The sequence below is a fragment of the Zingiber officinale genome, chromosome 6A, assembly GCF_018446385.1.
Source record: "Zingiber officinale cultivar Zhangliang chromosome 6A, Zo_v1.1, whole genome shotgun sequence".
Taxonomy (NCBI): Eukaryota; Viridiplantae; Streptophyta; class Magnoliopsida; order Zingiberales; family Zingiberaceae; genus Zingiber; species Zingiber officinale.
In genome coordinates this window covers 17,843,582-17,915,670 of record NC_055997.1, presented here as the reverse complement: position 1 = coordinate 17,915,670, position 72,089 = coordinate 17,843,582, and the positions used below count along the sequence as shown (strand labels likewise).

The following is a 72,089-nucleotide window of genomic DNA, read 5'->3' as shown; positions in this document are numbered from 1 at the left end:
TATAAATTAAGCTAGAAACAACTTATAACAGCTGATGAACTTACATCTAGAGGCATGTTTGGCAGTAATCTGCGAGGCTCAGGTTGAGCAACAGCAATCTCAGGTTTATGCTCTGTACTGGATGTTCTCTGTAATCTGCCTTGTGGATGTCCTGTGGATGGAGCAATCAGAGGAGGCTCTGCAGGTTGATCCTCTGTGAATGCCGGAAGGAACTCCTGATTGCTAGGTACAGGAGGATTCGATGTTCTCCGTGGCTCCGATGGCTTGGTTGGATCACAGAGTCGTCTTCTAAGAAGAATCTTGCCATTTTCTGAAACGGACACCTTCCAGGTTTCTCGGCTCATCGTATCTGCTTTTTCTGGATCGACACCGACATCTGCAGGTCTCTGTTCTTCGGACGGAGACGGAGTCAACGACGGTAATAAAGTTCCAACGCTTTTGACGGCGTTGCCACGGCCAGAGTCCTCCTCGATCGCTTTGACATCGGTCACTTTGACGGCGTTGCCACGGCCAGAGTCCTTCTTATCCTCGATCGCTTTGACGGCGTTGCCGCGGCCGTCATCCTCCTCGATCGCTTTGACATCGATCGGTTCGACCGAATTTCCGCGGCCCTCGTCGGCCTTCTCGATGCGGTGAGGCGCGGAGAATAGCATCTGTGCAATCTCATCCCGCCGGCCCTTGAACTCGTCTGGGTGATCGGAGGCAGCGACGCGTATGGCTTGCCGGATGACGTCGAAGATGTCCGAGTCGCCGGCCGACCGGAAGAAGCCCCGCCAGTGGTCGAGTGAGGAGGTCGTCATGCAAAACGTCGTCGGACGGATTCAGGGAATCGTCGCCGGCCGCTCCCTCTCTCACGAAATCGTCGCCGGCCGCTCTGACTCTCACTCTCACTCTTACTCTCAGCAATTTGCGGGAAAATTTATATATAAAAGAAAACCTAAAAGAAAATAATAATAAAAAAAGCGCGTAATTCGAAATGATTCAAAATTATTATCAATTAATTTTAAAAAATATTTAAAAATTATAAATTATAAAAATAAAAATATATTTAAAAATTATTTGTCTACGTATACTTTATACTTTAGGTTATAAAAGAATTACAAATCGTATAGTTGTTAGTTATTTTAGTATAAAATAGACTAGAGAAATATTATATTAAAGCTATAACATCATTTTTATTTTTTAATATCAATATTTTTTTTATCTAATATATATATATATATATATATATCACATAAATTATATTTTTAAATTAATTTTATATATTTGATAGTAAAACGAAATGAATATGGGAAGCAATGCATAAATATCTATTTTTTTGAAAAAATCAAAGAATTTCTTTAGAATCTTATTAGACCAATTCATTTTTCCTGTTATAAATGGTCAAACTTCGTCTTAGAAAGGTCCACTAAATATCAAAAAAAAAAAAAAATAGAAAAAAATATACTTCTTTTGTTCCTTCCGAGTAGGGATGTAAATGAACCAAGCCGCACGCGAACTATTCGAAGCTCGATTCGATAAAAGCTCGTTTGAGCTCGTTTAATGAGGCTCGTTAGGATAAACAAACCAAGCTCAAGCTTCGCGATATTCGGCTCGTTAGCTCGTGAACACGTTCGTTAAGCTCATTAAGCAACTTTTAAATAAAAAAATAATAGTTTTGATATTGAATTTATAAATTTTATACTTTACTTATGAAAAATATAGATAAATATATTAAATTTATTTATTAGAATAAAATTATAAATTTTAATAATAATATTATAATTTCTCTAAATATATAATTTGATTTTTTAATGAATATTTAAATTTATGATTAATATTTATTAAGCTCGTTTAGGCTCGATAAAAGCTCGAATAAGCTCGTGAGCTATGAATATATTCGTTAAATAAAGCTCGAGCTCGGCTCGATTATAAACGAGCTAAGCTCAAACATTCAAGAGTTCGGCTCGGCTCGGCTCGATTACATCCCTATTTCCGAGTGATCGAAAAATATATGATTCATATAATTAAAATAATCACGTATTTACGAATAATCATCTTAATTCATCCCATTTCATTTATTTTTTAATTTATTTTATTATTAAATGATAAAAAAATGACAATTTTTTTGAATAGGGGTCAAAAGTTGTGTTAGGTGAATTGAAGTTAAAGAAGAATAATGATTGAGAAGAAGAATTTTGTAGGATTTTTACTATGTTAATTGTATAGGTTACTATCTATATTTATACATAAGGTTATGGTAATTGAGTATTTAGTAAACTATGCTAAAATTAGAGAATAATTACATATTTATGGAATCATAGTCAAATATTAATGCTTGATTGATTTTGTGGAGCTGATGTGATTCTCCTGATCTGAGATTGCGATCGTGGTTGATCTTGGAGCATTGAATTATTATCTCTAAAATGATTCTTCTAATCTGATTATGGTTGTTATTGATCTTGGAACATTGAATTATTTTGTTTATGTCTAACAACCCCCTCAAGCGAAACGGGGAGGCGCACACTGTGAGCTTGTCTCGGAGAAGAGTAAATCAATGTGACGAGAGACCTTTTGTGAAGATATCAGCAGCATGATCTTAGGTAGAAATATAGTGTATTCGAAGTAACTTGCAAGCAACTCGTTCACGAACAAAGTGGAAGTCAATCTCAATATGTTTGATTTGTGTGTGAAACACCGGATTAGCAGTTAAGAATGTTGCACCAATATTGTCGTACCAAAGGATCGGTGGGTCCGGTAAAGGAACTCGGAGTTATGTTAAAGTGATTATACCCAACATAGTTCAGCAGTAGCATGAGCAAGGGCCCTATATTCAGACTCAGTACTGAACCGAGTGACAACATGTTATTTCTTGGAATTCCATGAAATGAGATGGTCACCAAAAAAAGATGCAATAGCCTATAGTCAAGCTCGATCATCGGTACAACCGACCTAATCAACATCGGAGAACACTATTAGACCAAGAGATATAGATGGCTGAATTAGAAGGCCATGAAATGGAGTGTGTCGAAGATATCAGAGAATGTGTTTGACCGCCACCCAATGAGAAGAAGTAGGAGACTGTATAAACTGACATGCTTAATTATCAAAGTGAACATGGCAGTCGATGCTGATGGCATAGTGTCACGCCCCAGAGGAGTCCCTGCCAGACAAAAATCCGACAGCATCTCCCCTGTACCGGTGACAATATGAAGCATACATACATACATCACAATATATAAACATAAACAACATATTCATCAGCCCACACGGCTGGAACATACATAAAATAGAAACAACATAACCACGAAATGTATCAATTATATATATCTATCCATAGACTACAATTACTATACAGATAAACGACATCTGTAACAAAAGTGCAAAATGTAAATACAGCGAAACAAAAGTAAAACAAACCAGAAAATCAGCACGTCGAGATCTCTGAGCAACTCTATGAAAGTCCAAAATCAACAGTAATATCAAAAGGATCCCTGTGTCTGCAAAACTGGAGACCAAGAAATGTAGCAAATTAACCAAATGGCTAAGTGGATACTCAAGAAAGATGTGCATGAATTTAATCTTATTGAAGAAGTCAAGGAAGTAGAATAAATCATCATCTTTTGTTACAACTTTAGGATTATTCTTAAAATTCTACATTTATACATATATATGTATAATCATCTTCTCATTATCTATAATCAGGTAAAATATTTAGATTAGAGTTTAGGATCTTCACCTTATCATCACTTGTCATCATTAATAAAATCAATTTTTCAATCTTATTATTTAATCACTCAATTATAAGTTATCATGGTAAGATCAACATGTATATCAATAGTCTGAATCTGATAAATCAACTAAAAAGTGAATCACTGGAGCCAATATCATCAGAGTGAAATATCATATGGATAGGCTAAAAGCCTCCTAAGAGTATAAAACTGTCGCATACATCATCTGACGTACGGGCTATCAGCCCTCACCGGTGGAAGACATAATAAACACTGACCGAGGGCTACATCACGCCAACACGCCTCGGGTGTACGGTCAGATACTCTGGACCACGGCCGCCGCGCTACCACAATAACATGTGGGCGGTCCAGTACTCTAATATAGAGCTCTGGTATAAAGCTAGGCTCATAGTCTTCACTTTTTAATTCTTTATTTACTATCTTTATTAATTCACCGTTATGATTATATTCATCCATTTATCATGAATATTCTCTTTTCATATTGAATGGTCAATCAAGGTAATATTTTCGTGTCAAATATATTAATTTATCATTATAGGGTCCACAGATAAAAAGCTACAAGTATCAACAGATAGAGTATCAAAAGCATGAAATATGTAAGGTCAAGCAAGTCAAAAGAGACAAGGTATCAACAGAAGATAAATTTAGAATATTTCTTTAATTTTAAAAACAACCCTCCTCATATCAATCCCAATATGAACCCACATATGAACAAGAAATAATATCAATTATTTACCCTCCAATAATTTTAATATTTTAACCCATTTCGCTATTTCTAATATCAGTTTAATCCCCATTTTGAAAACAATAATACAACATATACATATTCCAATTTATATATTTATTCATGCACAAGGAAATAGACAAGAGTAGATATATCCACCTTATATACAGCAAAATCTCCGAGTATTGGCAAGTCACCGTGCTCCACTCGAGCTCGGATCTACAAACACAATATCAAACATAACTTAAATAATCAAAATACTATCTAATAATAATAATGACCTAAAATCTACACATTATCTCTAATTTAAAATCAGTGAATTATTTTGATCTCGATACCTCGTACCACTTCGCATTCCTAAATGAAATCTATGTTCTAATCTAGATAACCCTTCTACCTACACATCCAATTAATACAAGGCATAAAGTAGACCTTCTAATGTGGCTGCTGGAAATGAGGACAGCAACTAGGGTTGTTTTCCCTTTGTCGTTGGCCACCTCGGCGAGCTCCGGCGAGCTCCGCGAACTCCGACGGTACTGCCAAGAATAGGGCAGCAGCTAGGGCTGCTGTTGGAGGAAACAAATGCAACAAAATGCTGTTGTTGGTGGGAAAAAGAGAGAGCAACTAGGGTTGTTGCTCTTGTTTTCTGGAAGAGCACAGCAGCTAGGGTTGCTGCTGTTGAAGCTGTCGGAGAAGAAGGGAGGCTGAAAGCAAAAGAACATTGAAATAGATGATCTTTCTCTCTTTACCAGTGGCCTTGGCGAGTTCGGCGTGACCACAGCTAGCTCCGGCGAAGCTCCGGTGGTGCTGCCCAAATGCAGGAGAACAAGGAAGAAGAGAAGGGAGGGCTCTTGCTCGCGTTCCTCTTGCTTGTTGGTGAAGAGGAAGGAGGAGGACTCGTGATGGAGAGGAAGAAGAGCTGCTGCGATTTCTCTTCTACCGTTGAAGAGAAACAGAGCAGAGAAGGGATGAGAGAAAAGAAAAATCGTGGGGGAAGAGGAGAAAGAAAAGGGAGAAAAGGGATGAGGTGGGGGTGCACGTGGGTAGGTATGGGTGAGTTAGTGGTTTTTTTTTTTCCAAATACTTAACACATAGAGTTAGAGGGCATCAAAGATTGTAATGCAACAAACGGAAATGATGTCTCATCAAAGTGAACATGGCGAGAGATAAAAATTTGGCTTGTTGGTATATAAAGACACTGATATCCTTTGTGAGTATCACCGTATTCAAGGAATACACACTTGACAGATCGAAAAACCAGTTTATGACGATTGTAAGGTCGAGTCAGAGGATAACTAGCACAACCAAAGGTGAGAAGAAAACCATAGTCAGGAGGTCAATGGAATAAGACCTCAAAAGGTGACTGGCGATGCAACGTATGTTGAAATGTATATTATAAGCCTAGCTTTTGTATGAACATCTGTTTTAAAATATTTTGAAATGAGAATTACTTTGGTCAAATGTTTACATTTTATATTTATATATATGTCAATGCAATTGTCCATTTAATTTATATTGTAGATAACATGATGTGTGGTGTCACGCAGAAGATCATGTTATCGGTTCCTTATAAATTATAAATAGTAGCTCACAACCAAGATGAATTGGGACAAACCATTGAAACGGTTGTAGTGTAATTTGGTATTAGTCTGTCTTGACGATGACGAAAACCCAGAAGATTACGAAAGACTCATGTATTACCCTTCTCTTCCATCAAGTGGGTTTGTGTTGGCTACTCGGGATTGTTTATGACGTTATACCAGAAACTGTTAGCGTTCTAGTACTCTGTGGTATGCCTCGTTTCCACACTTGTTTTCTTCTCATTGTCTTTCTCTAACAAATTGGTTGTAATCGTTCTTTGCTTCTCCTCCTGCTTATTATGCCTTGCTGATTTATTAGATGTGCAAAATAAACTTTGATCCCATGTTTGTACTTATTTGGTTATATTAGTTAGTTTATTACTATAAACGTCTCTTGGATTCACCTTGCTGATATTGAAAAAACATCGTTCAATATTGATGATGGGGTGTCGAAGTTTACAATACATGTTCGAAAAGAAACAACCAAATAGCTAGTTAATTAGTTTGCTGTAAGTGGTGTGGATGTCGTCCCTGTACACATCAAGAGTTCACGTGCTGGAGCTGGCAAGCAACTGGAGCTTGCTCCCGAAGCAGCTTGAGAAAATCAGTGTAGCCTATTTCTGGAGTTGTTGTGGCATGCAGCTCGAAAGATCGATAGAATTTATCTCAGCCAAGTTCCCAAGGTCTTAAACAGGCAAGGCTTTTTATTGCAGTCCTTGGGTATTGCTGCTCGAGGTTGAATTACTTGTATCCTTCGCTGCCTTTTTGCTGCATATATCAAGTAAATATATATGTCACTAATCTTCCTTCAGGATCAAGACATTATCAAACACTCAATTCGCACAGAAATTAAATAAATAATTAGTTGAATATATCCAGCATACCGTTTTCAGTTTGTTGGTAGCCTTCGCGAAGCTTGCGCTTTGACATTTCCAGCTTAGATCGAAGCAATGCATCCTGATCAAGACATTTGAATTGTTAAAACAAATATAATTATATATAAATTAAGCTAGAAACAACTTATAACAGCTGATGAACTTACATCTAGAGGCATGTTTGGCAGTAATCTGCGAGGCTCAGGTTGAGCAACAGCAATCTCAGGTTTATGCTCTGTACTGGATGTTCTCTGTAATCTGCCTTGTGGATGTCCTGTGGATGGAGCAATCAGAGGAGGCTCTGCAGGTTGATCCTCTGTGAATGCCGGAAGGAACTCCTGATTGCTAGGTACAGGAGGATTCGATGTTCTCCGTGGCTCCGATGGCTTGGTTGGATCACAGAGTCGTCTTCTAAGAAGAATCTTGCCATTTTCTGAAACGGACACCTTCCAGGTTTCTCGGCTCATCGTATCTGCTTTTTCTTGATCGACAGCGACATCTGCAGGTCTCTGTTCTTCGGACGGAGACGGAGTCAACGACGGTAATAAAGTTCCAACGCTTTTGACGGCGTTGCCACGGCCAGAGTCCTCCTCGATCGCTTTGACATCGGTCACTTTGACGGCGTTGCCACGGCCAGAGTCCTTCTTATCCTCGATCGCTTTGACATCGATCGGTTCGACCGAATTTCCGCGGCCCTCGTCGGCCTTCTCGACGCGGTGAGGCGCGGAGAATAGCATCTGTGCAATCTCATCCCGCCGGCCCTTGAACTCTTCTGGGTGATCGGAGGCAGCGACGCGTATGGCTTGCCGGATGACGTCGAAGATGTCCGAGTCGCCGGCCGCCCGGAAGAAGCCCCGCCATGGGTCGAGCGAGGAGGTCGTCATGCAAAACGTCGTCGGACGGATTCAGGGGATCGTCGCCAGCCGCTCCCTCTCTCACGAAATCGTCGCCGGCCGCTCTGACTCTCACTCTCACTCTCACTCTCAACAATCTGCGGGAAAATTTATATATAAAAGAAAACCTAAAAGAAAATAATAATAAAAATAATAAAAAAAAGCGCGTAATTCGAAATCATTCAAAATTATTATCAATTAATTTTAAAAAATATTTAAAAATTATAAATTATAAAAATAAAAATTTATTTAAAAATTATTTGTCTACGTATACTTTAGGTTACAAGAGAATTACAAATCGTATAGTTGTTAGTTATTTTAGTATAAAATAGATTAGGGAAATATTATATTAAAGCTATAACATCATTTTTATTTTTTAATATCAATATTTTTTATCTAATATTAATAGAATTATATCACATAAATTAGATTTTTAAATTAATTTTATATATTTGATAGTAAAACGAAATGAATATGGGAGGCAGATGAATAAATATCTATTTTTTTTTTTGAAAAAAAATCAAAGAATTTCTTAAGAATTTTATCAGACCCATTTATTTTGTTCTCTTATAAATGGTCAAATTGAGTCAAGCCGTTCACGAGCAGCTCAATCAAAGTTCAACTTAAACTCGAAGTAGATCGAGTTTGAGTCGAGCTTGAGCCAGTTCGTTTAATATTCAAGTCGATCTCGAGCCCTTTTAATACTGGCTCGATGACTCATCGAGTTTGTTTGAGTCAGGTTAATTTAATATTCTAATATTTAAAATAATTACTACTTTAAAATGAAATAATAAATTGTGGAGGTGTTGTGGTTAAAGTGTTTCATTTGATTTGTTAGAGGTTTAAGGTTTGAATCCTTGTTTTTTCACTTAAATTCATGATTCAATTTCACGAACTAGTTCGAGCTGAGCTTCTTTAATTTTCTTGATCTCGAGTCGACTTGATCTGAGCTTGGCTCATTTGTATCCCTATATCAAACGTCCTCTAAGTTAGAAAGATCCTCTAAAAAATATATGATTGATATAATTAAAATAAGAGTAATGATACGCAAAGAGAAAAAAAAATTAAGGATAAATAGATAGTTCATTATTTCACTTTTATGGGCTCATTATTTTATATGTTTATCACTCAAGCTTTTTTCTAAGATTTTTCTGTTGTGTATCATTTTTTTTTTTTTAAGTAATCACGTATTTACAAAAAAAAAATCATCTCAATTCATCCCATTTCATTTATTTTTTGATTTATTTCATTATTCCATGATTAAAAAAAATGACAATTTTTTTTACTCTATCAGTAACCGAGATCTGGTGTATCAAATTTAGGCTTTGAACAGGGGTCAAAAGTTGTATGAGGTCAAATATAACTTGAGACCTAAATATAGAATAAAAATCTATAATTATAAATTAAGGATATAGAGTTTGAGACTTTATATATTATTGAGAAATTTTGTTTTAATGGATAAAAGATCTGATTTAAGAATACTGACTATCATAATTAATCTCCAGATGTACTTCTTCTATTATGGGAGATTGGACCGGTCTATTAGATTCAACTTTATTTGACCTGATTAATTAATTTTTTTATTTTAATTAAGCAAGCATTTTGCATAAATTAAAAGGGAAATCTTGACGTGGAGTTATTCTTGAAGCATACCAGATCGATGAGAGAAGCAAATGAACTAACACACGAGTAGAAAGGTCACATTCTCGAGTACATTACAGTAAAAGATAATTCGATCCATAAACTTTCTGTCAATAAAAACTCTTAGGTAATAAGTAATGATCTATTATACATAATTTTAACTTACTTTATAAAAGATTACTTCTGAAATTTAAATCCGTGACCTACAAAAATAGAAGAATAAACTTTGAACCAAAAACATGTGCTTAACAAGATTGGTTGGTCATAATATACGAGCACCATGACTGAATCATCTTATATTTTCTACCACTAAACAACACCAAAGATAATTTGATGAGAATCATGAGTTGTATTTATTCTTGACATTTATAATTTTGTATATATAGGTGATCAAAGCATACAATTGACAAAACAAATTTGGTGAGATAAGACAATGACAAAATAAATGGATAGGTAAACTTATCCTAAACTTCTTTATATTCTTGTGAGAAAATTATATTTTCAGTCTTGTAATTTGTATCTTTTTCAATTTTAGTTCTGTTATGAGTTAATTTATATTTTTAGTCATGTAACTTGTAACATTTTTCAATTTCAGTCCTTTTTCTTCTAAAATTGAAAATTTTCAACGGAAAATGTCTAGTTTGTGGTTGGAATATAAAAAACACATGGGTCATAAAAAATCAAAATCCCCAAATTCAATTTACAACTCATCATTTTCCATTGAAAAATTTTAATTTTAGAAGAAAAATGACTGAAATTTAAAAATATTACAAGTTAAAGGACTAAAAATATAAATTGACTCATGTTACTAAAATTAAAAAAATATATAAATTACAGGACTTAAAATATAATTTTCTCTATTTCTTATAGTTGCTATTCTTGAATAATCCAAATATGTAGAAAAGTAAATTAACAGAGTGAGGCAACTAGAATGAATAGGCAAAAAAAAAAAAATAATAATAATAATAATAATAATAAAAAATAAAATATAATAATAATAATAATAATAGTACAGCAACGAAATTATATTTTAATAAAGAATAAATATGTTATGCAGTTTATCAAATATTCTCTATTTATTAATAGGTGGACTATCTGGTTCACAGATAAAGGTGCTTTTCGCACACGCATAACGCATTCCCCTCCTTTGCTTTTACGTTTATACCCTTTTATATATATATATTTTTTAATTTTATTTTTTTTAATAGACGGCAGTTTTTTTAGTTTTTTTAAACCAGTTTGTTAATTATTTTTTTGATCGGTTTTATTGTTTTTGAATTTTTTTTATTATACGTTTGTAATTTTGTTTATTTTCTAGTGGTAGATTTTATGAGTTATTATTTGTAAAAATTTTAAAAATTATAAAAATATAGATGAAAATAAAAATTATATATATGAAACTAATAAAAATACTAATAATTAATAGTAAACATATTTATAGTTAAGAACAAATATTTTTTTTCAAATGAAGAGTACATGTTTAATACATAAAAAAAATAATAGTTGAGGAGGGGAAATTTAAAGAGGGTATTTTGATATTCATCGAGGGTTGGAGAGAAGGTAATTTAAAGAAAGTGAGAGATTCTGATATGTATCATATATTAAGGGTTGGAGGGTGAGAAATTTAAAGAAAAGAGATATTTTGACATATGTCGTGTATTAAGGGTTGGAGGGTGGGAAATTTAAAAGAAAAAAAGATTTTGACATGTGTCAAGGATTGGATGAAATAATTTAAAGAGAGGGAGACTGGGGAGGTTAGGGGTAATTTAGAGAGAGAGGGAAGTTCTGATATATGTCAGGAGTTGTCAAGGATTTGAGAATAGGTAAGTTAAAAGGAATAGGAGATTTTGACATGTATAAAAAATGAAATAAAACAAAAAACATGCTAAAAAATAACAAACAAAACTTATTAAAAAAATAAAACTAATAACAAAATAACAAAATGAAATAAAAATTATCGGGAAGGAGTTCTTGGCGTTAGCCCTCCGATGCTCAAGTCAGTCACCGGTGATGATGTAGAAGGTGAAGCAATAACAAGAATGAACAATGTAACACGAATAGTGTCTATTGCGTACCTCCGTCGATGCTTGGACCCCCTTTATATAGAGCCCTTGTAACGCGTGTGCACGCTCCCCAAGGCGAGAACACTTCTCAAAGTTTCCCCTGAAAAGACTTGTCAGTAAAGTGTCCTTGACACAATACCTTAATAGGGCGAGCATATCTCTGATGCGACAGTGAAAGTTTCCGTCGTATGATTTTTTGGTTGACCATGCTTGATGTCAGCGGCACTAACTCCCAAAAGGATATCAAAGGATAACACAGCGAGGTAGTTGCTAGGTCGAGTGGGATAGCCGCTTGGCCGGAACTTTGTTGTTCCAGTGTACTACCCGCTCGGCAGGGACTTCATTTCATGTGTCGCGTCTACTCGGCCGTAACTCCCATGTGCTTATGTCACGTTCGCTCTACCGAAGTTATGCTCTACCAATGTCGAGTCCTGCTGCCTAGCCGAGCGGGGTAGCTGCTCGGCCTGGCTTCTGCATATCGTCTCCTCCTCCATCCGGCGTATAATACTCCATTGAGCGTCGGTCATTTGACACCTCCCCGTGTCAAAGGCGGGATCAGACCAAAACCTTCTCCTCCCGGCCGGGGCATGCTCGCCCGACCGACCGACCGACCAATGATATCTGAGTGTTGACCTGATCGGCCGACCGATCGATGATATCTGAGCGTTGACCGCCTTGACTTTGACCTCCACTGTGGCAGCTATCCCCCGCAGGAAGGGCCTCTCCTTTTCACCGCATCACATATCTCCCCCTAAGTTTAGTCGAAGGAGGCTGCAAGTTCGACTGACTAGACAAAATTGTCTGCGAAGCTTTTCACCTGCTCGGCTTATGACACTCCTTATATTCTGATTGGCCCGACACAATCCGTCGGTCAGCTATGGGACCACTCTTCTGCAACCAAGTGAATGTTAACAACTTTTACTGTCGGTCGGCTATGGCACGCCCGCTTCCTTACATCGATCAGCACAACGAACATTCATACTTGAAATACCTTTTCTTGTGCTGTCTTGGGCAAGCACGATCCGGGTTTACGTCAGCTATATTTCTGAGAGACCGTGCAAGTCTCGGCTTATGATGGCTGAGCACGACCCATGCCTCCTTAATTGCCTCCATTAAATGTCGTCCCGTGGCTAAGCGCCACGTGTCCTGCTTGATGCCGCTGCACACTTGATGTGACAGGCGAATATCCCCTGGCTATGTGACGTTTGACGCTTCGAATTCAATGGTCCAATTTCTGCCTAAGTTTCTGCAACCTAGATTGGACAGCTCCGGTCAACCTACCCCGAGGTTTATAAACCCGTGTGGGTCGCCTTCTTCTCCTTCGCATCTCCGTCTTCGAGCTCCTTGGTGATAAACTCGTGCGTTTCCCGGCGATATTCTGTCTTTGCTCCTCCGCGATTTTCTTCCTCCGTTGCTCTCCGGCGACACCCCAGTAAGCTTTTCTCCCTTCCAATAACGTCTTTTCGCTCTCCTTGACGTTTTTGCGATGATGAGTTCCTCACAACCTCCCGTCAGCATCCCTGGGCCTTGGTACACCTCTACAGAGTCCAGGTTTGACATCGGTGATGCTGAGAGCCTTACAACCGCCTTTGAGTTTCCTTCCGAATACAAAGTTGTTCTTCCTTCTCCTTCCGATTGACCAAATGCTCCGTCGCTCGGCTATCTTTGTTTCTTTAGGAATCAGTTTACCGCTAATCTGCGATTTCTAATCTACCCTTTCTTTCCTGCCATATGTAAATACTTCCGTATCTCTTTTCATCAACTAGTGCTGAACTCCTTTCAGCTGCTGTGCTGGGTAGTGGTTTTGTTCCGCCTGCACGACATTTCTCTCACCCCCGAATTTTTCATTACTTTTATTATCCCAAATTGTCCGAGCCGGGGACTTTTCTTTTCCAAGCCTGAGTGGGCTTAGTTTTCTTTGACAAAATGTCGACCTCCAACAAGCATTGGAGGGAGTACTTTTTTTTTGTGCGCCTTCTCGAGTGGCCAAACTTCCTGACTAATTGGCAGCTCGAAGTGGCGAGTCAGCCTCCCTTAAAATAGTATAAGAGCCGATCGGACTACCTCAATACAGCTTCAATATTGGTTGGTAGAAAATATGACATCCACAAGTTGTTGCTGGAGTGTGTCCTCCACATTTTCAGTCTGAGTCTGATCCATACCCGGCTTCCGTCCAGCCTAGGTATGCAACTTCTTCACTCCTTTCTTTGATTCTAACTGATTTTTCTTCCTCTTTTGCAGCTGAAGTCATGCTACGTGTGCGCCTGGCCGGCAAGGTAAGCTTGCGGATGCCGCGATTAATGCGGAGGTTGTGGAGGAGTTGGAGAGCCACGGTCTATAGCCGGTCGACTCTCAAGAAGATCCATAGGGCGAAAACGAACGACTCTAGCCTTGTTAAGCGGAGGGGCTGCCAGCCAGACGCCTAGCAATGGAGCTGTTGGTGGATCACAAACTTCCTCCGAACTGCCTCCGGTCGTTCAGATTAAGAGGGCGTTAGGATCAGCCTCCTCAGGAGAGCCACTGATAAGGTGTAAGAGGCGCTGGGTGGAGACTTCATCAAGCTCCGCTTCATCGGTGGTGCCGACCGCCGAACATGTTGAAACTTCAACCCCAACTCCAGCTCAAGAGATTGTGACCGCTACGTCGTCTGATTGGACGACATCGTTATTTGGCCTGCCACAGGGAACTCTTAGCGCGTCGCCAGTGGCCTTCATGCCACCACTATCAAAGGTAAAAAAATTTGGCATCCGTCCAGCGTCCTCATCTTGGCCGTCCGACCGTGCGACCTCTGCCCAATCAGCTCTGAGCGGCCAGTGCCACATAACGACGATTCTTCATTTACTGACTGAGGAATGACGTGAGTCAGCTAGAACTGAATCTTGAGCCCTCGAGCACCAAATAATTATTCAGGGGCCGCTCGCACAGATATGAGCTGACGCTTGAGCCCGTGCAGCAATGATGCCTCTGGGGGTGCTTGCATATAGCCACACCTAGATGTCTACTGGGGTAAGTGTTGTGTTTTATTGTATTTTCTTAATGTATTCCCGGTCGACGCTTATACATTCCTGGTTACTTGCAGTATTTGGTAGAGAGCATGGCCATGTGCCAAAGGCTCGCCTTTCTGGAGGAGGAAGTTAAGAAGCTGAAGGTATCGAGCGGCCAATCATCCGCCTCTTAGGAGTAGTGGGAGCAGATGAATTCTGAGATGGCTTAGCTGAGGGCCGATCTGGCGAAGAGCACTGAGCTGCTAGAGGTCGAGCGAGAAAGAGCGCAGAGCAGGCCTCTCTGCTGGCTCGACTTAACAAGCAAGGTTGAGGCTGGGGGCCTCTCGAGTGACTTTGAAAATTTATCAAGATGCCGAGCCTAGCCAGGTTGAGGCTATGAAGAAGAACTACATCTGCTCGGATGTTTTCAATGACAAGGTCACCGATCGGGCACTTCGCCTGTTCAACCTGACGATTGAAGGGACGTTCGACCAACTCTAGGTAGGCGGCTACCTTCCTATTGCTCTATCGAGCAAAATCATCAGTCGGGACAAGCTGACTGAATCGTTGTTCAATGATGTCTTGGATTATCTAGAGTGACCTTTGCTCAAGTAATTTTGTATTCACCCTTCTGTTTGTAATCTTCATGCAAGCTGTTTGTAATCATCATCCAAGTATTAATGAATGATCATTCGTTCGACAGATTTTTCTTGTTCGTTTGTCCATTTGTCGTTGATCTGGTGACAAGGTCGGGCCCCGCCCCGTAGAGAGGTCAACACCACGTGGAAGGTCAAAGTCAAGACAGTTAACGCCCCGGGCTAGCGTCTGATCAGGCGACCCCATTTGCCGATCGGACTAGGGAATGGCCAGTCCGACGTTATTACAGCTCGGTCTCGCATCGAGCTTCAGATGCTCAACTATCACCAAAGCAGGCGCCGACCGACAAGTCATTTGCCGAGCAGCTGGGCATGTGCCGGGCGGACATCCAGATCGGCCACAGATCAGATCACAGCCATCAAAGCGCAAACCCGACCCAGCAAACCTGGACAATGGAAGTAGCCGAACGGTCGTCCCGCTCGGTCCAGACAACAGAATTAGCCGAGCGGCCTCCCCGCTCGGCCCGCTAGCATACAAAAGCTGATCGAGTGGCCCACCCGCTCGGCCCACTAGCAGACAGAGGCAGGATCAACTGGTATCCTCCTCGAGACCCATGTCGCAGACAAACAGCATGATCGACGGCATTTGTAGAAAATTTTCCTTTAAATAAGACATGCAACCACGAGATATTGGGCTTCTGAGCCGCCCGTCACAAACGCTTCCAAATTTACCCTAGCGGTCAGTGGGAAACTTCCATAGAACTGAGTTGGTCACCCCAGATTCAGTGTTACCTAGTTCAATATTTAAGTTCTCACTGGACGGACATATGGTCTTTGTATGGGGCGTTGTCATTAAAAGGTTTAGAGGTCAATTCCTGGAAGTGAACTGCTTACTAGGTTCTTACTCTCCCTCATGCAATGATCACTATTTAAAAGGTAAGAACAAAAGTTATCTATGATTTACCTCTTTATAAATAATCATGGGACTGATTGTGTGGGATGTTCGAGGTCAAAGGATGATCTTTTCCGATCAAGTAAATATGAAGAAAGGATTTTCATCCTTTAGCTATTTAGTGGTTGGCTATAAACTGATGATATGATTTTCCTTTCTTTTTATAATCTGGAAATGGAATGTGCAGGATGTGAATGAATGTAACCATCTTTTTACCGCACGAGTTAAGAGGGTTACGTTAAGGGAAAAACAAAAGAAGAAGAGAGAGAATATTTCGTCCTAAATTCTTCCCACTCGAACAAACCTGTCATGCGATACTTGATGCTTAAGAAAAAAATGTCATACAATACTGGATGCTTAACAAACTGCTTAAGCATTTTACAGTTACACCATAGTCCGGAACAAAAAGAAAATTAAACCAATGCTATCATTATTCATTAGGGAGGCATATTTATGTAAGTCTCCCTGAAATATTTAAGTATTACAATTTAACCCATTATCCAAACTGCAAGTTTGCGGCCCGAAACCGAAGCAAATTACCAACCACGTATATATATATAATTTCTCCATATAATCTCCTTTTTCTCCTTCTTCCCCTTCTCCGACGACATCGCTTCTAATGGCAGCAGCCCTCGCGGCTCCTCCTCGCTTCCTCACCTCATCCTCTTCCTACTCCTTTCTTCCTCCCCTCTTCTTCCCTCCCACACGCGTTCGCTTGTCCTCCCCCGCCAAGTCCGCCACACTCCGTTGGCGACTCTCCCCCTCTGCCGCCGAGGCCGCGGCCGCGGCCTCGGCAGTAACTGAGGCGGATCCAGAGTCAGATGTAGATAAAGTTAAGTTCGATTGGTTCGCGCAATGGTACCCCGTTGCTCCCCTCGTCGACCTCGACAAGCGGCGCCCGCACGCGAAGACCGTCATGGGGCTCGATCTCGTCGTCTGGTGGGATCGCGCCGAGGGAAGGTGGCAGGTGTTCGACGACCGATGCCCCCACCGACTCGCCCCGCTTTCGGAGGGGCGCGTCGATCCCTGGGGTCGCCTCCAGTGCGTGTACCACGGCTGGTGCTTCGACGGCGCCGGAAATTGCAAGTACATTCCTCAGGCGCCGATAGATGGACCTCCGGTGAGTCAATTTGGCCTCCTCGTATAAAAGGATGACCTATTTTCTTTGGTTGGTGTCCGACTATGCAAAATCTGAATTGATTCGTGGCTCTGGATATGATTCTAATTAAATTCAGTTTCTTTCAGCAATTCTTTTGTTAGTTAAAAGCATTAAGGATGGATATCTCAATCTCGTCGCAATCATAGCAATCGAGCATTATAATTTTAATAAAAAACGTTGAATTGGCAGCATAAATTCAAGAAATTAGGATGGATATCTCACTGATTCTCGCCGAAATCACAGCGCTGAAACCATCTAGAATTCATGGTCTAAATACCAGAGAATTATCTTAGAAGAACTGATCCATGTTTCACTTTACAAGCTCTCGCCCATGAGAAATAATGGAATAGTTGAATGACACATACAATTACTTTAACTAGTTGCGGGAACTGGACATACACAACTGATCGTCATTTCTTGTACATATTGATCCCTTAGTTTAGTAATTCTGTTTTTGTTCTTCAAGCACAACACCACATGCATAATTGTTGAAAGTAAGTGTATTTGCAATCAGGTACATGGATATATAACACGAATACTTGCACAAATCCAAAATCTTTAACCTTGATATTATAATCAAAGTGTATTTCTCTTTGTTTTATTTGGTAATAATTTAAACTCTTTAATAAAATACTTCTTAGATAAAAATAAAAATTGTTCATAAGTAATTTTAAGAATTCCACCTATTTGGATGTATACGGATAGGAAAAAGAATGAATAATTTTTTTAAAATTCATCTTGTAAAAATAATATCAAAAATAAACAGCCAACACAAAGTAAGAAACACGCAAACTAGAATAGTTTTTTTTTTTTAAAAATAAGGATTAATTTGTTTTGAATAGTTAGTTTTTCAATTAGTGAATAGTCGTAGTACTCTAGAATGGAATCATAGAGAAGTACTACTTGATCATTTCTGCCAATTTCAAGCCTCTATTATGATTCATTGAACTTATGATTTTGCACTAATGCTGCAGGTTAACACATATAGCAGAGCTTGTGCATCTGTTTATCCAAGTTTTGAACAGAATAAAATTTTATGGTTTTGGCCAAACACTAATCCTCAGTACAAAAACATCGCTGAAAGAGAGAGACCTCCTTATATTGAAGAGCTGGATGACCCATCTTATACGTCTATAGCAGGAATGAGGGATTTTCCATTTGGGTACATAAGTTTCTGTAGCCTAAAATTTTGTTTTTCAATGTCTTATTCTGCTGACTCTGAGGTTGGACAGAAAATAATATCATCCCCTCCTTTGGTTATATGGCAAGTGATATCTTAGTTTTTCCAATTCCATTATCATTATTGGTCAAAAAAATTATCAATGAGTGGTGCAAATAGATAAGTTGCTCATTAGATATTTTTACAATTTGAGGGTTATAAAGTATACAAGCTATGCAAATAGGGACTAGTTATTTGATGAGTGATGCCTTACGTGTCCCCATTTGGTTAATACTAGCCATTATTGTATTATTTCCAATCAAACTTTATGTTCATTGGCAAGCAATGCAAATACATTAGTTCAGTTGATAATTATATACTTCAAGACTATGGAAAAAGTCTTTTCTATTGACTAGTCATGTATTTGTCTTATGACTATGAAGTAATATAAGGAGGATATACAACATTAGGATGTAAGAGAAACATATGCATCCATACAAATGTGTTTCTTTTTTCATCCGAACTATCACACATTGCCTTTAAGTTTATAAACATTTTTTAGTTCTAAGTGAGGGTATATCATAGTTTATTTTACTCAAAAGTAATTTTTGTGCCTTCTAAGTCCTTGGATATATCAATCCTATACACTTCATCTTTCGAGGATTCAAAGCTATCATAATTACTTCTATTGCATGCTCTTTTAATCACTTGTCATTTAATTTCTTATATTAGTGAATAGTTTTTCTGTTTGAACATTGACAGAAGACTAGTTCGTTGTATTTGAGCATTCTAGGTAACTTTGATCCATGTAAGCACTACAGAAAATAAATGTTTAGCCCTTTAGAACTTGATTCCACAAATTGATTCATTCATTCTACAATAAAAATGGTTACCTTAGATGCAGTTTTTCAATACAAATAAGCATGTGAAATGATGTTTATCATTGAACATGGAAGTTTCTGGAAGATGATACTGAAGTATCTTTATCCTGTCTTATCGCTTTGTTTGGTTTTCAATGTCATATTAAGTATCAGTCTGACAAGTGACATCTCAGGTATGAAGTTCTGATAGAGAACCTCATGGATCCTTCTCATGTTCCATATGCACACCGTGGGTTAATGAGGGTACCAAAAAGCCTGAAAGCCAGATAAGTATCTCAATTTACAGGCAATTGGTTCTTGATTCTTGTGGAAAAAGGTTCTCAAAAATTCTTAATCATTGAATGCTGTTTAGATAAAAGCAATTGTCTCATAGAACTTCTTTTTGCCTATCTGGTAATTGTCTGCCTAACTAAATATCTAACTTGAGGGACTCTTGCACACCTAATTCTGATAGGGAAGGTGGGGAGCCTCTTGATATAAAAATGGAGACATCAAGTATAACTGGTTTCACAGCTCGAAGGAATTTCGGGTTTAACAAATTTATAGCACCTTGTGTGTTCTATACTTCTTCTCCCATAGTGTCAGGAAATGGATCTGCATCATCTTCAGATGTTCAAAAGGTATGACTTGGACTTTGCTTGCTCTTTATAAATTTACTATTATAACTTTGTCATTACATATATCACTGGTTATGAGTTCAGGATTCTTCATTAAAGACACACCAAATGTCACGGAGGTTTCTTATCATTTTTATGTGTATTCCTGTTGGTCCTGGACGAAGCAGATTGATTTACACCTTTCCGAGAAACTTTGCAGTATGGGTTAACCAAATAATTCCACGGTGGTTTTTTCATGTGGGCCAGAATCTTATTCTCGATTCTGACCTCTACCTTCTCCATATAGAGGTAAAATTTCTTTATTTTTTCCTTGTATATATTTTCCCATCTGACTCGGGTAACTTTTGATCCAACTTCTTTTGTTTAGCCTATCATGTGTTGGACCAAGAATTTTGCTTCCTACTAACTTGTTGTGCAATGCATATTGCCATTTACTGTTGACTAACACAGGTGTTTTCTATGTTGCTTATATCGTTTGAATGTAGGGTCAGCCTAATTAATCGTAAATAAATATGCTTGATTGAAAAACAAGTAGAGGATATTAAAATCTTCTGTTTATGTTTGGCTACAGATTCTCCAACTTTTGACAAGGAAAGTTAGATGATTAAATAATGAAGCATCAAATCAAATCCGTAGAAATCTTGGACAAAACAAAATTGAAACAACGATAACTATCTTTTGAAAAGGAAATGGTTAATGGGCTCACAAATAAAAAACTCCTAGACACATAAATCATTAAGATAAAAGACCTGATTTTTTTTGATCAATATATGCTATCAAACTAAAATGTCTCTGCTAAAGTTAAGCTCTAGATCAAGTACCATTATATCATCTAATTCATGCTTGCCAAGAAATTGATCTTCTAGTGGTGATGTACTCATTGACAACATGACCATCAAGCCTATGTTATGTCAACCAGTTCAAATAAATGTCTCCTACCAACTGTATGAGCTTCCCAATGAAATATGAACTCTCACTCATCATTGACTTGGTTTGTGCTAAAAAAAAATTCCTTTTTCACAGGAGAGGAAGTTTGCTAAAGCAGCTGCTACTAGTTGGGCCAAGCTCTGTTTTCTGCCAACAAAAGCAGATGCTATGGTTGTTGCCTTCAGGAATTGGTTGAGAAAATATTCAAATGGTCAAGTTCCCTGGGGAACAACAGCTACTCAGCAGCTTCCGCCTACTCCTCCAAGAGAACAACTTATGGACAGGTAAACTAAGCTCTCTCCTCTTAATCTCGTTTTTTTATATATGTAAAAAATAAAATCAAAGAAACACATGAAGTAGGTTTTCTAGGGAGACTGTTACACTTTGTTAATCTCCCTGCTTGACTATCTAATGCATCAAGGAATACATCAATCTCTTATGTATGAGTCGGCTAGCAATGACTAACATTACATGATAATCTCTCACTAGTTTTGACTGCTCCAACATGTCTTTTGCTTGTGAATATGTTTCCCATTCTGATTTTTAAGTGCAGCCTTATCATTATAAAGTAAAAAAGTTAAAACATTCCTTGTTTGGTGTTTCCAGATATTGGTCTCATGTTGTCCAATGCAGTAGCTGTCAGAATGCTTTAAAATTTCTGAAGGCCCTTGAGTTATCTCTGCAGATTGTTGCATTTGCTTCGGTAGGGATTGTAGCCGCCATCAAACAGAGTACATTGTCAACCATTTCAACGACCATAGTAGTCTCGATGGCAGTTTTATTCTTTGTTACTTCCAAGTGGCTTTCTCATTTCATCTACAAGAATTTCTACTACCATGGTTATGATCATGCTTTCCGATGAGGGATCTAGTTCGATAGATATAGTTCGTGTGTGGTGCATAAATCTGGAACAATTTGGGATCCTAAATTGTCACCTTACTTTTCACCATCTTAGGCAATAATCTGCATAACTCTGCCATTTCTTGAGCTTGGAATACACAAATGAATCAAGTTTCTACTCTGATGAATTAACTTCCGTCTTATCATCCATATTGCTGCTACTTGTATTATGGTATCACTTCCATTAGTTACAGACGAATAAGTTTTCTTCATTTTTTTCTGTAAATGTTGACAACTAAATTTCTATAGATACATATTCTTAACCTGATGACTTGGCATGGATATGAGATCATTCGAAGTTCGAACTATTTGTCTACTTCCTTTTTATCTTGAACAGGTTTCTTATTTCTCAACTGTTTTGGAAGTAGATCATTTTTTGGCATATGATCGTATACCAGAATCTCACTTGAAGGTTAATTACTATATCCTCTTAATCAGTGTCTTTAACCAGATTCCACTGAACCGATCGGTTCATCTGATTAAACTGAGAATTTCAGGGTAATTCGGTCAAATTTTGAACCGGTTTAGTTGGAAAACTCACCGGGAAAAATCACAGGGAAATACCAGAGAGTCTCTTAAGGCAGAGGATCCATCTGCACTCCGTTCATGGCGTAGAGTGACGCCGAGAACTTCCGCTCCACCTTCACCCTCCGACGCTGCCGGCGAGGAGTTCTCCTGCAGCAGCGGCGCCAAGGAGGGCCACACCAGGTCGAGCTCCTCGCCCAAGTTGCCATCTTTCTGCTTCCTCTCGGGGCAGGGAGCGCCGTCGCTGGTATTACTACTGCTGCATATTTTTTTGACTCGATCGAGGTCGAAGCAGGTTAATGGGGATTGAAATTGATGCGAGAGAATCGGAGGCGGCGGCGGAGTTGATTTTGCAGGGAGAGGAAGAGGATTGGTATTGGTACTGGGAGGCGCTCTGTTTTTCTATCTTTCTTGAGGTTGAGGAGGTTGCGGATGCGGAAGGCGAGGGGCGGAGGGAGTCGGCGGCGGCGGAGGAGGAAGACAAGGATAAGTTGGTGTGGGTGTTAGCGCCGTGGAGGAGGCAAGCGGCGTCGTAGCCTCGTAGGCGCGGGCGGTCGCGAAGGTTCCGATCCACATCCGGATTTTCTTAGTTCTCTTTGATATTCGCCACCCAACGTTCCTATGGGCGCTGCCGGACGCCGACGAACTTGGTTGTTTTGATCTCAGCCTTGGCCTCGGAGGCTGCCGGAATGGCGGAATCTCGAGATGGAGAAGCCTTGGCCTTGGCCTTGAAAAGTCAACGCTCACAAGGTACGCGACATGGGGGGCCCCGCAATTTGCAATTTGGCAGCATTTAAGAACACTCAAGTGCTACGTGGCCAACGCGAAAGTAAGTAAATGACAAGAATGAAGAATTAAGATATGCTTATTAAAATATAAAAAACTTTTTTTTTTTTGCTTGTTATTTCAACTTAAATGGAATTTACAAAGCACCATCATAATATTTGAAATTATTAAACATCGGTGCAAAGTATCGTCCCGATAGGATGGACGATATTACTCATCAATAGAATTTTATTGACCCTATCTATTATATAGATGAGATCTAGAAAATTTTATCAATGACCCCTAATACAGAAATAAATCAAGGGTTATTATCTAAAAGATTCTGATAAATTATAGGATGCTTGGAGGATTTTCATAGTATCACGGTTCGATTGTTGACTGAACTAAGCACATATTCTATTGAAGGAAAAAAATTGAAAAGTAACCAAAGTATAATTATCTAGGTGGAGTCGAGTGACCCTTATCTGGTGGAGCAGTCGTATTTATGGATCAAGATTTAGGGCATCTCTAACATAAGATTTATGAAATATTTATAAAATAAAAAATTTCAATAAAAAATTTAAATAATTGTAAAGATGCGATTTGATATTTGTAGTTGAAAGTAATAGTCAAAATTTAAACATATGTTTTTGGAGTTCGTAATTAATCATAAAGTAGTCTGTAACTCTGTATTGTTATTTATGATTTGTAATATAGGGAGTGTTTCTGTTTGAAATTGATGAAGATGATTTACTAAGAATGCGGTTCTAATGTTGATCAAATGAAAATTCCAAACTGCCCTACGTGTTACAAAGAGCATTAGTTGCTGGGCTAAGGAAGAAGTCTCTAACGTTGGTTCTCCGACGTTCAAGTCAGTGATCAAGTAAATGAATAGTGGAATGAACAGTAACTATAAGTATGTTAAAAAATGTAGTATTGCATATCTTTGCCTGTAGATGAAGACTCATTTTTATAGCATCCTGGGGTGTCTATACACGAATTTCAAAGTATTTCCTGAAAAGATCAGACCATAAAGAGGTTCTGACACTTTTCCCAAAATGAACTCGTAATCTATGCGATTGACAGGGTTGAAGCTTTGAATGTGCAGATTACCTGCAGAATATTCCTTGTCATCGGTGGTATAAAATACCAAAAAGGAATATGAGGTTGATGGGTTACAAGGCCCACAATAACTTTCTTTGGCCAACCGACCGAGTCACTGGAATAGTCTGATCGACCATCCCTCTCGAGGGGTACCCGGTCGGCTTTTATGAATCGACGACTCACCTTTTACTTGCTTCTTCAGTTGTGTCAGAGAGCTTAAACAGGCAGTGCCCAGCTAGTCCGATCGGGTGGATGGTCCGATCAGCTAGACCACTCTATCGAGCTAACTCACTATGTTATTTCTAAATTAGGGATATGGTTGGCTTAACAGAGTGCCGACTTGGCTCAAAGCTCTATGAACGTTGTGTGGATGAGCGTCCGACCGAATCCTCAGCTCGGACGACTTAACGGCTTGGTCGGCTATCTTTTGGTTGAAGTCACCATCTACATTGGCTTTAAAAGTTTACCCTTCCTTGACTCTGATCGTCTTATCATCTAATCTTTTTGACTTTAATCAAATTCAAAGGAGAGGCCCCTGTTTAATCGCCTTATCAAGGAGATATATGATATGTAATATAAGACTCATAAAAAAAATTATAAGAAAGTTTCTTCATGGCAGAAAGAATAGTAAATATTAAAATTTTTCATATGGTATTGATGTGGCTAAAAAAATCTCATTTAGATGTTTAACTATTACAGATGTCTTTAAGGATGCGTTTGGTTCAAGTCATCATCTATAACTTTGGTTATGTGATTACCAAGTAATCACATAACAAAGGTTATGGGGAATACAACATAACTTATTAGGTGTTTGGTTCAACTAAGATTATGCAATTACTTAGTTTTACATTTACTAATTTACCCTTTAACTTTTTGAATTAATTTAATTGAATGAAAACCTTTTTTATCTCTTCTCTCCCGTGACTTCTCTTCTTCCCAGCCGTTGTTTCCGAACTCCAATCACGAGTCTCTTCCTCATTCGCCCGCGACCACCGCCGATGCCGCACCTACGTTCTCCACAGGCGTCGCAGGCGGCCACAATCTCGCTGCGGAGCGGGGACTGAAGCTCGCGTGGTCCCTCCGCAAGCAACCAGCGCCGCCTCCTCTACAAGCCGTCGGCACCACCTCCTCCGCAAGCAACCGGCACCGGCGCCGCTTGCTCCGCAAGCAACCGGCGCCGCCTCCTCCGCAAGCCGCTGGTGTGCCATCTCCACGAAGAACGAACAGGTACAGAGCTCGGAGGGGAGAGAAGGCATAGTGATGCCGCAATCGACATCCCTGCTCATCTCCTCTTCGACGGTTATGGCGAATTTAGATCCATTGCACCCTTCTTTTCTTGACAATTCTCCTGAATAATAGAAGACCAGAAATTTTCATTACTAATTTGTGGCAAAACACAAAAAAGAACATATTTTTATGGAAATAGCTGTTAGATCATGCTTCTTCACCTTGAGAGAAGCAGTTGAACATGTCATCCAAGCCCTCCCTGAGTTCCTTGTACCCTTTGTAAACCTTGAGATCAATCTTCCTCAAGTAAGGAGCTCCATCAATGCCAACCTTCACGAACATCCCAGAAGCCTCCGACTCTACCTTCATCGCATGGAAGCTGTTCTTCCTGTACGTTCGGATCGGCGACCAACCAACCACTTGAGCCCTAGAATTTCACCAAACACCTACCCGTCAGCAACCCACCGAAATACGCACAAAGTTCGCATTTTTCTTTATCTCAATGACCAAAACTTACTTGGCTGCCGAGCCAGATCCGCCATTTCGGCAGCTGGAGTCGTCGCCCGCAGCGTCATCCTCCGGCAGCGACCTTTTGCTACCCCTTGTAGCCAGTGCATCGGATCCCGACAAACCAAGGCGTAGCTCGGTATCCTTGACGTAGCTCGCCATGCCAACCGACTTCTTCTAAACCTAGGCACGAGCACAGGAAGCTACCAATCGATCCAAAACTGCAACCTCGGGATGAAATGGTCGAAGACAACGATCTGGTTGCCGACGAGACGACCCTGTTATGGATTTATAGCGTAATAGAAACAGGGGAAGAGGAGGAGGAGGAGGAGTCGACGACAAGCTTTCCGTCAGTGCGTGGAAACAAAGCTTTCCTCTTCGGACAATTTTGGAAAAAAATATTGATAACCCCGGAATCGTAGAAAACCTAAGGTTTCCAAGGTTTTTTGATTCCTGGTTCTATTCCCTAATTGCTGATGTGGCGGGAATGTTGCATTACCAGAAATCACCAATTACTTAAACCAAACAAAATTATCGTTGATAACCAACTAAGGTTATCAGTGATAACCCCGAATCAAACACGCCCTAATAGTTAGTACGTGGAGCATGACTCTTTACAATGATGGGTTAATTGTGAAGATCAGTTCCTATGGTCTTCAATGGCGTCACTTTCTAAATTATTGAATATTAAATTGTGGAGGTCGATTACTCAATCGACAAATCAAGGGAACGTCGCTCACCTTCGAAAATAATAGGGTACATTTGAATATCTGCAATACTAAAAAACAATAGAGACAAAATGATTGATTGATGACTATAGAATAGGTATATACTGTTGGATATTGGGGCCTTAATGGACCAATACGATTTTGTGGAAAAATCGGAATGCCATCAATAGATAAAAGTCGCAATTGACTTTAAAATTGAAATCTACGTTTCACGTAGATAAATTTAGACTATTAATTTGCTCAAAACCGATTAAAGGTGAATGAGAAATTAATTGTTTAAAGTCGGCCCAAATAAACATTAATTATTCATTAATGATATATATAAGGAAATGCATGGGAGAATAGTCTCACATCAGAAATTTTCGATGTGCATTCTTTGCTTATTAATGATGCTGTGTTAATGGAGTTAACTCAGAAAAAAAAGACCAGGTGCTCTCTTCTCAGGGGCGAGCCTCGCCACGTGCGCACGTGTGCAATGGGCGCTTTGTAGGCGCACTTTGGGTGACGTATCAGGCTCGTATCTGACATGACAATGCCTATGTAGCATCCACGTGGGCAAGAAGAGATGACTGGACTGTTGATTGGGTAAACGGATGGCAACCGTTGATCAAAGAGGTGTGATGGATCGCTTGTGATGCGATCTAGAGCGTTGGATCGCGAAGAGTCACGATCTGACCGCTTGGGATGAGACTTGATCTAAAGCGTCAGATCGAATGGATCAGTAGATTCAGATCCGATGGCTGATGACAATAGGCGAGATCTGAGGGTCACAACTCTTCAGATCTGATGGATGAGATTAAAGTGGGATATGTGAAGGGTTATAACTCTTCAGAATGGACGATCCAGATCGATCCAGCCCAAAGAACACATCCTCTCACCCAAAAAGGCATTCAACCTCTTCATTTAGTATAAATAGAACCCTCCAGATGCTGGAAAGATCAATCGAATCATCGAATTCATCTATTTTACTCTCTCTTGAGCATTCATCTCATCTTGTGCATTTAAGAGTCCAAAAAGCCTACGAGAAGGTTTGCTGGTCTCGAAATTCGGAGTGCTACGATTCCAAGACGTTCGTCGTTGTATCTTGGGAACGAATTGCTGTTATCCGTTAGCACCATAGCGGAGCAATATCGTTTACGGAGATAGTGTTGAACACTAGCCTCGATGATTAGTATCAGTTTGCGCACTCCGGGAGATACCGGATCCACAGTCGTAAACGATATTGTGCAAACTGATATGATTACTTCCAATGACGTTCCGACGGTCGTTCCGACCGCCATTCCGCCAACATCAATTCCGCACGGAGAAAAGCCGGAGAAATTCAGCGGAGCCGACTTCAAAAGATGGCAGCAGAAAATGCTGTTTTATCTAACGACGCTAAACCTTGTACGGTTTTTGCAGGAAGACCCGCCAGCCGCTACGGAAGGTAGTAAGGCTGCTTGTGATGCATGGTCACAAGGAGATTTCCTGTGCTGCAACTATATTCTCAACGCCTTGGACAACACGCTGTATAACGTGTATTGTTCATTGGAGACGGCGAAATCTTTGTGGGAATTGCTTGAGAAGAAATACAAGACCGAAAATGCCAGATTGAAGAAATTCATCGTCGACCAGTTTCTGGATTTCAAGATGGTGGACTCTAAGAGCGTCTCAGCTCAAGTCCAAGATATGTAATTAATATTGCATGATTTGGACGCCGAAGGCATGAAACTGAACGAGTCATTCGCAGTAGCTGCGGTAATTGAGAAGCTCCCTCCGTCATCGAAGGACTTCAAGAATTACCTCAAGCACAAGCAAAAGGAGATGGGGCTGGAAGACCCGATCCTGAGGCTACGAATAGAGGAGGATAATCGAAAATTATCCGACTATAGAGGAACCAAGCGGACTATTGACGAAATGTCCAACCTGGTCGAGCCAAACGCCAAAAAGCCGAAGCAGTTCAAGAAGAAGGCTCAAGCAAAGAAGTTCAAGGGCTCTTGCTACAACTGTGGAAAGTCAGGACACATGTCAAAGGACTGCAGACACCCGAAGAAGCCAACAAAGGGACCAAAAGATGCTGCAAACCACGTCGCAACCTCTCTTGAGGACTTGGATCTCACTGCGGTCGTGTTTGAATTCAATACAGTGGAGGATAACTCGAAGTAGTGGTGGATCGATACTGGAGCAACTCATCATATCTGTTCAGATAAGGTGATGTTCTCCAAGTATACTCCGATAAATGGAAGTAAGCTCTATATGGGCAATTCCACGACATCTCTGATCGTCGGACTCGGAAAAGTTGTTCTGAAGATGACGTCTGGAAAGGAGCTAACTCTGATTGATGTGCTCCATGTTCCCGACATTAGAAAGAACCTAGTTTCTGGATCGGCACTTGTTAAGGCCGGGTTTAGACTAGTGTTCCATTCCAACAACTTTGTCCTTACGAAGAATGGTGTCTTCGTAGGGAAGGGGTACTTAGAACAAAGTCTATTCAAAATGGTTGTAATGACTGTACTCCAAAAATTTGATGGTAATAAAATAATTACTTCCAGCTATGTGGTTGAGTGTTTCAATTTGTGGCATGATCGACTTGGACATGTGCATAATAATACTCTGAAACGTCTCCTCAAACTAAATTTATTACCGAATGTCAATGTTGATGAAACACACAAATGTGAAGTGTGTGTGGAAGCTAAAATGACGAAACTACCTTTTCATTCGGTGGAAAGGTCAATGACTCCTCTAGAGTTAATACATAGTGATCTATGTGACTTGAAATTTGTGCAAACTAGAGGAGGTAAAAAGTATTTCATTACTTTTATCGATGACTGCACGAGGTTCTGTTATGTCTTTCTTTTAAGAAGTAAAGACGAAGCCTTAGAGGCGTTCAGAACCTATAAAACAGAAGTTGAAAATCAACTTGACAAACGAATTAAAATAATTCGTAGCGATAGAGGTGGAGAATATGGTGCACCGTTTGATGAATTTTGTTCAGATTCTGGCATTATCCATCAAACAATGGCGTCTTACTCACCTCAATCGGATGGTGTTACTGAACGTAAAAATCGAACACTAAAAGAGATGATGAATGCCTTGTTGATAAATTCAGGCTTACCTCAAAACTTGTGGGGGGAAGCAATATTATCGGCAAATCACATTCTCAACAAAATCCCTTATAAGAAAAGTGATAAAACTCCATACGAACTATGGAAAGGGCTCAAGCCATCGTACAAATACCTGAAAGTGTGGGGGTGCTTGGCAAAGGTCGAAGTACCTAAACCAAAGCAAGTAAAGATTGGACCTAAAACGTTCGATGCGGTATTTGTCGGATATGCCCATAATAGTAGTGCATATCGTTTCCTAGTTCACAAATCAAACATTCCTGATATTCATGTGGGAACAACCTTAGAATCTTGGAATGCGATATTCTTTGAAAACGAATTCCCAAATAAGAAGGAACATGTTGAAAATGATAACAACGAAAGTTCAAACGAAAATGAAGTTACCGAACTTAGCTGTTATAAAAGGACTATTGACAATCAAAGTGAAGGGCCACGTCGTAGCAAACGGGTTAGAGCTGAGAAATCGTTCGGGCCAGATTTCATGATTTTCATGTCGGAAATGGACCCAAGAACATTAAGTGAAGCTCTCTCTAGTCCCGATGCTCTAATGTGGAAAGAAGCTGTCAATAGTGAAATCGAATCCATCATGAATAATCATACTTGGGAATTAGTAGACATTCCTTCTGGTAATAAACCATTAGGTTGTAAGTGGATACTAAAACGCAAGTATAAAGCTGATGGATCAATTGACAAGTATAAGGCCAGACTTGTAGCCAAGGGGTACAAGCAAGAGGAAGACCTTGATTACTTCGATACCTACTCACCGGTGACAAGAATTACGTCCATACGAGTGCTAATAGCCATTGCAGCACTGTATGACCTTGAAATATATCAAATGGATGTTAAGACTGCGTTCTTAAATGATGAGTTGGAAGAAGAAATTTATATGGAGCAACCCGAGGGGTTCATGGCTCCAGGAAATGAGAAAAAGGTGTGTCGACTTGTTAAGTCATTATACAGACTTAAGTAAGCGCCTAAACAATGGCACGAAAAATTTGACAAAGTAATGTTGTCAAACAAATTCAAAATAAATAAATGTGACAAATGCATTTATGTCAAAGACACACCTAAAGGTTATGTAATCGTCTGTCTATACGTAGACGACATGCTAATAATGGGCAGTAATCATGATATAATCATGACTACAAAGAAAATGTTGACCAAAAATTTCGATATGAAAGATATGGGTCAAGCAGATGTTATATTGAGAATTAAAATTCTTAGGACATCAGAAGGGATAGTTCTAACACAATCCCATTATGTAGAGTCAGTATTGAAAAGATTCAATGCGCACGATCTCTCTACAGTAAAAACACCTATGGATCTAAGTCAACACTTAGCGAAAAACCATGGTAAGACCTTATCGTAGTTGGAATATTCTCGGATAATAGGCAATTTGATGTATCTCACAAACTGCACACGTCCGAATATTTGTCTGTACGGTCAACAAGCTGAGTCGTTTTACGAGTAATCCAAACGACACCCATTGGAAAGCATTGATGCGAGTTCTTAGATATTTGAAATATACTATGAACTATGGATTACATTATGGAAAATATCCCGCTGTGCTGGAGGGATATTGTGATGCTAATTGGATATCAGATACAAAAGACTCCAAATCCACTAGTGGATATGTTTTCACGATCGGTGGGGGAGTAGTATCTTGGAAATCCACTAAGCAGACGTGCATTGCTCGGTCAACTATGGAATCCGAGTTTATAGCACTAGACAAAACAGCTGAGGAAGCTGAATGACTGCGGAATTTCTTGGAAGATATTCCGAGATGGACGAAACCTATGCCTGCTGTACTGATTCACTGTGATAGTCAATCAGCAATTGGAAGGGTATAGAGTAATATGTACAATGGGAAGTCACGACATATACGTCGTAGACATAATACCATTAGGCAGTTGATCTCGAATGGAGTGATTGCAATCGACTATGTTAAGTCCAAAGATAATTTGGCAGATCCTCTTACGAAAGGGTTGAGTCGAGATCAAGTATACTGCTCGTCAAGAGGAAGGAGATTAAAAATCTACAATTAAAAAATGACTGTAGCGGTAACCCAACCTTGTTGACTGGAGATCCCAAGATCTTGGTTCAATGGGACAACGAAGTTACAGAAGTTGTATTACAACACATGAGATATTTTATCTCTATCCCAATCCTAGGATGAATTTGTGTTGTCCTACCTCATGTAGTGAGGTTAAGCTTATGCTTTTAGTGACTTCTATACCTTATAAGGTGGAGTATAGTAGGATACTCCTAATATGAGTGTGAAGACAGGCCGCTTCAATGAAACACTCATGAATCCAAGATGGTGTCCATGGCCGAAACGGAACCAACCATGAGAACCTAAAGTAGGTGAGATAGGTCTCTGTGTGGGTGTTATTGTCTTAGTATACATCAACAACTGAGCAGTTCAAGACATCACGTTCACTACGCAGCCTAGTATACTCGATAGCATCCACTACGGAAGGTTCAAAGCCACAAACTACCTCTCCTGATGCAGTGACTTATCGATTAGACTCTTGTAAAGTGTCAGCATGCATACACACATTGCATTAATTTCCATTCATGTGGGGGATTGTTGGATATTGGAGCCTTAATAGACCAATACGGTTTTGTGGAAAAATCAGAATGCCATCAATAGATAAAAGTTGTAATTGACTTCAAAATTGAAATATATGTTTCGCATAGATAAATTTAGACTATTAATTTGCTCAAAATCGATTAAAGGTGAATGAGAAATTAATTGTTTAAAGTCGGCTCAAATAAACATTAATTATTCATTAATGATATATATAAGGAAATGCATGGGAGAATAGTCCCACATCGGAAATTTTCGATGTGCATTCTTTGCTTATTAATGATGCTGTGTTAATGGAGTTAACTCAGAAAAAAAAGACCAGGTGCTCTCTTCTCAGGGGCGAGCCCCGCCACCCGCCACATGCGCACGTGTGCAATGGGCACTTTGTAGGTGCACTTTGGGACGTATCAGGCTCGTATCTGACATGGCAATATGCCTATGTGGCATCCACGTGGGCAAGAAGAGATGACTGGACTGTTGATTGGGCAAACGGATGACAACCGTTGATCAAAGATATGTGATGCGATCTAGAGCGTTGGATCGCGAAGAGTCACGATCTGACCGCTTGGGATGAGACTTGATCTGAAGTGTCATTGGCATCCAAGTGGGCAAGAAGAGATAACTGGACTGTTGATTGGGCAAACGGATGACAACCGTTGATCAAAGATGTGTGATGCGATCTAGAGCGTTGGATCGCGAAGAGTCACGATATGACCGCTTGGGATGAGACTTGATCTGAAGCGTCAGATCGAATGGATCAATAGATCCAGATCCGATGGCTGATGACAATAGGCGAGATCTGAGGGTCACAACTCTTCAGATATGATGGATGAGATTAAAATGGGATATGTGAAGGGTTATAACTCTTCAGAATGGACGATCCAGATCGATCCAACCCAAAGAGCACATCCTCTCACCCAAAAAGGCATTCAACCTCTTCATTTGGTATAAATAGAACCCTCCAGATGCTAGAAAGATCAATCGAATTCATCTATTCTACTATCTCTTGAGCATTCATTTATCTTGTGCATTTAAGAGTCCAAAAAGTCTATGAGAAGGTTCGCTGGTCTCGGAATTCGGAGTGCTACGATTCTGAGACGTTCGTATCAGTTTGCGCACTCCGGGAGATACCGGATCCAACATATACTATACTCATAATTGTTTGGTAGAGTGTTGAAATAGAGTTAAAATACAGACAAAATAACTAATGACTCTTCTAAAATATTATTATTGAGTCAAATTTCTATATGCTATGCCTTGTGACACACAGTTGTAATATCCAAGTAGTTTTGACACAAGGCTTTAGTTTAATTGACATTTTTATGAGTATTACTATTCAATTGTAACATTTTTATTTTAAAAAATATCCTTAAAAGGACTAAGTTGAAATTTATAAAAAACAAATGGTCAAACGAACAGGGTTCTATCAAGCTGCGCCTATATAAGGCGAACTGCGCCTCTGCCGTTCTGTCAAGGCGGAGAGAAAGAGAGAGAACCAAGCATAAGGTGCGAAATCAAAATGGGTTTTTCTTTTTCTTTTTATTTTTTTTTTCGGTTCTTATCCTATCGTTTTACTATCGATCCTTCGGCGCTGTGTTTCATAAGGGATTATGATCTCTTCGTAGGATATTTTTGTTGTGATGATTGCTGAGAAATAGAGTTTGTTGAGCCCCATCTGATTCTATTTGCAAGTCTTATTTCAGGTTCATATTCTTTGATTTTGAAATGGTAAAATCTAAAATTAACATTGACCCTTTCGTCGCCTTGTTATTAGTTTTATATTAGTAGATCTTGATGCCAATTGAGAATGATATTGATGTATACTTAACTCATGTGAAAGTGCAATATGAGCTTTTAAATTTTAAGGGATTCAGAATCAAACTATTTATCATCACGCGTATAAAATTTGAAAGTCTACGTTTGTTACGAGTGAAATTATAATCGTTAAATTTTAACCCCAAACTCCGCCATTTAAATCAATTTTTTTTATTGATTTTAGTTTTTTTTAAAATTTATTTATAGATATTTAGGATAATTTTTATATTTCTGATATTTATTATAGAGGATTTGTCTCGATACAAGTCCTGATTTAAGTTAAGATCGTTCAATGGCGTTGGCAATATGTGGAACTAGAAAAGTATTATATCTCTCTAAATAATGGAATAAAATATATAACTAGAGTTTTGTTGCATATAGCCATTGCAGTTGATACAGGAGGTAATCAGAATATATCATGTGATTAAAGAGAAGTCAATAGTCTTTACTGAGACAGTGGTCAAAATCAACAGAAGGTCCAGACCACCCTTGGGTCTAGATCATTCTCGACTCCATGCTGTTCTCGATGCTTCATACTATTCTCGACTCTACACCACTCTTGCTCCATGACCCCCCGACTCCATGTTGTTCCCGACTCTGCATCCACTTCGACTCTGTGGCGCTCCTGGCTTCGGGCAGGCTCCACATATGTACCGTTACTCACCAGTGGCTTGTTTATCGGCGGTCTCATGATCAAATTTGCATTGTATATTGGAACATTGAGTTAAAACATGAACTAAGATATTAAGATAAATGGCACAAGAAGACCTAATGTCATAGGCATGACAACGAAAGATTTCAACAAGTTGGTCGCTACAACGGTGTAGGCGGTGTTGAAAGGATATCCCCAACAATCAATACTGGTCATACCCAACTCTCATATAGAGGGACCACACCGATCAACTAAAGCGCCATAAGCGCCTCATCAAAGGTTGACTCGACTGATCGGAATGCCTCAAGAAACAATCCCCACTCTAATCAATACATTGGTTGTATGAGAATTATCCTTGATATCTTTAGGAGAAACCCCCCATCGGGACCTTTTAAAGGGAAAAACTCTCGCATCTGGTGAAGCAAAGGTCCATTGAGGTCCTTCATTCTCAAGAAGTATCCTTCAAAACAAAGTACTACGTCATTTTCAAGCGTTGTAAATTGGGGAATACAAGAAAACAACCAACATCGAGGACCACATATGTAATTTTGAGAATGCCCCCTATTATAATTTTACAGATAACATTAAGTGTCGAGTTTTCTTGACAACTCTCTTAGGCTCTATGCAAAGGTGGTTCTATCATCTTCTCACTTCCTTTATTCGAACCTTTGAAGAGCTAAAAATTATATTCATGCAACACTTTACCACTAGCCAGAGATATTAAAAAACTCTGCACAACCTATTCGCCCTTAAGTAAAAGTCCAAAGAACCTTTGAATGAATATTTGTAATGGTTTAATTGGGTAGTCATGTATGCTCCCTTGGTTAACCAGGAGGTGCATGTCAGTGCCTTCTAAAAACGCCTGATAGATAGTGATTGCTTTAGATCCCTAGTAAAGAAGCTCCCAGTCGATTATGACGGTTTGCAGACCTGAACACTCAAATATTGTTCAGGTGGAAGAAGCCCAATCCATAAAGAGAAAGGAAGTTCTTGTTGAATTAAGATGCACATAAGAGGGGGGAGGTGAATCACGTGACTTAAAAAAAACTTTTCTTTTGGATTTTAAAACTTAAGTACGCAACAGAAAATTAAATATGAAAATAGAAAAAGATATGGTCGATTTTACTTGGTTCGGAGTCTTCGGTGACTACTACTCCAAGACCCAGGTCTTGCGGATCTATCGATAGGTAATCCACTAATAGTCTCTTTTGGAACCGTCAAAAGAGGGAATCGAATATAGAATATATGAAAGGAAAGTGTAACGCCCCTACACTTTTCTTTGAAGCAATAGCAAAGGAAATGACTATAAATAAAGGTTACCCAACACTTGTAATTTCTAGGATTGAGCTCGATGTTGGGTGAAGCAACTTCTCAGTAGAGTAGCAGAGTGTTGGAGTGTAGACGGAGCAGTAGGAATGACGAAAGATCGCTAATTTTTATTCTCCCTTCTTGCCGCTCGAATCAGCCTTTTGTAGGTTGTTAGAGGCGCCTCCAATGACCATGGAGGAGCCTTCAACCCCAAGACTTATCCCCGAAAAAGCTACTTCTTATCCACAACGAAGCAACGTTCTCATCCGATTTATGGCGCCTTTAGCCCAGGCGCGAAGGTGCCTTCCTTTAGCTCTAAGGCGCCTTCAGTCCATGCACGAGGGTACCTCCAACCAGATCGGAGGCACTTTCACCACTATTCATCCAAGATGAATTTGTATCATTCAATCCTACAAGTCCATGTTAGCTTAAAACAAATAGTAACCTATAAAATAGAGTTAGCACAATAAACCTAGTATTAATTAGATTCGATCTTCCAGATCAAGATCTAGTCAGGGTCTCAATTTAGATTTTTGAAATGGATCTAAATTGGACCGACGCCTATTGTCCCCCTAACCAGGATGCATTCTTACTTAGTCACTCTCCTCTAGTGACTTACCTTCACTTACCTACCAAACATCTGGTCATTCAGACTTATTTGGACTTTCTCTAGTTTTGCTTAGTATCTAACCAAGCTGATATACTAAGATTTTCCTGCAACACTGAGTTAGCATAATAGATAAAATACTAAAGTAAAATAATGTTAACATATTTCAGGATTCACTGGTCTGGTCAACTACGAAACTAATCGGTCACATATAACCTAGGGTTACCTCTCCCTAGGGTTTCCTAGCTTCACTCACTAAGACTTCTTTTGTTTGGCTTCACTCACCAAGACTTCCACCACCTAGCTTCACTCACTAGGGCCCAACTTCACTCACTAAGATTTCCATTACCTAACTTCACTCACTAGGATCTGGTTTCACTCACTAGGGTCTAGTTTCACTCACTAAGACTTCCACCACCTAGTTTCACTTACTAAGGCCCGACTTCACTCACTCAGACTTTCACTACCTAGCTTTACTCACTAGGACTTCTACTACCTAGTTTCACTCACTATAACTTGACTTCACTCACCAGGACTTCTCCTTGCCTAACCTCCAATTAGGGCTAATCACTCAGTAGACTTCTCATCTACCTATCCTTCGGTTAAGACTTACCCTTACTAGTCCTCTAGTCCCGACTAGACTTCTCTCTTCCAAACATCAAGTCCTGTTTGGATCAATCCTTAGTCAAACTGACCAAACTTAGGTACAATGTCAAACATCAAAATCCTAGAGGTCGATTGCACCAACAGTTTTGACTTGGTTTCTGTCGCTATTCAGTTGGATCGTAAAGCTCCCTCTTCCTTTATGGAATCAAGAATTCACAAATCATAGAGGCGAAAAAGTGGTGTAAACGGTAGAAATTGCTCTGGTCTTTGTGTCTGAGTCGGGTCGAGAACCTCCTGATGCAAATTGTTATTATACCTATCATCAATCTGATACCCATATTACTCAAGATTGCCAACAGTGTGCAAGGTGGCCAACCTATTGGTGCAGGAAGTACCAGATAATCGAACCTAAGTTTTGATTATTGAAAATGGTTCAAAGTTAAGGATTTTTATTATCTAACAACTTGAAATGAGTGTATAGGAAAGTCCTAAGTAATCGTAGGCAAAGGAAAGTCCTAATTGAGGTTAGGCAGGTGGAAAGTCTTAGCTGCAATTAAGTAGGTGGAAAGTCCTAGTTGTATTTAGGCAACGAAGTCTTGGTCCGAAGGATTGGGCAAAGTATTGGCGGATCAAGGACGTTAGGTGAAATCCTAGGGTCGAGGATGCTAGGTGAAAGACCTGGGGGTTGCAGACACCATGCAGAAGACTGGACAGGAGGGGATCGGATGTCTAGCATGAAGTCCTGATATCTCAGATGCTGAACAAAAGTCCAGACGGTCTGGAGGACTGGTCTGGCAAAAGGTAGATTCTCTTAAGAGGAGTAGTAAGGATGCATTCCCTATTGAGGAAATAGTAGGCGTTGGTTTGACCTAAGGTTTCCAGAAAATCTGAAAGTCAGAATCGGATAGTCTAGAGTGAAGGCGCTGGAATTCCATTCTGTTTCAATTTTCCCGTACAAAAATTGTACAAGAACACAACTTTTCCTAGCAACCCGCATGTTCGATCAAACATGTGCTTGATCAATCAAGCAAGTTCTTGAATAATAAAAGCACACCTTGATCGAAGTACAAGATCGCTGGCCTCTTGTGTTGGTATTCAAGATCGATACAAAGAAAATAAAACTAATTACGCAGCGGAATTAAAGAACTAGTTGTACTTTTCTTCGTAGCTAAAGACCTCTTGATCTTCTGCTATATTCCTCTCTTCTTCTTGGACGTCGTGTGGGCGACGATCTACCAAGACAAAACCACCCTCCTTCTCTTCTCAATTTCCAAACCGCTGGCTACAAAAGGAGGTTGTAGGATTGGGCACCTTCTTTTCTTCTTCCTTCTCCTCTTCTTCCTCTTCTTCAAGATGTCGACCACCAAGGTGGGGGGGGGGGGGGGAGCCGACCCTAGTTGTGGAGGAGGAGGGGCATCGACCACAAGGAAGAGATGTGGCCGACCCTAGGTGGAGATGTGGGGCACCGCCCACAAGGAGGAGAAGAGAGAAAATTAGGTTTTAGGGGGCACCCCCTACTCCTTTTATAGACTTGCCGTCGGTTACAAAGAAAGAAAAAATAATAGAATTCTGTTAAGAAAAAATCTCTCTTTCTATAACCTTGTTAAACCAAACCAAGTTTAAACCAAAGCAAGTTTAAACCAAACCAAGTTAAGTTAAACCAAACCAAGTTAAATTAAACCAAACCAAGTTAAGTTAAATCAAACCAAGTTAAGTTATGGATGGGTGGATGCGAAGATTTATATAGAGGCTACAACAGGGACCTAGAGGAGGAATTGGTTTAGGCCTCCTGATGGGCTTGGGCTTCCTATGTTCGGCCCGAACACCCAACTCAAGTTCATCAATAATAACCCATACCACTAAACGGTTATTATTGAACTACCGCACCAATCCCATATTATAATATGAGCTTCTTCTTATCATGAGTGCGCTAATCTCCCAGTGTTTAAGATATCGTATGTCCGTTAATTAATTGAGTTACTGACAACCCAATTAATTAACATCTGATTCCAAGAGTAGTACCACTCAACTTTATTATCATGTCGGACTAAGTCCACCTGCAGGGTTTGTATACATGCTTGTTATTATATAGAGATTAAGAGGACGCACATCCATAATAACAGAGGTTCTATTCTTTTATGTAGTCAGTATAAATCGAACAACCTCAAATGGTTCTGCTTAATACATACATAGTGTACTAGTGTAATTCTATAGTCAAGACAGACAAATACCAAATTACACTACAATCATTCTAATGGTTTGTCCCAATCCATCTTGTTTGTGAGCTACTATTTATAATTTATAAAGAACGGATAACATGTTCTTCTGTGGGGCACCACACACCATGTTATCTATAATATAAATTAAATGGACAACTGCATTGACATATATATAAATATAAAATGCAAACATTTGACCAAAATGATTCTCATTTCAAAATATTTCAAAACAGATGTTCATACAAAAGCTAAGCTTATAGTATACATTCCAACATAGAGACTGTCAAAATACCTTATCTACCTATTATTATAACTCTGTCTTGCAGGAAACTAATATTTTGTAGGTTAAGGTTTTTTCCTTGATCGATCAATTAAATGTTCGGATCGGTCGACGGAACCCCAGAGATCATATTAGCTCACGGTGAAGTTTTGACCAAGGGATCGATCGATCAAACCTCGGGTTCAATTAACCAAACAGTGGATAAGAAGCGGGCTGATTAGATCAAATTGATCAGACCAGATAAGTCAGGGAGTATTGAAGGATCAGTCGACCGAACGACTAGATCCGTCGACTGAACGAAGGCTTTTATCCAAAGCGATAGTATCTAGACGGGAAGCCGAGCTGATTCAAGAAGGATTAGTCAACCAATCAAGGGGATCGGTCGACCGATCAATGTTGAGTCAAACAGTGATCCCGAGATCAGTGGATCGGATCAGGCTCAACTCGTCTATAAAAAGGGTTCGACCAGCAGCTTTGAAAAAATATAATTCAAAACAATTTCCGCTCTTGTGCGCTGCTCCGGAATGATTCACCAATGCCCAAACGTTGCTCTGACAATTGATGAACAACTTCTAATTCTCTTGTTGTCGATAACTAAATTCTTATAGCTGTTGTACTTCAAATTGTAATCTTGTTTGAGCTATTAGTGATTGCCCAACGAAAGTGATCAATTATTATGGGCCTTGGAGTATGAGTCGTCAAACGCTCCAAACTAAGTAAAATTAAAAGTGTCAGCATTGATTTTATTTTCTTTATTTATTCCGCTATGTTTTACTTTGATTATTTTTCAAAACGAACGTGAAAAGCCATGAGCACTACTCACCCCCTTTGCACTTTCAATTCTACAATTGGAATCAGAGCGGGGCCGCTTCGAATATGTGAAACTACTATTCAAGTAATTTTTTTTGGGTAGTGTTTTTAATTTTTCGGAGTCGATCGGAATTAGTATAATCACCCCTTCCGATTAATTTCTTTCTCAAGTTTTTTTTATTTCTCGAAGTTGGTGTAACACCACTCAAGTTCTTTTATTTTTTCATAAGTTTTTTATTCTGCGCTGTTAATCCAAGACCAAGTCTTGGGACAAGTCTCCTTGTTTTATTATGCAAGTTTTGTTTTTCAAATGACATACTAAGAAGGCTATAGCACCACACGCCCACCACTATTCTCCAGCGAAAATTATGGCTACTAGAAGAGTCGAATGGAGTATCACCTTAAAACATAAATCGAAATATGGATTATCATCTAAACCGGCTTCTCACTTCCACTTGATGACACTGGAAAATCAGTATCATGAGAAAACTAGGACCAAAGCGTAATAAAGAAAATCGAAGCTGATGCAAAGGCAACTCAGACCCTCCAATATGACTTAACCAAAGAAGAGTTGAACAGGGTCGGCCCGTTTAATAGCACCAAGGAGTTATGGAAAAAGCTAATCGAGCTACACGAGGGTACCTCTGAGACAAACGTAAGCAAAAGAGATTTAATTTTAAACAAACTATACAACATTAAAATGTAGGATGATGAGTCAGTGAGTAAACTGCACGCACGCATCCAAGATCTTCTCAACGGTCTCCACGCAATTGGTTAGAAAGTCGAAAATCATGACGTTATAAGGTATTCCCTTAACGCTTTTCCAATGAACACTTTGTGGGCATCCATGGTGGATGCATGCTTACAAAGTTTCTAAGGATATCTCTTTAATTAGGTTAGATGAATTATTTTCTAAGTTTGGACTTCACAAACATACTAATGCACTCCTGGTCGAGAAAGGTATTGCGTTGGTTGCAGGTACAAGCAAGACAAAGAAGTCGAGGAAGAAGTACCAAATTCAACACGAGTTTGAAGGTGAATCTGACTCGAAAGAAGATGATGAAATAACCGCCGAACTCGTGAACCTAGTTCAAAAACTATACAAGAAGAAGATGGGATTCACCAAAAGAGAGATTAAGAAGGTGATCCAGTCAAACATAAAAGTCAAGTCTGAAGTCACCTATTATGATTGCAACAAGAAGGGGCATATCAAGCTAGAATGTCCAAACCAGAAGTAAAGAAGAAGGAAGACTTTAAAAGCAACGTGGTCCGAATCCTCTGAAGACTCTGATGAAGAACACGAGCAAGAGAGCTTCCTTGCTCTACCGGTACAAGCTTACGTTGCCAAAACTGAGTCCGAGCCTGGAACTAGAGCTGAATCAGAGTCGAGTCCGAGCGAAGCCACATATTCATATCCATTTCTGAAAGGTCAAATGATAATGTAAGTTCTCCTCAAGTAGTTAAATTATAAAATTTAATTTCATACTTATTAAGAAATTAGCTAAGTCCAATATCCAGGTGAAGACACTCTGAAAGGAGATTGAATCCCTTAAGGAGGAGACTAATCCAAGTCCTTTGATTGAGCCAGTTCAAAGTGGAAATTCAACCCAAGTCTAAAAACTTGAGGAAGAAAATTTCAATTTGAAAACTCAAGTCAAAGGACTTAAGGACACGTTGGAATAATTCACCTTGGGTTCTAAGAATCTTGATCTGATTCTTACAAAACAAAGGGTCGTATACAACCAAACCAGACTTGGGTACAAGGCTAAATATCGATTCAAATCTTACTTGTCTTTAGTGAATCAATCAAATAAAAAAGTAGTCCAAGCATGGGTCCCCAAGTCTAACCTGATTAATCAAGTTTGTCTCAATCAATATTAGATCCCCAATGATCAAATCCATTACCTTGATAGATCTTATCGAGGCTATGATCCAGGAGGAGCTAATAAAAAGACTATTTTTGTTATTAAATAGACTTGTTTAATGTTTAATTTATTGCTTTTATTATTCATGCTTAGATTAGGATAGATAAGGACTTAGGCTTAATCGATACTTATTTAGTTAGACCAAGGATTCTCAGAAAGAAAATTAAATATTTAATTTCTTTAAAAGGATTTGTCTAGAAGTGATTGTTGCTCCAATATCTAAAAAGACCTAGTGCCTCGCCATAGCTTGGAAGCCAATTATTGAAATGGATGTTTAATGACTCACTGTTAAACATTAGTCTAACTCAAATGTAAATCAATTCTTAGATTTTAATCTAAATTAAAGATAAAATTAACTATCTCACAGAAGATTCCCTGATTAATAATCTAGAAAAGGGTGAGATGGACTTAGGTTTAAAATAAAAGTTAGTTAACTAAACTTTAATCAATTAAACCTAAGTCAATTAATCTAATTAAACTTAAACCTAATTCAATTAAATCTAATTAAACTTAAATAAATTAAATCTAATTAAATTTAAATCAATTAATCTAATTAAACCAAATCTAATTGAACCTAATTCAATTAATCAATTAAATCTAATTCAATTAATCTCTTTAAATCAAATCGAACGTAATTAAAACTTAAACCTAATCAAACTTAATCTTTAAATTAAATTAAACTTAATTAAAACATAAACCTAATCAAACTTAATCTTTAAATCATCAAAAACTATAATTATTAATAAATTTTAAAAACTTAATTTTATTAATAAATTTTGAAAACTTAATTATTTGTTAAAAACTTAATTATTTTTCAATTCTTAATTAAATATATTTTTAAAAAATTTAAATATTCTAAAACTTAAACTTAAATATTTTTAAAATTCAAACATAAATAGTTTTTAAAAATACAAACTTAAATATTTTCAAAATTCAAACTTAAATATTTTAGAAATTCAAACTTAAATATTTTTAAAATTCAAATTTAAATATTTTTTTAAAATTTAAACTTAAATATTTTAGAAATTTAAACTTAAACATTTTATTCAAACTAAAATTTTTGAAATTCAAACTTAAATATTATGATATTCAAACTTAAAAAAATTTAAACTTAAATATTTTTCTTCAACTTAAAATCAACTTCAAAATTAAGATTAACTTAATCTCACACAAACTTATAAGCTTAACATACTTGATAAATTAGAAAGAGTGGGATAGAAAATCAAGAAAATAGATGATTACTTTTATGTTTTTAAACTTATATTTTTTTAATGCTTGGACTCTAGGGTCATAGTCATCAATCAAGGCATTAATTAAATTACTTAAGCCCACTATCCCCTACAACCTAAACAAATTACTTAAATTGTTTAAGGAGGAGAGAAATATTTTTAAAAATGAAATATTTTCAAAAGTTAAGTTTTTTTAAAGAAGGTTTATAAGTTAAGATCTTTCAAAATAAATTACTTCTTCAGAATTTTAAAGAAATCCTTTTCGAAGCTAGGTATTTAGTTATTTTTAAAAAAAATTCTTTTAAAGTTATGTATTACAAGGATTTTTTTTTTAAACTAAGAAATCATTTTTAAAGTTAAGTATTTTTCAAAGATGTTTTTTTAAAAAAATAGTATTTAGCTAAAGCTTTTTTAATGAATTTATTTTTAAATATTTGGTTAAATGTTTAACAAGGAAACTTTTTTTAAAGCTAAATATTTTTTTTTAAGAAAATTTATTTTTAAAGCTAAGTACTTAGCTAAAGTTTTTTTTTAAAATGAAATTCTTTTTAAATACTTGGCTAAATGTTTAGCAAGGATTTCTTTTTAAAAATCTAAGTATTTTTTAAAGATTCTTTTTTTTTAAAGCTAAGTATTTAGATAAAGTTTGTTTTAATGAAATTCTTTTTAAATACTTGGCTAAATGTTTAGCAAGATTTTTTTTTTAAAGTTAAGTTTTTTAAAAAGAAAATAAAAATGATGATTTCAAGGGGAGCTTAAAGTTAAAAAAAAAATTTAAATTTAGTTTTTTAAAAATTAAGTACTATTTTTTACAAGTTACACAATTTTCTGCCTACTTATTATTCTTTTTTATTCATATCAAAAGGAGAGAGAAAAGTTAAAAGTTAAGTAAAATATAACTTAATAAAAAAAATCAAAAGATTGAGGATTAAATTAAGGGGAGTATCTTTAATCTTTATTGTCAAATAATTTTATTTATTCTCAAATTCTTTATTTTTTATTTATGTTACATTATTTCTTGTTATGCTTTATTTAATTTTAAATTAGTTTGTCATAATTAAAAAAGGAGAGATTGTTGGTGTAGGAAGCCCTAGATGATCGAACCTAAGTTTTGATGGAAAAGGGTTCAAAGTCAAAGATTCTTGTTGTCTAACAAGTTGAATTAAGTGTGCGAAAAAGTCCTAAGTGATCTTAGGCAAAGAAAAGTCCTAGTTGAGGCTAAGCAGGTGGAAAGTCTTAGCTACGGTTAGGCAGGTGGAAAGTCCTAGTTGTGATTAGACAATGAAGTCCTGGTCCGGGGGACTAAGTAAAGTCTTGACAGGTCGAGAACAGGAGAAATCCTAGGGTCGAGAACGCTAGGTGAAAGACCTAGGGGTCGCAAACATCAGGCCAAAAACTGTACGAGTCAAGGATCGGACGTCCAGCATGAAGTCCTGATGTCTCGGATGCTGAGCAAAAGTCCAGATAGTCTAGAGGACTGACCTGGCAAAAGGTAAATTCTCCTGAGAGGAGTAGGTGAGTATGTGTTGTAAGATACAGTAAATTAAATAATAAGTGTTATTGAAGAAATAACCTTATTCAATTTTTTAAGAATTTTTAGAAATTTTTCTAGATTTTAACGGAGACCATATGACACATTTTAAAGGGATAGATTTATTGGTGGCAAAAAGGCGAATACGTTCGCCCCCAGCGCCCCCGCCAACCAACACGGAGGAGGTAAATCACGGGCGGCTACTAGCCTTTGGAATAGTGACTAGCACATAAGGGAGACATTTATCTCGTTTTTATCGAGATTCGAACCCCAGACCTTATTGGTTGCAACACCTCATGTGCTAGCCATTTTAAAGGGATAGATTTATTGAACTTAGGAAAGTCTCTTTGAGAAATAATTAAGTGGAAGTTGATTGAGGAATTAAATTAGCATTAATTTGAATTAACTTAATTAATTAACCTAGGTTTTTATACATCATTTCCCCTCTTCATTGCCGATCTCTCCCTCTCCTTCCCCTCCACCAAACGCCGACTCTTTCTCCTTCTCTTCGCCTCTTTGCGCCACCACTCAATGCAGCAGATCGGCGCCATCGGACCGCCAACCGTCAGTCTCCCTAGTCCTTCCTATGTCTCCGAGTTCTTATCCTCTGCTGCCGACTATCGAGCCATGCTTACTCCAGCCAATCTCTGCCCTAGTGCCTGCATCGCCTTATCCTCTGCCTAGGCTCACCACCACAGCAGCATCCCAAGTCCCTCTAAGAGAGATATTGGATATGGTTCGACAGTAAGTCATTCTTAGTGTTATATTTGCATGGATTTGATTGCATACTCTATTTGGGATGCTGTGTTTGGTTGTGTGACCGATCATTATAGCTTCGGCGAGGATTAGACCATGGGGGGCTATTCACGATCACCAGATCTTCTACTCTAGCCATATTTCAGTATCTAGGACCAATGTTGGACCTCACCTCCTGGTTAGATGTGAAGCTTCTAGCCAAAATTCCTCAAACATCATTATTTCGGTCAACAACACTGTTTCGACCATATTCGAGGATCGATTGAGGTGAGTTTTTGTTCAATTTTGAGATTGTTGCAGAGTTGATTAGTAGGGTATTCTAATTTGCTGAAGAGGAGGGGATGTATAAGGAATCAGAATTTGTTTTGTAGAATGGAAACCTTCTTTCTGTATTGTTTTGGTTATTTAGCTGTTGATGGTGATTTGTGGATTTGAGTAAGTTGTGGAGGTAATTTTGTATATGAACTAGAGTTGATTCTAGTTGTGGACTGGTTAGAGTGTCCTAATACTATTTAGTTGTGATCTGTTTCTTGAGTGGATTTTGGTTTATGATTTATTATTATATGGATTGATTGTTATTGAGATGAATGTTTTTGGTTGAATGGAGGATTGATTCATTACTAGAAATGGGTGAGTTTTGGATTGATTGTGGGTTGGATTAATTGAGGTGGATGAATTATGTAGGATTGATTCATGATGTTTAGTAGATGGTATAATAGATTGTAGAAATTGATTAAGTTGTATTTGATGGATTAACAGATTGTAGATAATGATTGGAAAGATTAAAGGATTCATGGATGATTCGATTAGGGTTTTTTCTAATTAATTTGGGTTGAGATTTAGCTAGTTGTTGCATATGCAATTAGTTAAATTATACATCATGTAATTTACAGGACTTTGATTCGAGACGAGCGTCTCAACGTGGGATTGTTTAGCACGATAAATATATAAAGGCGGGTACTTCTTACCTTGATTCTATAGTACTTTGACCTTAGTGCATGAGCTATATTTGAATAGTTGATATATTTACCTTGACTCCATTCGTATTTTTCCTGAGCTTGATATTTATCCACTCGATCTTTGAAATAATTAATTTGATGTCTATATAGTCTCTCGTTGTCATCTATGATACTGAGAAGATACTAGATACCATATTTACTTTGATTGATGTTTATTTATATACCTTATTGAGCATGCTGGTTTCCTGTAGCATATCTGATTTTTGTTTATATATATATGATGACTGTTGCATCTTGCATATCATATCATTGCACATGTCAATGACAAATTCTCTCTTGTGGTCGAGAGAGTCATTGACCAGAGGCACATGCTCGACTACTCATGGATATTGGTAGCTGGAGCAGATACCGCTTGTCCTGTCATGCTCGCACTCGGTCACTCATGGGTAGTGATAGTTAGAGATGTGAGCAGCAAGAACCCCATTGTTATGTAGCTAGTTAGCTACTCAGCACCTGTCCACTCGGCTACTCGAGAGTAGTGGTAGCTGGAGTGTATACAGTTGTCATTATCCCGACCTCTCAACCATACAGGGGTTGTGGTGCAGAGGGGTGGGCGGGAGTGACCATCCATTCATGCTTTACTATTATTATACCTGCTCATGCTGTTAATTGCTTACTTATGCAGTTGTTTTTATTACATTCATGTGATATATTTACATAAGTTGAGTTATATACCTGTTGCATATGCTTAGACACTGGCTTACTTGTTAGTAGTATGTATATACCTCACATGTTATCCTTGTAGTTATGAGCAGTACTGTAGCAGATCTTTACTACTCCTGAACTTCTATTACTAGCCTAGGATATGATTTTAGGTATGGACATTTATTATGATATCACTGTGGTATCTGTTATTTTTCCTATAAGACTGTATACCTTCTATCTCTAGTTCTTTATTATGTTCATGCACTATTTGTCTATTACCCGCTAAGTCCCAATACTCACCACCCCATAAACTAGTTTTCTTTCGCCAGGTAGCAGGTAAAAGATTTATAGAGTCGCCTGGAGATCTTGTCGGCCAGTCATATGTCACATCGAGTAACTTCTATCATTATTGCTTCCACTCGCATTATTGGTTTTGTATTTGTATTTTTATTATGTACCTTCTATAGGGATTTTTGGACTTGTGGCGTCATATATTTCGGTTATGTACTTGTTGTGTCAAGTGGGGCCGACTCGCAGTTAGTTGTATTATTTATATGTTTTGCTTATGTCTTCCTCTGTGTTTTTAGTACAACCATGTGGGCTGCTTAATATGTACAACTTCATGGTAATGTTCTTTTTGTTCTAACCGTGTGGGCTATGTATATAACTGTGTGGTTGTGTATGTTCCATCCGTGTGGGCTGTTGATAGCTTGTGAGTAGTCTTGTGGTAATGTATATTGGTTTCATTTGTCACTGCTACAGGAGAGATGTTGTCCGATTTTTGTCAGACAACTTTACCCATGGGGCGTGACATGTGTTCCTTGTTGAGGGAACAGTAGGCGTCGATTCGACCTAGGGTTTCTGAGAAATTTGAAAGTCAGAACTACATAGTTCAGAGACTGCCAAAATACCTCATTTGCCTATTATTTTAACTCTATTTTATAGAAAAATAATATTTTACAGGTTGAGATTTTTGCCTTGATCGGTCAACTGAATGTTCAGATTGGTCGACTGAACCCCAAAGATCATATTAGCTCACTGTGAAGTTTCGACTAAGGGATCGGTCAACTAAACCTTGGGATCAGTTGACCGAATAATGGATAAGTAGCAGGCTGATCGGAATGGATTAATTGGACCAGATAAGTTGGGGAGTGTCGAAGGATCGGTCAGCCAAACGGTTAGATCGGTCGATGGAATGAAGGCTTTTATCTGAAGCAGCAACACTTGGATGGGAAGCTGGGCTGATTCAGGAAGGATCTGTCGACCGATATATAAAGGGGATATGTTGACCAATCAACGTCGAGTCAAACAGTGATCCCGAGATCAATGGATCAGATCATGTTCAACTCGGCTATAAAAAGGGTTCGATTAGCGGCTTCAAAAAAATATCATTCAGAACAACTTCCGTTCTTGTGCGCTACTTCGAAACTATTCACTAACTCCCAATCGCTGCTCTGACAATCAATGAACAACTTCTAATTCTCTTGTTGCCGATAACTAAATTCTTATAGCTGTTGTACTTCAAATTATAATCTTGTTCAAGCTATTAGTGATTGTCTAACGAAAGCGATCAACGATCATGCGCCTTAGAGTAGGAGTCGTTAAAGGCTCTGAACCAAGTAAAACTAAAAGTGTCAGCATTGATTTTATTTTCTTTATTTATTTTGCTGTGTTTTACTTCGACTATTTTTCCAAATGAAGGTGAAAAAGTCACGAGCACTATTCATCCTCTCCCTCTAGCATTTTCGATCCTACATGGCCAACGGAAGGTCAATCGGAGCTGTCCTAATAGAAAATCTCTATAGCCTTACTAGTGCTCTCTTCATCTTTCTTACAAGGTTATTCTTAATTGTCACAACGTGCTCAGCCTAGAAGTGGGCCTAAGAGACTCTCTCAAGCTTGACGGCGGATCATGAGAAGGACAAAGATAAAAAAAGGGCAAAGGCAAGATTGATCCTCGAGGGACAATCCACATGATTTTGGGAGGTCGAACAGATGGAGACTCTACTTGTGCCAAAAGTCTCATGGCCAAACACTAGAAAATTATGGTGTTAGCACCAGCCAAGGAAGAGGAAGCGGTCCTTCAATTAGCTTTGGGCCACAATATTTGGAAGGAGTAGAGACCCCTCATGATGATGCCTTGATGATCGAAGTTTTCATCGCCAACTATAGGGTGTAGTGAGTGTTTATAAATATGGGTAGCTTAGTCAATATAATCTTCAAGAAGGCTCTTGACCAAATGCAGCTTGATGGGGAGGAGTTTCTTCCTATACATACCTCCTTGTACAAGTTTATAGGGCATGAAGTGTAGCCTGTTAGTGCAGGATGCACCAAAATCAAACCTGAGTTTTGATCTTGTCAAAGATTCAAGTTAAATCTTATTGTGATATAACAAGTTGACTAAGTGTGTAGGCTATTTACTCAACTAGTGAAAGTCTTAGTCGCGGCTAGACAGAAAAAGTCTTAGCAGATAGTGGAAGTGAGGCAGGAAGCCCAAGTGAATCGAGAGGACCCGACACTTGGTAGGAAAACTCAATAGGTCTGGAGGACCGAAGATCGAGAGAAAGTCCTGGTGAGCCGATCTTATGCTAAGTGGGAAACTCCAAATGGATTTGGAGGACCAATGTTTGGCAAGTAGGTTGAGGTAAGTAAATGGAGAGGAGCGAAAATGAGATCATGTTCCAAAAAGAAACAATCTTATGTCGCTGATCCAACTGAAGAAACTGAAAAAGTTTCCAAATTAAGATCAAGACTGTTTTTACTGTCAATTACTACTCATGCATTATATGTTATCATTGTGCTAAATTTATTTTATAGGAGTATTTGTTTTAACTTTGTTTTACATGAACCAAAGTTATTGGTCGACCGAACACTAGGATCAGTCGACCTAACTAGGTTGATTTAGACCAGAGTTTAGATCGAAGCAATGTTTGGTAAACTTACTCATCGGTCAATCAAACCATAGAATCGGTCGACCGAACAAAGGTGACATGGCACATATCAGATCACGCCAAAGTAAAGAAGGAAGCCAGGAAATAGCTATTCGTGCTTCTACTTTGCGCTTCATCTTCACAAGCAAGCTACTCCTTCAAGAAGTACTGACAAAGTTTCATCTTCTACATTTTGTCGATATAATTTTTTATTAATCTTGCACTATTTTAATTTCAAGAAGATAGTAGTGTATTACTATCTTCTAGTTACATTGTACGAATTACTTCTTTCTGAAGATTTCGGAAAGAAAAGTTTTAGTGGATTGCTCAACAATGCGATCAAGGATGGTGGGTGTTGGAGTAGGAGTCGACATAGGTTTCGAACCAAATAACCAACTGAATTATATGTATTGCTTTTTCTTTTATATTCTGCTGCTGCTTTGATATTTTCTTTATGAATTGATACGAAAAGTAAAAATTTTAACGAGCGATATTCATCTCCCCTTCTATCGCTTCTTTTTAATCCATCATAGCCACTTGGCCAAATTAATCTCTCGCTTTCCTTGGGAGAAGAACTACTAATAAGAACTCGGTATACACCCTTCATTATCGTAAACATAGCCTCCACCTACAACATCATATTGGGAAGGATGATTCTGAGTGTTTTCCTAGTGGCAATCTCTATTTTCCACCAAAAAATCAAGTTCCCTGTGGACGACTAAGTCAAGGAAGTGAAAGGAAACCAGTCGGTGGCTAGAAAGTGCTATGTCGACATAATCAAGACCGACTCACGCAAGGCCCATTGAACACAAGATACCTTGGTGTAGGCTGCTCAAGAGGCGTCGGTGTCCCGATCAATAGAGAGTCTCCCTGAAGATGTTCAAATCTTTCCTGATAGATTGAAAGGGACCACCCGAGTAGCCGCAAACCTCCACTCGAAGCTCAAATTGAGATTTGATTGCGTGTCTCTCATGCAACCATGATGTCTTCTCCTGGTTAACTAAAGAAGTCATAGGAGTCTCTCCGACTGTGATGACCCATCGACTAAACACACCTCTAGATGGTCAATCGGTTTGACAGAAAAAATATACTTTTTCAATCGAGCAAAATCAAGTGATCTAAGTCAAAGTCAACAAGTTGATGGAAGCTGGACATATACAAAAATTCTAATTTCCAACTTGGTACTAGTGTCCAAGCCGGGTGGTAAGTGGAGAGTCTGTTTTGACTTCCGGAACTTCAATAAAATATGCCCAAAGGATTATTATCCCCTCCCCCACAATGATCAACTAGTATATTCAACTTCCGGCTATAAACTTCTATGTATGTTGGATGTTTATCAAGGTTATCATATGTTGGTGCAAGTTGCACTGATAATCGGATTTTGATATATGACAAATAGGTTAAAGTTAGATTTGTTGTTTGTCTAACTTTGCTACCAAGTGTGCAAAAATTGACTGGTCTGAAGGACCCGATATCATGCTTAAATCCAGCTAGGTCTGCTGGACCCAATAGCTAGGGGTGTAAATGAACCAAACCACTCATGAGTTATTCGAAGCTCGATTCGATAAAAGCTCATTTGAGCTCATTTAATGAGGCTCGTTAGGATAAACAAACCAAGCTCAAGCTTCACAATACTTGGCCCGTTAGCTCGTAAACATGTTCGTCAGTAAGTTCAGGAATCAACTTTTAAATTAAAAAAAAATAATAATTTTGATATTAAATTTATAAATTTTACACTCTACTTATAAAAAATCTAGACAAATATATTAAATTTATTTATTAGAATCAAATTATAAATTTTAATAAGAATATTATAATTTTCTCTAAATATATAATTTAGTTTTAAATGAATATTTAAAATTATAATTTATATTTATTAAGATGATTTAGATTCGATAAAAGCTCGAATAAGCTCGTGAGCCATGAATATATTCGTTAAATAAAGCTCGAGCTTGGCTCGATTACACCCATACCGATAGTTGGTGCGAAGTTCAGATAGGTCTGCGGGACCTGATATCTAGTGGGATGTCTAGTTGGATTCATGGGACCTAACAATCGGTCGAAGTCCAGTTGGTTCTACGAGACCTGACAATTGGTGGGTCAAAGATAAAGTCAAGTGACTGTAATTGGAAATAGAGGTAAACAACTGGAGGAGAGATCTAGTGAGGACGCTTTCCCAATTAAGGGAGCTATAGGCATCGGTCCAGTTTAGATCCATTTGGGAAACCTAAGCTGAAATCTTGACTATATCCTGGTCTCGAGAAGACAATATTTAATGACTATTACTATCACATTTTTAATGTGCTAACTCTATTTTACAAGATAATTTTTATGCCTAAACTAACTCTTTTTTGCAGGGAAGTGAAGGCTGAAAAAGAGGGTCCGGGCGCCCGGAGGGGATCTGGGCGCCTAGTGTTCGGACACCTAGACCAGCTTAGTCCGTGAGTGCCTAGCCAGGCACCCAGGCGGTCCAGGCGTTCGGAGTCGGTCCAGGTGCTCGGACACAAAAGTTACCCAGAAGCCGAGTTGGAGCGCGATGACTGGCTGAACCCACGTCAAGGGTCCAGGCGCCTAGAGGGGGTCCGGGCACCTGAAAGTGGATAAACTTGACGAATCAAGTTTTGATGAGAGTTTGCCATGTCAGCATGGTTCATGCACCCGGGAGGGACTCCAGGCACCTGAAATGGGCCTATATAAATGTTGGGTTTTTTTCGAGCCGCAAAAATTGCTTTTTGTGTTGCGGAAACCTTGAAATCCCATGCCACCGGATCCGTGCGAGGTTATAAAAAAATTTTTTTCGTGTACATATTTTCTAAACCTAGATCTACTCTAGATCTACATGGTAGAGAGATTATCCTTGATGTGAAGCCCTTCGCTTATCCTGCTCATCCAAGTTTGCCGGATCTCGAGAGTGTTCAAGTGGACACTCCTCTATACGTATCCACACGAACGATTAGGTGGAGAAAACCAAACAAAAGGTGTGCTAGCACCTTTGAAGGTTCAGCCAAGGTGGAGGAGAGGGAGAAGAAGATGAGAGGAGGAAGAAGAAGAAGGAGGAAGAAGACAAATAATAAAGTGGTCGGTCACATCAAAAGGTTTTAAACCTCCATGGGATATTAAGAGTCAAGGCTCTTGATCTCCCTCGTGAGGTGACACCATGTCTTGCTTTGATGATGTGGCACGTCATGGTTAGTCCAATGCTGACTCAAATGAGGGTGGCGATGGTCAATCGAACTTGACCTTTCATCTTCCTCTCAGTCAGTCGAACTTGACCACTTCTCTCCGTGGTTGATCAAATCAACCATTTGTTCAAGTCGATTTTAATTTAATGAATCTCATTCATTGAATTAAATTGGCTCGATAGTCTAAGTCTAAATTAGACTCGTTTAACACGTGAATCGAATTGAGTCGACTCGATTAGTTTACTGGATTACTCTTAATCGATTTGGTTCATCGCGTGAACTAATCCTCTTGGTTCATCGAATGAACCTAATCTCCATCTAATTGCCCTTTGTGTGTGACCTATAGGTTAGCATAGCGTGGCGATGCTCTAAACCCGTTTAGTAGCGTAAGTAATGGCGGTGTCTGTGACACATCATTCTACCAGTTACAAGAATATTGAGATCGATATCACCTTGTGACTCTTAATTGTGACTCTTCACAATATGTGACAATGTATCCTAGACATCTAGATTGATCGATGTGAGGCGTAGGCCGTGTCATCCTATAATCAATCTAAATCTTGAACTCAAGTAGACTCACTCGATCGAATGAGTTGATATCTCGTATTGACTCGTTTGAGCGTGGCCGTACATAATGGTCTCGTTTATCAAGAATAATGATGTCACTCCGTCGTATAGGAGGGATAGATCCCATCTATATCACTCCGTCCGCATAATTTGTTACGTACCTAGTAATCGCCTTTATAGTCCACTGTAATACGCTTTGAAAGCCAAAGTATGACTCACTATGTAGAGAACCATGGCGACTTGAGGTTCAAGGTAAGTCATACTAATAGCCACGTGAGAAAGTATATGACACTCATATAACGATCCGTGATACTTTCGTGGCGGATCATTCGATATACATTCTCGATGCGTACGATGTGTCAACTTGATATCTCCATATCCATGACTTGTGAGATCAAGTCATCGAGTTGACCTACATGCTAGTCTCGTCGTATTAACATTGTCCCTGAATGTTAATACTTGACTAGGAATGATTAAGAGTAGTGTTCTCTATATCATCTCACTATCGATTCAACTAATCGATTGATATTGATAAGAACCTTCTACTCAAGGATGCTATTATACTTAGTTATTTGGTACCAATATAAGTAAGTATAATAACTAAAAACAAATGCCTTTATATATATAGGAAATATGATACAATGAGTCCATACAACAATCATCAAATGATTGACTCTAGGGCTCTAACTAACAATAAAGGCCTTCGACTAGCAGCTTCTGAAGATCAAATACTACAGGTTTTATTCTTATGTGCTGCTCTAAAAAGGCTCCGAAGATACTGAAATGCTGCTTTGAAGTTCGAAGAATGAAAGATTTCAAATTCCTTTTTATTTGTCGGTAACAATTATTTCAGTTCTTGTACTTAATACTTGTAACACATTATTCAAACTGATAGTGATTGTCCAACAAAAACAATCGACGATTGTAGGCCCTGGAGTAGGAGTCGTCATAGACTCTAAATCAAGTAAAACTTGACTTTGTTAGCATTTTTCTATGTTTTCTTTTTCCTTTTAACTCATGATTTTCGACGAACGCTATTCACCCCCTCTCCTCTCTAGCGACTTTATGATCCAACAAGTAGTATCAGAGCCATGCTGCTATGAATTAGTGAAACCACCAATCTCGAGCAGGGGGTTCCTTTTTACAATTGGTCAAACGCCTTTCGTTTTTTCCCCTCTAATGTTTTTCTTCATTAAAAAATTCTCATTTTTATTAGTTTTCACCATTAGTCAGAATTGGTGAAATATCTCATTTGACAAAATTTATCATAATATTTTTTTTATTATTTTATTATTATTTTTTCAAAATTCGTGCAATATTACTCGAGTAATTTCTTTATTTTCCAAACTACTTACCCCAATACATAGTCATGGAATCTTTGTGAGTTTTCTTTTAGTACAGAAAAATGGTGTACAAAGAATTGCACGGGTGAAATGTCAATGAATCACCTCCATATGAAATGTACAAAAGGCACGAATTTAATCTGTGGAGGATATAGATGGAAAGCTTCATCCTTATGAACGACTTCGATGGTAGCATGACACTAAGGCGATCAACCCAAAACACAAAAGCCAATAGAACAGTAATAAATATAATTGTAAAATTATTACCTAATGAAATCATATGAGGAATTAGAGAACACCGAGATGTCTATGAGTTCTAGACTCATCTGACCAAGCTTCATGAGGAGCCGATGGAGCTAGAGGATCAAGTCAAAAGTGAATTCAGACTCGAGTCCAACTCAACGAAGAAACTTACTAAATTAGGGGTTGTGCTTGAGGTAAGTCTAATTTGCTAAAATACCCTTATCAGTAGTGATTTACATAATATGTAAGATACGACAAATTCAATAATAAGTGTTATTGGAGTAATAACCTTATTGAATTTTCTAGAAATTTTTCAGGATTTAATCGGATTTCATATGACTCGTTTAAGAGGATGAATCGATTAGGCGTAGGAAAAGTCTATTTGGAATACCATTTTAGTTGGGAGTTGATTGAGAAATCAACATAGAGTTTAATTAAAATAAACCCTACATATATAGCATTAGCTACAGTACCCAACCTTGAAATGCCAATTCCTCTCCTCCAAATCCCAATTCCTCTCTCTTCTATTGCTGTCCTCGCTCGACTTCTAACGTTGTCGTCCCTGTCGCGCCACTAGTGGCTCACCGCCCAGCACCACTGGCGCTCGATCGCCCGACACCTCTAGGCATCACTTGATCGCCCGACACCACTTAACGTCGCTCGATCGCTCAACCTGCTATGACGATAGCCACCGACCCCTCTTCGATCTATCCAAGACAGCCGCTTGTTGCCATCATCAACATCGCTGCCTCTGTCGAATGCGGGTAGCCCTAGATCCCTCCAGCCGATCGCATCTGACCTGATACATGTTCTTCTTCTCTCCTATGTGGCTCTCCTTTGTTATTGAAGCTACCGACGTGATGATGTTATCACTGTGGGAAGGAGCTGATTCATCACCTACATCTCGTGTCCTATTTCCTATATCTCGTGCCCTATTTCTTCTGATTCATCGCCACAAGTAGCATCCTCCCGATCATTGACGCCGCGGTTTCTTCACAGGGGTAGTTCTGCAGCTGGTGCCACCAGCAGCGATTAACATCACGACTATCACAGGGGATTAACCATCCTTTCTTTTTTCCATTCATTACTGGGGCAGACCTAACATCGCTGTGCCCTACCTTCGACCATTATTTTTGGCAGCAACTATCTTGCTGCCACACTTAAGGTAATCTACTAACCCTAGCTTAGCTTGATGTGAGGGTTTAGTTTATACTTACCACTAATTGGGGCGTTTGATTTGGAAGATAGTAGATCCACAACTTCAGCCATCACTATTTGAGGTGATCCACAACTCTAGCAACTACAATTGAGCTTGTTCTAGCCAGGACTATTCATCGACGATCCAGAACTCTGACCATCTCTATCGACCGTGGGTCAACTCCAGCTATAAGTCACCAACAACTACCATTGCATTTGGATTTTGACTCGGGACAAGTAACTCGACGTGGGATTTATTTGATATGAGTTACACATTAAAGGCGGATACTTCTTCCTTGGCCTCTATAGTTCTTTAAACTTAGTGCATGGATTAACTGATGGATTAAGTTGCTTTACCTTAACTCCACTTATATTTTATCCGTGCTTGATACTTATATGCTTGATCTTTGAGATGATCTTTTTATTGTCTATACAGTCTCACTATTTGATATTCCTATTCTGTAGGGTGCACACATGTAGGGTGTGTACGATAGAAATTTACAGTTAGATTGTTTATATGCAGTAGCATACACATGAGGTTGGTGTGTTCTATAGGAGTTATCATGCTGATTATGTATATATTAGTGAGCACACGTGTATAGGTGTTGCTACATACTGTAGATGTGGTTGGTAGACATATGTTGAATCTTTTCATGTATATAGGTATATTTGATTAATGGATCATGTTTCTAGATCTATTATGTGTAGTGTGTGCATATATGTTAGGTGAGTTCTATTGGAAGTAATTAGTCGATTATACCTTTATTGTTTGTACACACGTGTCTAGTATATTTAGTTGGAAGTATCTTGATGATTATATCTATGTTGTGAGTGTACATGTGTTTATCGTGTGTGTACGGATGGCTGGTGAGTAATATTGGAGGTATCTTGTCGATTATACTTGTGTTATGGTGTGTGTGCACGTGTCTGATGTGTACTATTGGAGGACTATGTTGATTATATTATACCTATGTTGAGAGAGTTGTTGCATTGATGATCATTGTATCAATATCATGGTTATTTCTATCATGTTCATCATTGCACTATATGCATGCTGACAACCATTGCTTCTTTGCGGTATGAGCTAGTTTGACGACCATTGCTTCCTTGCGGTATGAGCTAGTTTGCTGACCATTGCTCCCTTGTGGTATGAGCTAGTTTGACGACTATTACTCTTTTGCGGTATGAGCTAGTTTGACGACCATTGCTCTCTTGTGATATGAGCTAGCTTGACGACTATTGCTCCCCTGTGGCATGAGCTAGTTTGATGACCATTGCTCTCGTGCGGTATGAGCTAGTTTGATGACCATTGCTCCCTTGCGGTATAAGCTAGTTTGACGGCCATTGCTCCCTTGCTGTATGAGCTAATTTAACGGTCATTGTTCCCATGTGGTATGAGCTAGTTTGATGATCATTGCTCCCTTGTAGTCGAAGCTAGTTGACAGTGATTGTTATACATCTAGATTTGCATGCCTCCTATTGACCAGGGCTCCCTCCCATGGTAGGTTGGGGTCAAAGCCAGTCGACGATGGGTTATTATACCCTGGGCTGCCCATAGTGATCTATGGTAGAGTGATCTCATCTAGCCCATAGCTAGATAGCTATTTCCTGGCTGCCCATAGTGATCTGTGGTAGAGTGATCTCGCGCAGTCTCTAACTAGATAGCTAGATGTCTTGGCTAAATGTGGATTATTTGTGGTGGAGCATTTCTCCCATATACTGTGGATTGTTTGTCGTGGAACGTTGATAACCATGATTTTGCTATATTATTTTAATTTATAATGCATATTTTTCATGATCTTTTCATAGTTTAATTTCACATTTTAACTCATATTTCATAATTGCATATGATTTTGGACCTAATTACAAATTAGCCTATTTTCATGGTATTTGATGTTAATATTTTATTATTATTTTGCAGACATCAAAAGGGTCAGGACCCGATCAAATCAGACCACATTTGAGCTCAAATCAAGGGCGCAACGAGCCGATCAAACCTTGGAGCATTATGGACCGTTCATTGAAGATCAGAGAGATCTGAGCCATCCGTTGAGAATCTGGTCCATCCGACCTCATGATGAGTAGATTTGAGCCATAGATGAAGATCCAAGGGTTTTGAGCCAGATCAGAGACAATCTAGCCGTTGATCAAGCCCCGGAATACTCTGGACCGTCCGATCAAGTTTGAGGAGGATTTAAAAGGGACGAGAAGCTACAGTACACGATGGACTCGGTGTTCGCGATTTCCTTCACTCTTCTTCTTCTTCTCCGCCGTGACGCCGACGCTCCCGTTCTCCATTTCAGATCCAGAGCTTAGCTTCTTCATCGCCGGCGATCACTGAGCATCTGGTGATCTTCGTCCGAGGTCACAGAGAGTGGTCGAGGGTGTTTCCCAGTCCGCGCGTTGAATTTGATTTCCATCCGCGATCCAGGCTGAGGGTGTTTCCCAAGTGCTGCGATCTTCATTAGCAATCGGAGGACGAGGGCGGTTCCCAATAGCTCTGGATTACATTTCATCCCCATTTCATCAGCTGCATTCGAATGGATTTGATCAGCCGATCGAGTGTACGCAAATTCCAGATTCAGCCTCTATTTTCTTGTGCGTTGAGGACTCCAATTGGTTGTGAGCCCGAAGGATATTTTCCGGAGGCTAAGAACATCCAACTAGACTAGTCGGAAGCTTGGTTTATCGTCGGAGGTCACCCGAAGGGCGTTTCCCAGAGGTTACTCTGTTTCCGACAGATTGTTGAGATTTTGGCTTCGGTTCTGGTTTGTGGAATGTTAGGGTTGCATCTTCTTTATCTTTGTCTTTAATTTGTTCTCAAAACTTGCTCAGATCTTCAGATCTGATACCTTCCTTTGCAAATTCAATTTCTATTTGAGGATTTGTATTTCTGATTTCAGATTCTTACTTTTAAACCCGGACTATTGACCTGATATTGATACTGATAATAACCTTAGTTCTGTTAGATTTATTTTGTTACTGATACTGATAGTTATAGGATTTAGTGATTTAGTTAGTAATTCTTTGCTCTAACTTTGACTTTTATACTTGTGATCTTGCTTAAATGAAGATTGATCAACTGTAATTTTGATTGTTACATCTGCTCAATATAAATTTTGTTTAAGCTCATGCATTTAATTGCTAAGTAAGATTGTGTTATGAATTGAAGAGTTGATGAGTGATTTTCTTGATTCAATGGTACAGTTAAATCCGAATTTAATTGATGCCTATTTGATGAGAAGGAAATGAAGGTGATAATAATAGAGGAGATCAACCTTACTTGAATCTGTTCTTGATCTTGTTAGAAGAACTTAATTTGAATTGCAAATTGAAATAAGATTTTGAATTAATTCTAGAATTAACACACATTTACTAGTTAACCTTGGAAAATACGACTTGGGACTCCTTACTACACGTGTTTCATTTAGTTTATGTGAGTTTCAATCTTTATTAATTTGGAGCGCATTATGACATGCAAAAAGGGCGACACCAAATTTTGGCGCCGTTGCCGGGGAACTAACTAGCAATGTGTGTTTATTTTGGATTTGATTGATTTTATTGCTATTCTTTTTGCATTTTCATGTTGATTTAATTCTGAATTTTTAAGTGCTTTTATGTTCATATTATCATGTGTTTGAAACTTTATGCTGTTGAGTCTTCTAATCTTGATTTTTAGTGTTGTAGTGAAGAACAGGAGATTTCTTTAGCATGGATCCATATTTTCAGAATTTTAGAGGTGGAATGGAAAATCAGTATTTTCAGCCTGAGTATCAAATTTACCCAAACATGGATCAACAAAATAGGTATGAGTCATTTTCAAATGGTTTTAATGCTAATTGGGTGGACAATTCATGTTTCAGGTATGAAAGTGTACAAGGACCATTTATTGAGCCATATCCAGCTTACTAGAGTTCATATGGGTTCCAAGAAGTTTCAACATCTTTTATGTCACAACCTTTTCAACAAAATGATCCTCAGATGGATGAGTCAACATGGAAACTCAGAGAGATAATGCAACAAATGAGTGAGCATCAAGAGTAGCAATTTTCAAGGATACAGAACATACAGATTCAGTTAGATCAAATTGCATCATCCATCGATCAGCTGCAAGCACAAAATTCCAGTGGAGAGATGGAAAGTAGCGATTCTGTCAGGCCTGACCCTACTCCCATTACTTCACATGATTTTTCTAGTATTTTTTGTGATGATTATGTGATTATGCAAATTTCTGATCCTACTGATATTGTTGCTGAAGATGTTGTTAGTGATTCAGGTTCTGAACATTTCTTTGAAGATGATTTATGTGTAGGGGAATGCTTACTAGAAGCACTACCTCAAGAATCACCAAGAATTGAAGATGTATGTAAAATATCGGAAAATAGGCGAATCTTAATAAGGGAATTTTCTGGAATTTCCGGTAATTTTTCGGAAATTTTTCGGAGCTCGTATGGACGAGTTAACGGGGATAAATATGGGGCCCGAAAAAGCCTGTTTAGGCGACCCGTTTAAGCGAGGAAATGTTTATAATTACATTTCCTTTTTACTTTTCTTTTCCTTTATTTTATATTCTTCTTTTCTCCTCGTCGAAGCCTTTGCGCCCGAGCCTCTTCTCCTTGTGCGCTTTCTTTTCTTCTCTCGAGCCCTAACCGACGCCGCACGGTTTCGTCGCCGCACACGATCCGCCGGCCGCCGTTGAGCCCTGCCGAAGCCACCTTGCGCTTACCTCAAGGCTCATACTATCATAACAGTGTACTGCCTTCTCTTCTTGGTTTTCTCCGGCCAAAAGCCCTCGCCCAGTCGCTACCGTCGCTCGTAGGTGGCTGGAGACCTCCGCGCTTGGTCGCATGTCTGCCCAAACCTCCAGTTGCGTGCCCTAGTCGATCTTGGAGGTAAGTTAGTTGGAGTTAGGTTTGTTTGGCAGTAGTCTTCACTCTGTTCTTGATCCTCTTGATGTGGATCAAGATCACGAGTTTTGAGAGGAAGCAGTGAGTGGTATTCCTTCTTTGGAGTTCAACGATTCACTAATTTTAGATGATTGGTTGTCTGGTTAATCAGTGAATCTCCTCTCCTTGAATTCCGATAGTGAAGTTTCTAGCAGGGGGGTCTTGTTGTGGAGTATTTTTAGTCCAGCAGCCATCCTGTGTCCTGCAGCCATGATCCTTGTTGTTGATCAACAAGAGGCAGTGAATTGAGGTGAGGTGTAGAAAATGGATTTCGAGTCAGAGTACTAATGTTTTGTTTACTATTATAAACTGCGTGGTGATTGTTTTTATTTATTGTTATTATTCCAGCCGCCTGTGGCTGAGGTATATGAAGATGTAGAAAAGTTTCAGATTGTCCACCGTACAGGGGAGATGCTGTCGAAATTTTCTCGGACAGGGACTCCTCTGGGGCGTGACAATTTAGTGGTATCAGAGCCAAGTTATACGATACTTGCTATGTGTTCTGGATTTATACGATCTTTGTTTTCGTATTATGGATACTTTGAATAATCTGATATCAGTTTATTGGGTATCAGCGCCAAAGTTTGGCGATATTTAGTTGATTTCCGTGTGTTGGATTTTCGGGATTTATCTGATACCAATTCATTGGTATCAGAGCAGGGTGTGATACCTGCGTTTGGTATTTTGGACATTTTTATACTAGCCCTAGTTGCGAGACAGATTAGTCTGGGCAGTTATTTTGGGTTGCACGGATTTTCCGTTTCAATTTTGTTATGGACTTCCGTTATTGATTTATATGGATTTCCAGTGTTGTTTTTCTCGTACGGAATTCCGAGGTCAATTTGGGGGCTGGACATCGAGCAATTAGGTATGGTGTCATTTTGGTAATTATTTATACCTGTAGTAATATCTGTAATATAATTTAACAGATATGAGGCGATCTACGCGTATTGCTGCGAGACGTGGTGCTGGACGAGCACGTGCGAGGACTGCAGGATCTCTGGATATACCAGAGATGCCTACCGAGGCTGAGCCTGTCGGTCAGGGACAGACTCAGCATACTGCGAGTGCGGCGGGCCTTCAGACTCCGATGGCTCCCTTAGAGGTGCCTACCTCAGCTGCACTGACAGTATCCACTGCTCCTGTATTTCCGGTACCACCAGGGATACCATTTGCATATCAGGCACGGCTCGGCTTAGTACATTGCGTACTCGGCACCACGCCACAGGCCTACAGTGTACGGCGTCAGTGGCGCTATGCCCCATTACTATCGTGTACCCGGCTCGGCGTTGGGGATGCGGTTGCTTGTCCGGTACGATTACTCTTGTATCTCGGTACCCTCATTCACCCTACGGTGCCAAGCGGCGTATGCTTAGGTTACCAGGAGTACCTCCTCCGGTTAAATGCGGTACCGTCGGTAGCACCGGCTCGGTGTTCCGCCCGTCCGGCGGTAGTTCGACACACCTCGACTTTCTTGGTAGCACGAGCGAGATTCGGTGTTGGCGAGTCGATGAAGAGTCGATTCACACTCTTTCGAGGAGGCCGAGATCCAAGTGTGGCCTTGTCTTGGATTGAGACTATGGGCGGACTTTCTTTTATATTGCTTGCTCGATTGGGAGAAAGCGGTGGCTTTTCGTTTACGGACGGCCGACACGTGGCTTACCAGTTCCGTCGTGGTGGCGAGAACATCACTGGGCGGTTGAGAGGCTTTTGAGGCCGTTTCTTTCCACGAGCTTATCGGATGGCTCGTGGCGGATTTCTGAGTTTCTGACAGACTAATCGGACGATGGTGAGTATCTGCGAGTTTGATAGATTAGCTGAATTTTGTCGAGCTAGTTCTTGAGGGCGATTCGCGTATCTGTGATTCATTCGGGGTTGGATGGACATTTGCAACTAAGACTTATCGGTCTTGGTATCGCGTCTTATGCGGAGATGTTGGGCGAGCCCTATTATTGAGTCGGCTCAGTGAGAGTTTTTCGAGATAGGAAAAGGAAACAATGAGTCGAACGTAGGCGGATCCATGACCTCGAGCTACACGCGTGAGCGGCGTAGTCGATCGGATCGAGTACATCGGGGTATCACGTAAACCTCGAAATCGAGCGATCTTCTTGGGCGTTTCGGTCTTCCAGTGAGCGGAAACAACCCGCGACGTTATTTGTTTGAGATGTGGATCCGAGATCGTATCACTTGACTGTTCTGGGGCGGTCGATTCTTCATTCTGTGCACAGGCCAGGCCGAGATTGTCGCGAAGACTCGGCGTATGGCTTAGGAGAATACGATCATGGAGGACAGTCGGTCGATCCGGAATATATCGAGGAGGCGGCGAGCCCGACCTTCGCGTAGTCGGCGAGTGCTTCACTGCGGCGGCGTTGGCGTGCTTGGGCGAGTACTCGGTGCTTCCATGCCCCGAGTTACTTAGGGACTTTATTATCCGATCACGAGGCGATGTCGATTGCGGACCTCGGCCTTTAGGCGATGCAGACTCGATCTAAGCGGTGCCCGATATCGATCACCGTCTTCTCGATCGTCTACAGCACATTATCCGGCGCCTCGGTGGCGAGCTTGACATTGGCGGTACCACCGCCTCCTCCGTCAGGCGGGCGTGGACATGCGATTACGGGGAGGATGCAGCGGATCCGTTTTCCAGCGGTATGGTTTCCATTTATTCATTCTCGATATATTGATTGATCTTGGTAGTTCGCGTTCTTTCGTATCTCGTACCTTTATGTGGAGATTGGTAGATTACCACTTGCAGACCCGGTGATTGTTGTCTCTCTGGTCGGTGATACTTTAGATGTCACCCGGAAGGTCGAGGTTGCTGTTAGATTATGCGACATGATACTTGATGAATCTTAGTATTGGAGATGGTCGGTTTGATATCGTACTTGGCATGGATTGGCTATCGGTATATCATGCTACCGTTGATTGCCAGGCGAGGGTGGCATTTCGACCTCGAACCAACCCTCGTGGAGTTTCTTTGGCATTAGAGGCGATGACGTCTCGATTATTTCGACGATTCGGGCTCGGAAGCTGTCATGGTGTCGGGTTTCTTATTATCTTTGATTAAATGCAGACGGTGATTCGCGACTCTCAAGCATTTACGTAGTCAGAGTATTGGATGTATTCACGAGGAGCTTCTGGTTTGCCTCTGAAGGCGGTGGAGTTCACTATTGGTGATTAGGAACCTCGCCAGCTCGTATCGTATGACAGAAAGAGTTGAGCAGTGAAGGTTCGACTCGAGAGCTTTTGGATAGGGATTTATCGCCCTAGTGTTTCCCATGGGGTTCTCGGTGTTATTCGTCAAGAAGGAGGTACCGTGAGGTTATGTATTGACTACGGGCAGCTGATCGTCAGAAATAAATATCCATTACCACGGATTGAGGATTTGTTTGATCGGCTCGGAGGTACTTGAGTGTATTCTAAGATTGATCTGCGATCCGGATATCATCGGTGAGAGTCGAGACTCGGATATTAGAAGACAGTTTCCGTACTAGATACGGTCATTATGAGTTTTGGTAATGCCGTTTGGGCTTACCAATGCTCCAGCGGTGTTTATGGACTTGATGAACCGCGTTTTCTTGAGTATCTGGATCGGTTTGTTATCGTTTCATTGATGACATATTAGTACTCTCGCGAGGAGGGCGTCGCGGCGTCTTCGTATAGTCTTGGAATTCTTAGGCGACATCGGTTATGCGCGAAGTTCAAGTGTGCGTTAGGCTATCCTCGATCGGTTTTAAGGACCGTGGTTTCTAGCGGTATTTGATTGATCCTCGAAGATCGGTACATTCGGTTGGGGCGGTAGAAGTCGGTCGAGGAGATCCGTAGTTTTAAGGATTGGCGGATATTCGGCGTTTTGTCGAGGGTTTTCGCGTATTGCTATGCCGTGACACGCCTTAGGAAAGGCGTGAAGTTCGCGTGGTCAGGATTGCGAGACCGACTTCGGGAGGCGGCGATTAGTGTCGACTCGGTTTTGTTTTACCTTGGAGAGGATGGTTGTACTCTACCGCGTCACTTGGGGTTTGGGTCTTTGTTACGATGCGTGAGTAGTCTCTTATGCTTCCGTCGGTGAAGGGCGTGAGAAGAACTACCGATTCGTGACTTGGAGTTAGTGCCATCATTTTGCTCACGAAGCTTTGGCGGCATCATTTATATGGTATCACGTTTGAGATTCTCACTGATCATAAGAGTCTCGAATATATTTTCACTCGAAGGAGCTTAATCTCCGACGGAGGAGATGGATGGAGTTCTGAAGGACTACGATTGTACCATTAGCTACCACCGAGAAAGCTAATGTGGTTGCCGACTTTCGGCGAAGTCGGGCGACTTTGGCTTGCCGGACTTGATCGCGAGACTTGATTGAGTTTCTGAGTTAGACTTGGAGGAGCAGGGAAGCAGGGTATTTTGGTTACTATGGTTTGCTCGGTTGTCGATCGGGGCGAAGATCAAGGCGCGGTGGTGATCGGCATTTGCGATTCATTAGCGATTAGATAGCTTAGGCAAGGTTTACGAGCGAGGAGGTATCGTATACTTAGGCGGTTATCGTATCTCGGTCTCGTCGGTCTTCAGGAGCTACTTGAGGCTCACGTTCTCGATTTGCGATCCGTCCGGTGGGACACGTATGTATCGAGACTTGAGGCGTTCCTTGGTGGAGCGGCGTGAAGAAAGACATCGCGGTTCGTAGCTAGATGTCTTGTCATCGGTGAAGGCGAGCGTCGAGACCTGCGGGATTACTTGGATTCTATTCACGAGTGGAAGTGGGATCGCATTACCGTGGACTTTGTGGTAGGATTGCGAGGACACGATGAGGCCGTGACACGATTTGGGTGTCGTTGATCGATTAACGAATCATGCATTCTTAGCGATCCGGAGGGATCCCTGGATCGATTGGCGGTCTGTATTGTCGGAGATCGTGGACTACGTGGTGTTCGTTGAGTATCATTTCGGATAGAGATCCACGGTTTATGTCTCGTTTCTAGCGAGTCTGCGGCGGGCCTTGGCGCGGACTCAAACTTAATGCTTTCCGTCCACAACGGATGGGCGATCGAGGCGGACTATTGGACTCTTGAGGACTTCGAGATCGTGTGTTATGGATTTTGGAGGCGGTTGGGAGGACCGTCTGCCGTTAGTAGAGTTGTTTACAACAACGACTTTCGTTCGGCTATTCGGATGGCACCGTTTGGCGTTGTATGGTAGACCTTATCGGACACCCGTCCTTTGGGATGAGGTTGGAGAGGCCCGATTGTTGGGACCTCGGAGAGTTGACGAGGATCGAGTTGGTCCATCTATCGAGACGGAGGATGTCGAGGCGAGATCGCCCGAAGAGTTCTGCTGATCGGAGGCAGAGACCACTAGAGTTCTCTGTTGGTGACCATGTATTTCTGAGTTTCACCCACGAAAGGGGTGAAGAGATTTAGCGCATCGAGGTAAGCTAGCTCCAGATACATTGGTCCTTCGAGATCTTGGAGGATCGGACGGTGGCTTATCATTGCACTACCAGTCCTGTCAGGCGTCCATGATGTATTCCATGTATCGATCTTGAGGAGATACGTACCCGACACATGTCTTGCAGATATCGAGTTCGAGTTCGACGACATTACTTATGAGGAGGTTCCGGTACGGATACTCGACCGGAAAGAGCGTCAGTTGCGGAACAAGACTATCCGGCTGGTTAAAGTCGGATGGCAGCATCATTCAGACGAGGAGGCTACTTGGGAGCTCGAGGATACTATCCGAGCTCGATATCCCCATCTTTTCACTTGAGGTATGTGATTTAGTTTACCGTTCAACATTTATACTTTCTGTCTGTTGTTAGTATTTGCTGATGGTAGATAACGAAATTTGGGGACCAAATTTTTATTAGTGGGGGAGAATGTAAAATACCGGAAAATAGGCGAATCTTAATAAGGGAATTTTCTGGAATTTTCGGTAATTTTTCGGGAATTTTTCGGAGCTCGTACGGACGAGTTAACGGGAATAAATACGGGGCCCGGAAAAGCCTGTTTAGGCGACCCGTTTAAGCGAGAAAATGTTTATAATTACATTTCCTTTTTACTTTTCTTTTCCTTTATTTTATATTCTTCTTTTCTCCTCGTCGAAGCCTTTGCGCCCGAGCCTCTTCTCCTTGTGCATTTTCTTTTCTTCTCTCGAGCCCTAACCGACGCCGCACGGTTTCGTCGCCGCACACGATCCGCCGGCCGCCGTTGAGCCCTGCCGAAGCCACTGTGCCCTCTTGCGCCGCTGCCTTCTTCGACCCACTCTCTGCCGCGTCGACCTCCGATCAGCGTTGAGCCCTAGCCTTGGCTGACCGCAGCTCCTTCTCTTCTTCGGTTTTCTCCGCACGGCAGAGCACCCCGACAAAGCACCATCTCTTCTAATCAGAAACCGTGCCCTAATTTTCGACTTCTTCGTCGGTCTCACGCCTCAACGCCGCTGTCTCTGCCCAAACCTCCAGTTGCGTGCCCTAGTCGATCTTGGAGGTAAGTTAGTTGGAGTTAGGTTTGTTTGGCAGTAGTCTTCACTCTGTTCTTGATCCTCTTGATGTGGATCAAGATCACGAGTTTTGAGAGGAAGCAGTGAGTGGTATTCCTTCTTTGGAGTTCAACGATTCACTAATTTTAGATGATTGGTTGTCTGGTTAATCAGTGAATCTCCTCTCCTTGAATTCCGATAGTGAAGTTTCTAGCAGGGGGGTCTTGTTGTGGAGTATTTTTAGTCCAGCAGCCATCCTGTGTCCTGCAGCCACGATCCTTGTTGTTGATCAACAAGAGGCAGTGAATTGAGGTGAGGTGTAGAAAATGGATTTCGAGTCAGAATACTAATGTTTTGTTTACTATTATAAACTGCGTGGTGATTGTTTTTATTTATTGTTATTATTCCAGCCGCCTGTGGCTGAGGTATATGAGGATGTAGAAAAGTTTCAGATTGTCCACCGTACAGGGGAGATGTTGCCGAAATTTTCTCGGACAGGGACTCCTCTGGGGCGTGACAATGTAAGTGTAGGGACTTGTGCTATGGAGCCAAGCACCCAAGAATCACTACATGAGGATGAACATTCACTAGAACTAGAGCTTGAGCCATATCTTAATGAAGAGGAGGTAACAATCACCACTCCAGGTACCGTTCAAAACGACAAGGTGAGTATTTTTTGTGATTCATCAGAAAATTTAATAGAGGTACCGTTCATTGATTTTATTAGATGTGATTCATTCATTGATATATTTTATACTCACACTAATGTTCTTCTATCTTTTTCTTTTCCCACATGTGTATGAGAGGTTGTTTCTTTTAATGATGTTGTAGGAGAATACAAGCTTCCGGAGTGGATGCTTGAACTGAACCACCTCCGTCCTCCAGAAAAAGCTTTGAAAGGAAAAATGAAGAATAAAAAGAATTTTAGTAGAACAACGATTACTCCATTTCCGGCGTGAGTTCTTTTGCTAAATCTTCTTCGACCACCGGAATTAAAGGGGAGTTGATTCTAATTTCACTTTCTTAGTATTTTAATTCATGCTTTGTTAATAAATTCTTGCTTCATACGTTTCTTTAGTTTCATACTTAGCAATTGCATTTTATTTCCATACTTTGCATTTTGTTTAGTACATAGCATTTTCATTTTGAATAAAAGTCTCCATGGGAATTTTCTAAGTAATATCTTTAAGATGGTAAAAGATTCTTAAATTTGATCATCAATTTAGATCATGTGACATGATTTGATGTTTTTCTTACATGATATTGGTTAAATGGTGGTGGATTCCAATTTGATCAATTGGGCTTGTTTGCATGAAAATACCTAGAGAGGACCACTTTTAGCCTACACTCTATTATTTTCTCATGTGTGACATGCACTTATAGCAATTGAACTCTAGAACTTGCTTAATTTCTTTTCAAAGTCTCAATAACATTGGTATGCATGGAAATTGAGGATTAAATCAATTTTGTTCCCCTTTATACTTTCCAATTCCTTTCCTCACAATCTTCTTGAAAAATTCTCATCTAGCATTCTAATTCTTAATTCTATTTGCTTGTCATATTTCTTTTATTTCATTGAGAGTTTTGGATTAATTGCTTGATGAATTAACTTGACCAAGATGTGGATGAAGATTGAGTGTGGGGGAGATGTTCATTCTTTGAGTGAGTTTTTATGTGTTTGAATTCTGCAGAAAAGAGGAAGCAGTGGAAGTTGTTGGCTGTGTGTGTGTGTTTAAGTTCCAATAATTGATATAATTGATTGTGAGAAGAAGTTTTGTGAATAGCTTGGAATTTCAGGAACTGAAGTTAGGGTCAGCTTTCATTTAGCTTTGGAAATCTGCAGAAATTGAAGTGCAGAGCTGGAAATTCTGTATCAGCTTAGTATCAAAATTCAGAATGCAAGATCTAAATGAGTGGGAGTTTAGTTGAAAATTAAGAATATGCTGAAACAAATGGTATGCTTACCTTTTATAGCATTTGCAAGATAAAAAGAGATGAATTCAAGAATCCATATGGACACAAAACAATGCAAAAACATGGAAGTTGTTGTAGTTACTGAAATTTGATGTAAATGGACCATAATTCGGAATTCAATTGTTGGGAAACATTTCATCAACGAATCACTTGAGCATTACATCGTTTACTCTGAAAAGTTGAAGACAAGGTCAGAAAATGACACTTTAAACAGTGAGAAATTGCAGGAAAACAGATTGTAAGCTGTTGAAACATGGATCTGTTGCTGAAAACCTGATCAAGGAGCAAGATTTGAACTTTGATTAGTGATTGCCAGTCAGTTCAAGTAACATTCCAAATGGAGTCATAAGATTTTAGAAGAAAAATATGAAGATTTCTGAAATATGGAATTATGAAGTTGTGAACCAGTGAAGGCAAATGTTGGAATCTGAGCATTCTATGGTGTTGCTACCCATGAGCTGTAGTAACTCCTAATCTAGACTCTCAATCAGGGATTGACTATATGATGTCCATCTCAGAAAGCTCCTTTAATTTAGCAAGAATCAGGAAACAGAGGGAATGGAAATGAGTTTTGCAATGCTGGAATTTCACAGAATGTGCAGATTGTTGTGCCAAATTGTATTAACCTCAACTGTTTGTGCCAAGTTTAATTTTGAATTCTTTGAAGACTTTGCTGCCCAACTAATCAAGATTAAAACTTTGATCAGCTCAAATCCTAAAATATAAAGACTACAACTAAATCAAATTGCTGGAGCTAAAAGATGTAACAAATTGTTGTGCTGAAATGCAGGAATCAAAATGGAATTTGAAGTCAATGGTGAAGCTATTTGAATAGATGAAGGAATAATGGGCTTATGAGTGATAAGTTTGGAAATAGATGTTGAAATGCTGTTATCTGATAATTTCTGAAACTGGGAATCTGAAACAGCAGTTTTCAAAAGGCTAAACTCGGATTCGAGTTCCTGAAAATGGATTTCCAGGAGGCTGAAGATCTGCTGCAGTTCTTGCTATGACATTAGAGTTTTGTTGCAACACAGAAGAAGCAGTAAATAAAGCTGGAAATTGAAGATTTTGTTAAGATGTGCAGAATCAGATTTCGGAAATGAAATGTTGTTTGCAAGTTATTAGAGGAAAACTAAAACTAAATGCTGAGTTTTGGAACATACATCTTCTCAGAAATTGAAAATCAGTAATGCAATGATACAAACTTATCAATCTATTTGCTGATCAAGATGTGAGATTCTGGAATCTGATTTAAAACCTTTTGAGCCCCTGAATTCAATATTGATAGTTACAAGGGAGTGAGGTGGAAGGTTGAAAAACAAAAAATGAACCCGCTGGAAATGGAATCAGAGCTTAGCTTTGTGCCAACTTCAGAGACTGTTTTTGAACAAGCATCAATTGGAATTCAACTTTCTATTATCTCATTGTCAAATGAGAATCCTTGTTGAGCTGAGCTTTACATGATTCAAGCCAAATTACAATTTCTGAACTAAGAAAAGAAAAAATAATCAGCATTTAGCTATATTTCTAGAATTCATTGGCTGTGATTGATGTTTCATATACCTTATTTCTGAGGTGGCATGATTACAACTCTTAGGATGTTCA

The 72,089-nt window shown here is 39.5% G+C and overlaps 2 protein-coding genes and 1 long non-coding RNA gene across 3 annotated transcripts; 2 read left to right on the top strand and 1 right to left on the bottom strand.

Moving 5' to 3' along the window:
• Positions 1-16,624: 16,624 nt before the first annotated feature.
• LOC121995977 (protochlorophyllide-dependent translocon component 52, chloroplastic-like) lies at positions 16,625-21,953 on the top strand. The gene is made up of 7 exons (XM_042549767.1): positions 16,625-17,159; positions 18,173-18,360; positions 19,412-19,504; positions 19,678-19,858; positions 19,940-20,143; positions 20,879-21,066; positions 21,389-21,953. Exons 1-7 carry the CDS (start codon positions 16,659-16,661, stop codon positions 21,642-21,644), a joined length of 1,611 nt encoding a protein of 536 aa, XP_042405701.1. The 5' UTR covers positions 16,625-16,658; the 3' UTR covers positions 21,645-21,953.
• Positions 21,954-25,083: 3,130 nt separating this feature from the next.
• LOC121994656 (auxin-induced protein 22D-like) lies at positions 25,084-25,972 on the bottom strand. The gene is made up of 3 exons (XM_042548614.1): positions 25,821-25,972; positions 25,525-25,730; positions 25,084-25,424 (listed from the first exon to the last, which is right to left on the bottom strand). The coding sequence occupies exons 1-3, from the start codon at positions 25,970-25,972 to the stop codon at positions 25,084-25,086; spliced, it is 699 nt and encodes a 232-aa protein (XP_042404548.1).
• A 19,701-nt stretch (positions 25,973-45,673) lies between these two features.
• On the top strand, positions 45,674-48,138 carry LOC121995976. Its single transcript, XR_006115949.1, has 2 exons — positions 45,674-45,955; positions 47,961-48,138. It is a non-coding gene; the product is annotated as an uncharacterized LOC121995976 (long non-coding RNA).
• Positions 48,139-72,089: the final 23,951 nt, after the last annotated feature.

What these genes read in the sequence shown, in the direction of transcription:
- LOC121994656 (XM_042548614.1), bottom strand. Translation starts at nt 25,972, where the DNA reads ATGGCGAGCTACGTCAAGGATACCGAGCTACGCCTTGGTTTGTCGGGA. An exon ending in GGATCTGGCTCGGCAGCCAA is followed by an intron (nt 25,731 to 25,820) that starts GTAAGTTTTGGT and finishes GTGAAATTCTAG; the next exon opens with GGCTCAAGTGGTTGGTTGGT. An exon ending in GTTCAACTGCTTCTCTCAAG is followed by an intron (nt 25,425 to 25,524) that starts GTGAAGAAGCAT and finishes TCTATTATTCAG; the next exon opens with GAGAATTGTCAAGAAAAGAA.
- LOC121995977 (XM_042549767.1), top strand. Translation starts at nt 16,659, where the DNA reads ATGGCAGCAGCCCTCGCGGCTCCTCCTCGCTTCCTCACCTCATCCTCT. An exon ending in CCAAAAAGCCTGAAAGCCAG is followed by an intron (nt 19,505 to 19,677) that starts ATAAGTATCTCA and finishes GGACTCTTGCAC; the next exon opens with ACCTAATTCTGATAGGGAAG. An exon ending in CATCTTCAGATGTTCAAAAG is followed by an intron (nt 19,859 to 19,939) that starts GTATGACTTGGA and finishes TTATGAGTTCAG; the next exon opens with GATTCTTCATTAAAGACACA.